The 72,089-nt window shown below is 38.3% G+C and overlaps 2 protein-coding genes and 1 pseudogene across 3 annotated transcripts in view; 2 read left to right on the forward strand and 1 right to left on the reverse strand.

Annotated features, from left to right (window-relative positions):
- Window positions 1-755: 755 nt before the first annotated feature.
- On the forward strand, window positions 756-2,997 carry LOC143577339 (protein RER1A-like). Its single transcript, XM_077061194.1, has 3 exons — window positions 756-1,099; window positions 1,983-2,163; window positions 2,704-2,997. The coding sequence occupies exons 1-3, from the start codon at window positions 768-770 to the stop codon at window positions 2,758-2,760; spliced, it is 570 nt and encodes a 189-aa protein (XP_076917309.1). The 5' UTR covers window positions 756-767; the 3' UTR covers window positions 2,761-2,997.
- Window positions 2,998-7,484: 4,487 nt separating this feature from the next.
- On the forward strand, window positions 7,485-9,250 carry LOC143577335 (protein RICE SALT SENSITIVE 3-like). The gene is made up of 7 exons (XM_077061191.1): window positions 7,485-7,853; window positions 7,948-8,001; window positions 8,195-8,329; window positions 8,432-8,540; window positions 8,627-8,668; window positions 8,774-8,830; window positions 8,927-9,250. Exons 1-7 carry the CDS (start codon window positions 7,708-7,710, stop codon window positions 9,248-9,250), a joined length of 867 nt encoding a protein of 288 aa, XP_076917306.1. The 5' UTR covers window positions 7,485-7,707.
- Window positions 9,251-71,423: 62,173 nt separating this feature from the next.
- Window positions 71,424-72,089, reverse strand: part of LOC143577336 (cysteine proteinase mucunain pseudogene) — a 986-nt pseudogene continuing 320 nt past the window's right edge. Inside the window, exons 1-3 of the transcript XR_013143096.1 lie at window positions 72,030-72,089; window positions 71,658-71,893; window positions 71,424-71,576 (exon numbers count right to left, since the gene is read on the reverse strand). The exon at window positions 72,030-72,089 is cut by the window's right edge and continues 320 nt beyond it. The product of XR_013143096.1 is annotated as a cysteine proteinase mucunain pseudogene (transcript). The remainder of the gene's footprint in view (window positions 71,577-71,657; window positions 71,894-72,029) is intronic.

Genomic DNA, 72,089 nt, shown 5'->3' on the forward strand with positions numbered 1-72,089 from the left:
ATAAAAACAACTTTATTAATGTTCAAATGTTACTCATCATTTAATATATTTAATTTGGATGCCAATGTTTTATTATATTTTCAGGTGGTGAATCAAAATGAGTTTCTTTTGGTAGAGTGTTTGAAGAAGTTGATGGTGGTTTAATATGAAAGAACATGTTTATGTCTTTTGTTGATTTTTTTGGTTGTTCGATGTACATTAACTTATTGTAACTCTTAACTTTTAATATCCAGAATATGTAAATGGTTAACGTTTTGGTCCGAAAGTTTAAAGAAGTTTTGTGTTGCTTGAATTTATTGTTTAAATTTATTATGTTTGTTGACATGTTTTTCCAGAATATGTACATTAACTTATTGTAACTCTTAACTTTTAATATCCAGAATATGTAAATGGTTAACGTTTTGGTCCGAAAGTTTAAAGAAGTTTTGTGTTGCTTGAATTTATTGTTTAAATTTATTATGTTTGTTGACATGTTTTTCCAGAATATGTACATTAACTTATTGTAACTCTTAACTTTTAATATCCAGAATATGTAAATGGTTAACGTTTTGGTCCGAAAGTTTAAAGAAGTTTTGTGTTGCTTGAATTTATTGTTTAAATTTATTATGTTTGTTGACATGTTTTTCCACCCCACTGGCTATAACCTAGTATTCTAATACACCGTTACTTTAAACCCAGTTGAGAACATACGTACATACGGTTAATTAAAAATAAGTAACCACCAGCCATTAAAAGTCAAAACCACCAGTCGATAACAAACAAACACAATGAACGCGGGTGATCCGAAAGTGTCAGCGATCTCGGAATGGACACACAGAGTCTCTCGGCGGTACCAACACATCCTGGACAAGTCAACGCCCCATGTTATCCACCGGTGGATCGGCTTCTCGGTGGTGGTGTTAATCTACGCTCTCCGTGTTTACCTGGTCCAAGGCTTCTACATCGTGACCTACGGCCTCGGAATCTACATCCTGCAACTGCTCCTCGCCTTTCTCTCGCCTCAGGTTGATCCCGAGCTTCAGGACGGCCCTACCTTGCCCACTCGTGGATCGGAAGAGTTTCGCCCCTTTGTTCGTCGCCTTCCAGAGTTTAAGTTCTGGTAATTCAATTATTATTTCTACTACTTTGTGATTTTATTGAAACTTAGATCGTTAGACTGGTTGTCAAGAGTATAACTTGAAATTAGCTAATGTTAGTTTGTTAAGTGGTTGAGTGCTTAATTGATTAGTTACTTGTATCAACTGCTATAAATACCTACCTATGCAATTGTATTAAACTGTAAATTATAGATATAATCATTACTTTAAAATTGAAGCCTTTGTTCTATCATCTATGCATCCTTCAGTGTTGTTCATTTGGTTAAGGTAATGCTGCTTACTAGAGCGGTGTTTCCTCAACCAGGTATGGAACGGGTTTGGTTAAGCCTATTTAAACTTGAACCAGGTGATTAACCATCGGACTGGTGAAATGGTTAAACCGGATTGGATTTACAATTTTTGTTACTCTTTTAGTTTTGTTTTTCGTTCAAAATCTCATTCCATGATTCATTTATTGCTCAAGTCTCTTATTATATTTATTAAAGTTTTAATACTTTATTCAAATTGCAAATTCACACCAAAACATTAAGTATTTTCGTACTTTCTTCTATTATACACATAACTATGGTTCTAATTTTTTTATTGTTTATAACATCATCTGGTTCTTAAATTCAGTACAACCTATCCAACCAGTGACCCGGTAAGGTGACCACTTTGGTTATGAAAACATTGTACTAGAGGTGAAAAATGGGCAGGTCAGGCGAGTTGAGTAACTGCTTGAAACGGTTACAAAAAATTATCATTATAACAATAGTTTAGCAGGTCGTGTGCTTTAAAAGTACAATTTGGTCAATTTTAACCCTTTTGATTCGTTTAACTTGTTTTCTTTTTAGCTTATTTTTATTATATTTAACCATGTGATTTGATAGATATTATTATTTTCAGGTATTCGCTTACAAGGGCCTTCTGTATCGCGTTTATTCTCACATTTTTTAGTATGTTTGATGTGCCTGTATTTTGGCCAATCCTATTATTCTATTGGCTCGTATTATTCGTTTCAACAATGAAGAGGCAGATAATGCACATGATCAAATATCGATACGTTCCCTTCACATTCGGCAAACGGGTACCTCCAAAATCCCTTTTTAAATTTATTTTAGTTTGTAAACAAAAAAAATGCCACCTTTTTTTATCTAGGCCTGTAAACAAACAGGAACAATTAAAAGGACTTTTTTTTTGGGTACATCTTCGTTCGTTAAGAAAATGAGCGTGTTCGTGTTCGTTTATGTTCGTTCGTTATTATTATAAACGAACGGTTCACGAATGTAAACGTACAAACATTACAAAACTAGAAAAGTTGTGAAGGGCTTAAAAAATTTAAATGAATATATAAACGAACGTAGAACAAACTTAAACAAACGTAAACTAACAAATGAATGTAAATGAACATGCATAAATGTTTGAACATAAACATAAATGAACAAACAAGACATGTGCTCATGTTCGTTCGTTTAACTAACTGAACAAAAAGACTTCTTCATCTTTGTTCGTTTATTTATTAAAAAGCGAACATAAACTAACTTACCGTCAAACAGTTCACTGAACGTTAGGTTCGTTTAGATGCCTGTAATTTTATCTAAGCAAGATATGGAAATATCTTTTGCAGAAATACACAGGGAAGAAAGCGGCAACGGTTGATGATGCGGCATCTGGTAGACCTTGAAGCTTTTTGGTGAGTTTACTTGAAATATTAATGCTGAAATTCTTTTGATTTCTCAAATTTTGTTGAGAAAAATGTGACGAAAGTATGAAAAGTGTATTGTTTGCTTTAGTAACCCTTCTTGTAATATTTTGTGGTTCTGTTTTTAAAATTTTGACCTTTGCACGCCAGGGATCACCTTTTTAAAATCAAATATTAATTTCTTTAGGAAATTATTATTAGGTTTTTGCTTTCATATGATATCTGCTTTCTTTTTCTATGATGCATTTATTTATTAACGGGGCAATTTGGGTTATCTTCTGTCTCTAATATGGATAATGCGAACTAGTTGAAAGTAGCTCAAAGTGTATTTTGCAATTATAATACCTCAAAAATCATTTTGGTTAAATATGATAATTTCTGTGATCATATTGGACACGCTACTGGATTATTTGAAAAATAAGGTAATAATTTGGACAAAAGGAATTACATTTTGCCACTTCTAAAAAAAACTAGGTCTGTAAACGAATTAAACGTTTAGTGAAATTGGTTTGTTTGGTGGGAAGTTTGTTCATGTTCGTTTAATTAATAAACGAAGGAATATGAACACTTTTTTTTTTCATTTAGGATGAACATGAACACGGACACACTTGTTCATGCATGTCCGTGAACGTTTGTTTACATCCATTTTGTTTGTCAGTTTATGTATATTTAAGTCTGTTGTCCATTCATTTATCTATATATATATATTTAAATATATTAGGCTGATCACAACTTTTCAAGTTGTGTTCAAGTTTTTAAGCCCAATAGATTGATGTGCAACTTTACTTTTTTTTAGTGTTCGACCGGTTACGTTCGTTCTTTTGTTCATTTGCGTTTATGAACCTCCTTTGTACTATTAGCAAACAAATATACACAAACACGTCTCTACAAGCGAACACGAACACATTCATTCTCTCAATGAATGAACACATACGAGAAAACCTTGTTTTTGTAATTGGTGTACAGTCTCTTGTCTTGTTAAAGTTAAACAAATACACATTCACATGCTATGTTCGTGTTCATTCAGTTCCTTTACAAAGCCTACAAACAACCTAACTCTTTTTTTACAACCGACCCAAAACCAAGAACCAAAGACGGCCTGTTGAGTTGGGTTTTAGCCGAGTTGCAGCTTCTTGGAAAGAGGGGTGATGGCTGTGGACCTTTGGTGTGATGGGATGGGAGTTTGGGACCATGGGAATTTAATTGCAAAGAGGATGATATTATGTGGAATGGAGTGGCACCATTGGAGGTTGATATTACAGTATTGTCTTCTTGTATTGTATAAGTGTCCATAGAAAGGGCAAGAGTTATTATTGGTGTGGTGGGGAGAGAGAGACCATGCCATATGGGCTATGCCTTCTAGTTTGATATCTACTAGTCATACTTTCCTTATCTCCTTCCCTTTTGCCAACTTCCCCACATTTACATTCAAAATATTCATTTTTATTTTTTTGAAATCTCAATAAGATTCTCCCATAATAGTTTACATTGGTTTTACATTAGTTTTAAGATTGTCATTACTAATATTGCTGCATTCTAACATCTTTGGTGACTTTGGTATGGCGTTAATTTTTGTTAAAAACATGATACTCGAATTGAATATGACGAAGGCAAAGGACTTTTGATAAAAATAATATAGAACTTTTATGGTTAGGAGTTTTGAGGTTCTCTTTAGCGTGACAAGCACCTAATTGCTTTACTAGCATGACAACCTTGAGTCGGTGTGAATGTGTGATCCGTTTCATAACAGTTCTATAGTTTGATAAACTTGGTGAACTCGAGTGAGTTTTAACCGGTTATGAAATTGACGACTCTTAAGTCACTTGATAATATCATCGACCCTTGTGAGAATCTTTTTTAGTGATATATATGTGTTAAAATCTTGACCGACCTCTGTAAAATTTTGACACCGACCCCTGTGGAATTTCAAGAACGAAAAAAAGACCATGTGAAAATTCGAGAACGACCCCCATGAAATTTCTAGACCGGCCATAATAAAAAATAAATCTACAAATTTACATTTTTAGTTATATAATAAATGTATATAAATAAATTTAAGCCCAAATACCCAATCAATATATTCGTAAGTTTTAAGTTCAAGCCCAAAATTCTCAACCTAATATGCATTTAACTTATTTAAAAAGGTTACAATGGCGCAATTAACTTATTAGGTGAGTTCAACGAGTTATAAGAGCTTTAATCTTCAAAGAAAATGTTTTGACTTTCTACATACATTGGTTTACTCACCAACTTCATTTATATTGGTTTATCGTTTATTGAGGCTAGCTCTCGTATTACCCGTCGCAACTAGAAACGATGAAAATACTTTTATGTGAAGTCTGATTTGCGTAATCAGATGGGTGATGAGAATTTAAACGATAGTTATATTTGTTTTATTGAAAAAGACATGTGTACTATATGATGTTTTTGTTAAGTTTCAAAAGATGAAAACTCGTAATGAACAATTTTAGACATATGACATTTTATTTATACATTTCTAATGAAGTTTCACCTATTTTTTTTGTTTGATTATCTTTTTTCTATGTTACTCAAGCCGACCCGATTCTAGCTTATCGGAGGGGCCCAACCAGACAAAAAAAATTATATACCAATTACTTGACATGACCGGCCGAACCGGATCGGAAAAAAATTATGTAGCTATGGTCAACTGAATACCGACTAAAAAGTTTTCCGACCCCTGTAAGAAAATTTCATGGAGCCGCCACTGGATAATATAAAAATATAAAATACATGTCAAGTGGTTGTGGTATAGTGATAAAAATATAGAAAATCTGATACCTGATATATACGAGTCGTATACCACCATACGAGTCGTATAGACCAGAAAAGTAATTAAAAATCTCTGGTCAAAGTACATCCTGACATGCTGTATATACGAGTCGTATAGACCCTATACAGCTCGTATAGGTCACACGAGTTACGTAGGCTATACGAGCTGGAAAATCTATACGGCTCATATAGGCTCTATACGGCTTGTATAGACTGCAAAACGCTGTTACACTAACACGTTCGTACATATGTCAATAAGTTAGGGCTATACGACTCGTATAGCCTTATTCCCACACCATGAGGCTGATGTATGCATAGCATGACCCTATTATTATCATCACCTTTATAATTTACAGAAAAGTTTAAGAAGCATTTCAACCATTTCTCTAAACAAGGCACTCAAAACAAACTTATAACTTATTTATTTATTTGTGATTTAAAGTGGAAAAAAGATAAACCATCATGAAAAAATAATTAAAAAATAGTTTTTTTTTTAATTGAATAGAATGAGAAATCAAATGTAGAAGATTTAAAAAGGCTTTTAACTGAATTATAGGATGGTCCAACTCGGAGTATGTGGATCACCTATTTACGGGATGCTGTGTGGCTTCGATGGTGTGGCAGGATATTAGCAAGTGGCGTGGTATTCATCCTATTTATGTGTTTTCAATAGGTGATCTACTTAATATGCAAAAGCACATTCCGAGCCATGCAACCAAGATAAAAATGGTGCAATTGATAGTTCTGGTCACTTGTTAGAGTATATGGCGAGCTAATGATAATTTCTTATTCTCAGATATTCCCATCAGGATTAAAACCATCATTGGCGAGATCAAGTCAATGACGTTTCTTTGGATAAAAAATCGTTCAAAGAGCTTCATACTTGATTGGTATAAGTGAAGAATATTTGACATATAGTATGTTTTTTTTGTGGTTATAGTTTTTTCCGCTCGCTATAGCTACTTGGTAACGGGTTGGTTGGGTTTTTTAATGAAATTCACCGATCGAAAAAAAAAACTGAATATATTATAGGAATAAGGATTAAGATTCCAATGTAATTGCATGTCACATTTTGTAGATTTCAAAGAATGTATAATTCTAGTTACATATATGCCAATATTATAATAACACACCAGAGATAAAAACATAAGATATTTTAAAATGTATATACTAAAAAAAAGAAGAAGCTTAAAATGCATTTCGTATAGACATGCATGCTTTGACACGATGCTAAGATGAATACATACACAATACACGTCTTTAGATCAAATTCTTATAGAGAATGTACGTACACTTTATAGTTTACGTACTCTATTCGAATCGTACACTTTATACATGCTATGTGGGCATTATTGCTATTTTTTATTAAGCATTATGTTCCTTGTCAATATTTATGATTCGTATCTAGCTTTTAGGACCACTGTTCCTCTTCTCGATCCATATCAGCTGGCATAGGGTTACTTTCAAACACAGACCCATATCATCTTTCTTAATTTCTTCCCCTTGAAAGAAAATACACACTCTTATCTATTTATGGTGCTTCCTAAATATCTCCAAAAATCATGTTTTTCTTTATAAACACTAAAACAATCATTGATATAACTATAAAAAAATATATCTATAAATTCAAACCTAATATAAGATTCTCATTCTCCACATATAACTAAAATGAACCATAGATCATCTTTCTTTCTTCCACTTAAAGATGCTTGCTAAATATCTCCAAAAGTTGACATGAATCATGGTTTTTTTCTGAATTGAACTGAACCGATCGAACATGACAAACAAACCTAGAAACACACGCACACAAGATTGGGCACTTGGGCCTATCGATCATGTGGACGCGTGAATACATAGCAATTGTATTGCACGCTCATCACCAACGAACGAAAAGCTCTTTTCAACTTCATTAATCTTGTCCATAACAGCAACAAACACACTAGCTACAGTTGTATTCTCCCAACTTGTGAGGACCTTAGGCTCCCCTAAAATAAGACAAAAGGGACCCCTCGTGTTTTCGAAAATCTAGCACTCATTATATCCCATTGATGTCAACAACCTCTCATTTCCTCTCCACAACGTTGTCACTACACAAAATCATCCGAATCATCATTTCATGTGTGTTTCTATGCACACACAATGGAAGGGCTTCCTATGTTAACTTGTCTCATACAACATACCTTAAAAACCCTTTGCACTTGTTCTTCATCCGAAGATAACTCTTCTAACAAATGGGTTTACTCGGTTTTCTGGCGGATCTTGCCTAGGATTTACCCTCCTCCCAAGTAACACAAACCTTAATCTTACAAACATGTTTTGTTTATATATTTAATGCTCTCTATGTGTTGTAATGGATCAAGTGGTGTTGTTTGGATGTAGGTGGGATGTTGAAGGAGGTGTTCTTGATCGAGCCAAAGGAAACAAGCGAAACTGGTACTGAATCTTTTTCAATTATTATTTACTAGGTTTGTGTTTTACAACTCACACAATAGAACACAAACCCAACAAATAATAATAATAATAATTATATTAATCGCAATTACATATAACTATTAGCGCCCAGTGCTAGTGAAAACAAATACATTTTCAGCAATATTTTCAACGCCATTTTGATTCGGGATTGTAGGATTCTTGTTTGGGAAGACGGGTACTGTGATATTGATGAATGCGAGAGAGTCGCGAATGATGGATCCTCCAACGGTGGATTTGGAGCGGATATCTTTTTTAAATTGTCTCATGAGGTTTATAATTATGGTGAAGGGTAAGAACTAAGAATAAACATATATGAATTATGATCACATATGGTTTTGGAGTAAAAAATTAATATATACATATGGAGATTTAGTGAGGTTTTATGGTGAAGATTGATAGGGAAAATAGCTTCAGATAATAGTCACAAATGGGTGTTTAAAGATGGTTTAAATGAGCATGATCCTAGCTTTATTTCTTCATGGAATGCATCTGTTGATCCTGTAAGCAAATATAAACCTATAACTCATAACATCTTATACTTTGTTTTAGTTTAAATATTGTTATGTTAATAATTATGTTTAAACAGCAACCGAAGGCTTGGGAATTTCATTTCAACTCCGGGATTAAGGTTAGCAAAGTAGTTCCCTTAATGTGCGTGATTCGGTCTAAACTGACCATAACTTTTTTACCATAAATAATAAAATAATTCAAGATGTATTTTCATATGTAACAGACAATTGCACTCATATCTACAAGAGAAGGCATTATCCAACTAGGCTCTTTTGATAAGGTTGTGTTATGGTACAAATTTTAATTCACAATATGCAAGTCATAGGTTTTTACTTTGCTATCATGCCAATGTAGAAATTATAATGCATGTTCACAGGTTCTGGAAGATATGAATTTGGTACTAAACATCCAGAGGAAATTCAACTACTTACGTACCGTTCCGGGGTTATTCTCTATTCAAAGACCATTATCTACCGCACAACATCCGTGCAACCTATTAAAGCACAAAAGTATTAAGGGGTCGGATGAAGCCCGACAACTAATTGGGCCTAAAGTCAGCATCCATGGTGGAGAAAACCAACCTTACAAGGGCCCGATTTGGTCATTTGGTCCGGGTTACATAAACCAAGAAAGTGTGCATCACGGCCGTGCAGCTATGGATCTCATGTGTCTGGTAATGGAATCGGTCTTTAAGGGATAACGTATCTAGGGTCGAAGATCCGGATCAAGAACCAGAGAAGAAGCCCATTTGCTTTAGCCCAAATCCAGAGTTTGTCATGGAATTAGGGTTTGGGCCCAAGAGGGTAGCACAAGAAAATGATGTAAAATCTCAATTGAATTAATAAGGACAATATTTGCATTTATTTGGGTGTTACTGTTATTGCTTTTATATAATTTTCATTGTATTATAAAAAACTTTAATTATAACGAGTTACTCGTATAACACAAACCATAGATATCCAGATTCGTTGGATCCCACTAATTGTAATGCCTGCAATTTGATCGGGGATGAAGCGTGTGAAGATAACGACCCATTTTAAAACAAATTGCATGCATGGTAGTTTTAAACAAGAAGTTAATCTCATGTGATAATTATGATTGATGACGGGGGTAGCCTAAAGTATGGTAAAATGACTCTCACACATTAACGCTAAAAAGGTTAGAAGGTTATAAGGTTCCTTTTTCCGCCCAATTAAGGAGAACAAGAACAAGTACGTGAACAGTAAAAGCATGAACAGTAACACATCACATCACTGTTCACATCATCTCTCAGCCGTAAAAAAGGGGATATGCTCAGAAAAGTATATTATTATATATTATCAATCATAGGTCAATAACCTCCCGCGCATAAAAGGGTAAGCCCTCTACCACAAACAGGAGATTCACTAGTTTACCCATCGGACAAAAGGCTTACATTCCTTACTCTATATAAAGAATGTAAACTCAGTCATTAGTACACCAGATCTGGGAGATAACACATACTCTCTGATCTTCTCTTCTTCCTTGAGAAACTTTCACTTTGCATGTTTCTTTCTTACTTCAAATACATCATAGCTTCACTAATAACTTACATCCAAAAACCGGCTCCAACATCTCGGTCTTGGATCCTTAGTGAACAATAACAATAACAACTAAACTAGTGAACCTCTCTCTACGTTTTGCAAACGTAGAGGGACACGGCGACCTGCGTTAGGTTAACTGGAACCCTTGAAGTCTGTTAGCCTAACCAGTCCATTCACTATCATTGGTCTTATAATTGTTGTAGCAACTAGTTGGCGCCCACCGTGGGGCTACACCGCTTACTTTATCTTAAAGACCAGTAGTGTAGCTCCATCTTCATCAAAATCATCATGTCGGAAAGTGAATCTCCCGAGGAAGTTGACCAAGTGTCAAGAACGGCGACACCAAATGCTAGCCAGCAAACTCCGGCTGCGACCACGCCTCTTTCCACTCCGGGAAGTACTCCGACGAGACCTTCGTTCCTCGAGTTTTCACCTTTCCGAACTCCAACCCTTTCACGATCCAGAGTTCCTTCTCCTCACATAGGAACCTCAAACATCCCGGAGTGAGTCGACTTGACACCAGAAGGGGTATCACGACATTTCTTACAACTAAGATCTCTTCTTAACCAACACGTGAGCCAAGAAAGAGAAAAAGGGATACAATTTAGGCTGAATTACGACGATCCAGAAGCCTCACTGTCACTCAGACGTCCGCCTTCCCCTTTGACCAGCTCACGACAAGCTGCTTCTCATTTGGAAGCTAGCCCAAGCGTAACTTCCCAACCTTTTAACCCAGCTCCTTATACCTATGGGAGGCCAAACCCAACGGCCTTCCCCTTGTTCACTTCACAACCCCTTGGGCATGAAACCACTCTTGAACAAATATGGCAGTCACCAGCTTCAAGTGTTCCTCCTCCAACGGCCACTATATGGGAGCAGGCCATGTCGGTCTTGCCCTTGGCTCGGAGTGCAGCAATAAGCACCCCCATGGGAACAAACAAACAACAGCAACTACTGAAAGCCTTCAAGTTTTTAACCTCATGCCTCAAATGATGGCTCAAATGATGGCACACTTTCCTTGGACCCAGCTCATCAACCAAACGCTGAGCACTCACCAAGGAACAACAAGTCATAATTTCGCTACAAGGCAAGAATAAGACATTGCAAATCCCTACAAGCCCGGTAACCTATCTTGTTTCTCTCAACAAATCGCCGATTATGACTTTCAAATGAAAATCAAGATGCCATCCCATATATAAACATATGATGGGACCGAGGATCCTGAAGACCACCTCCAGATCTTCACCGATGCTGCCAGAATTGAAAAGTGGTCCCACGCTGAATGTTGTTTAATGTTCATGCAAACACTTGTCGGGTCAGCCAGGATATGGTTCAACGACCTTCCTGCCCAAAGCGTTCGAAGCTTTGATGATCTGAGCAAATGATTCTTGGCCAAATTTTCACAAAAAAGGAGGTACGTCAAGGATGCCACGGTAATTTTTCAGATAAAACAAAAAGATGATGGAAACCTTCGAGAATTCATCGAAAGATATAAGAAGGAAGGGCTGACATATGTGGGGGCCGACGAAAAAATGAGGGTGGCAGGCTTCATGAACGCCATCACCTCCAAATACGTCACAAAGGACTTTAACAAGTGCCTGCCCAAAATCCTTGAAGAAGCTCTCGAACGAGCTGAGGCTTATATCAGAGGAGAAGAGGCCGTTGATTTCAAAGAACAAATAAAAAGAGCTCCTAGTTGGCGAGGCAACAGCCCCAACCGAAAGAAAGGGAACTTCAGTCCCTATGATAGACATCCAAGGAGCCCAGATCAACGAAGGCCTGAAGGTCGGAACCCTTCAAGCAGGGAAAAGACTGTGAACTTCACAGCCTTAACCAAAACCCCTCAGGAGATCCTTGCCACCGAAGAAGTGAAACACAACTTCCAACCTCCTCGACCCTTGCCTTTGAGCATGAAAAACGAAAGCTCCCCCCAGTTTTGTGAGTTCCACGAAGAAAAAGGTTACCACACCAACGATTGCTTTCAACTCAAGAGAAGAATTGAGGAAGCCGTTAAGTCTGGAGAATTGGCCCATTTGGTAAAAGGGGTCAAGGACAAGATGGCTGAACGAAAAAGCAAAGAAGTGAATATGGTGAATATAGACCAAGGTGTTCCCCACAAACGACAACGCTTGGAGGCTTGGGAGCTTTAATGCGTCTGCTTCCCGCCACCTCCAGGTGACTTACTCTCAAACCCTTTGGTGGTAGAAGCGAACGTGGGAACAATCAAAACAAACAAAGCCTACATTAACACAGGGACAACCACAGAGATCATGTCTGAAAGGTTCTTCAACCGACTGAGTAAGGAAGAACGCTCAAGGCTTCAACCCTCCGGGTCATCTATAAAAGGTATCGCCGATATACCCTTGAAGCCTTTGGGTCAACTAACCCTTGATGTCTGTTTTAGTGAAGGCAATATGAAGAAAACCAAACCACTCACTTTTGTGGTTATCAGCATACCTTCCAACTATGATGTAATCATAATAAGGCCAGGACAATATGCGTTCAAAATGGCTGTCTGGGTTGGTCAAGGTGCCGTAAAGTTTCCCACCGACAGGGGAATTGCAACCCTTCAACCTACCCAAGAAGTTTACATGGTTGAAGGGGAAAGTTCAAAAAATGAAGACGAGGAACAAGGCTTGATCATAAACCCCAAGTATCCTTAACAAAAGGTACGGGTAAACACAAGCCTTCCAAAGAAACTCTCACACCTTGAAAAGCTTCTGATACACTATAGTGATGTCTTTGCTTGTTGCCCGGAAGACATGACGGGCATCCCTCGAAGCATTGTAGAGCATGAGCTAAAAATTCCCCTCGATGTCAAGCTTGTTGTCCAAAAGAAACGGAGCCTAGCTCTTGAACGAAGCTTGGCAGCATGCCAAGAAGTCGAAAAGCTTGCCCTAGCTGGGATCCTACGTGAGGTCAAATATCAATCTTGGGTGGCTAATCCAGTCATGGTTCGAAAGCCTGACAAGTCTTGGAGGATGTGCATCGACTTCAAAGAATTGAACAAAGCATGCCCGAAAGATTGCTATCCCTTTCCCGAGATGGACCTCAAGGTTGACTCTTTAACCGGCCATCCTTTTAAGTGTTTTCTCGACGCTTACAAGGGTTATCATCAAATTCTTATGAAAGTGGAAGATGAAGAAAAAACTGCATTCCACACGGACAAGGGTATTTTTTGATGTCTTTTGGCCTACGAAATGCCGGAGCAACCTATCAACGTTTGATTGACAAAGCATATGCCAGAAAAATTAGCAAAAACCTGGAAGCTTATGTCGATGATCTGGTAATCAAAAGCAAGACCGAGCATCAAATTCTTAATGACACACAAGAAACCTTCCAAAACCTGAGGAAGATCAACATGAAACTCAATCCCGAAAAATTTTCATTCGGGTTCGAAGAAGGCAAGTTTTTGGGACACATCGTGGGGAAACAAAGCATAAAAGCCAATCCCAACAAAGTCAGGGCTGTTCTTGAAACTAAATCTCCACAAAGCAAAAAAGAAGTAGAAAGTATGAATGGAAGGCTTGCAGCCTTGAAACGTTTCACCTCCAAGCTCGCTGAGAAATCCCTAACCTTCTTCAAAACACCAAAGGGCTGCACCAATAAAAAATACTTAAGGTGGACGGAAGAAGCGGAAGAAGACTTTAATCAAATGAAGCAACACTTGACTTCACTTCCAGCTATTGCAGATCCCGAAACAGGAGAACCGATCTCTGTCTATCTCTCAGTAGCTGAAGAAGCATTAAGCGCGGTCCTAACCATCGAACGAAATAAAGTTCAGGTACCCGTTTATTTCTTTAGTAAAACGTTAAAACTGGCAGAGATCAAATATCCCCCTTTGTAAAAACTTTCTCTGGCTTTAATTCAAACTACCAGAAGGCTTCGAAGGTACTTTCAAGCACACCCTATACAAGTGGTCACTGACCAACCCATTAAGAGTGTGCTTGAAAAACTAGAAAATTCAGGCCGATTGGCCAAATAGGCTGTGGATCTAGGTGAACATAACATTACCTATGTCCAAAGAAAAGCTGTCAAAGCCCAAGTCTTGGCGGATTTAATTGTAGAAATTCCGAAGCAAGTCATTCCTGAAATACATACAACTGCCATTGAACCTTCTGACCCTGAAGCCTGGAAGCTTTTTACCGATGGAGCTTCCAGCATCGAAGGGTCAGGAACTGGGCTCATTTTAATCAACCCCGAAGGGTTAGAATTTACTTATGCTCTCCGACTTGAATTTCAGACCACCAAAAACAAAGCTAAATATGAAGCATTGATCGCTGGTCTGAAAATTGCCAAAGAGATAAAGATCCAAAAGCTACAAGTCTTCACATACTCGTTGCTTATTTCAAGTCAAGTCAATGATAGCTATGTAGCAAAAGAGCCCAACATGAAGAATTATCGTGATAACGCAAAGGAATTGATGAACACGTTTTAAGAATGCACCATCAAACAAGTCACAAGGTCACAAAACAAAAGATCCGATGCCCTGAGAAAACTGGCATCCCTCACATTTGCGCACCTCACCAAGAAAGTATTGGTAGAAGTGTTGAAAACTCCTTCAATTCAAGAATTGGAGGTTTAATATGTAATCATTGAAGAAGGTCCTAATTGGATGACTCTCATAGAAAAGTTCCTAAAAAATGGTGAGTTACCTCTGGACCAGATAGAGGCTGAAAGGATTTGAATCATGTCCCGACAGTATGTGTTGCAAGGAGAAACCCTTTATAAAAAAGCATACCTTGCACCCCTACTAAGATGTGTGGGCCCTGAACAAAGTCAATATCTGATCAAAGAGGTTCACGAGGGGATATGTGGAGCTCATTTTGGGCCAAGAACGGTGGTTGCAAATTTGATGAACCTCGGATACTTCTGGCCCACGATGCACCGAGATGCAATAGAACAACTCAAGAAATGTGAAGCTTGTCAAATTCATGCACCTGTTCCCAAAAGCCCTAAACACGATCTAGTCACCATCTCCTCGGCTTGGTCATTCCACAAGTGGGGAATGTATATCGTTGGTCCATTCCCACCAGCCAAGGGTGGGGTAAAATTTTTGTTAGTAGCCGTTGACTATTTCACCAAGTGGCCTGAAGTCAAACCACTTGCAAAAATAACTGGCAAACAATTCATCGACTTTGTATGGGAAAGCATCATTTGTCGCTATAGGGTGCCAGGAGTGTTGGTCACGGATAATGGGAAACAATTTGCTGAGAAGCCTTTTAGCACATGGTGCAAAGAATTCAGAATCACCCAAGTGTTCAGCTCAGTTGCATACCCACAATCCAATGGTCAAGTTGAAAGAACAAACAGAACCATTATGGAAGGAATCAAAGCAAGGCTGGGAAGACATAACAACAATTGGCTTGAAGAACTTCCAAATGTTCTATGGGCAATAAGAACGACCGAAAAAACAAGTCACAAACGAATACCTTACAGCTTAGTGTTCGGATCGGAAGCCGTAATCCCAGCAGAAGTCGGAGTTGTGACTCAAAGAACACTCAACATGGATCTCGAATCAAACAAAAACGAGACCATGTTGAATTTGCAACTCCTTGAAGAAATTCGAGACCAAGCCGTAGTACAAGAGGCTAAGTACAAGCAAAAAATGGAAGCTTATTACAATGCAAGAGTGAAACATGAACGTTTCAGGCCAGGAGATATTGTACTCCGAAACAAAGAGGCCAGCAAGAAAGAAAACCAAGGAAAACTCGGCCCAAAGTGGGAAGGACCATATACAATCCTTGAAGCTCACAAGGGTGGTAACCTACAAACTGGCCGACACAGAAGGCAAAAAGCTTCCAAGACACTAGAACGGAAAAACCCTTAAAAGGTTCCATGCCTAGTCAAGATCTTAAAATGTATTTCAAGAGATGTATAACTCTTCTTTTTGTAAAAACCTATTGAATGAATGATGAAGTCTTTATCATAACTTGTCTTTACTATCCTATAATCAGGTTGAGAACTTAGCAAGAAACTCCATGGCAAGGGCCATGTAAGGGGATGATCTCCCAGGCCACATCGCTCAATAGGTTCAAGGGTTAAGTGAACCTATATAAGGGGTGAGTTCCTATATCAATCCAACTCCATGAGACTTAGAAAATCTTTCAATCCAACCCCATTTCGATGTTCGGGAAATTTTATCGTTTTTTTTTCTCGAGTTAATCAAATTATTATATTATTAGTTAATTAATTATATAAAACATATTTATAACTTTCATATCTTTGGCAAAATATACCTAAACTTAAACATTTACCCAAATGTGTTTCCGTCTTTAATCTCCAAGGACTGAAATGCAATTATTATTATTATTATTATTATTATTATTATTATTATTATTATTATTATTATACCCATCAACAATCTGGATACCCAAACCCGATACCCAAATTTCGTGATACCGATTACACTTAGAATTTCTTGGACCTAAATTCTCGTCTCAAATATAGAAATTGAATCAAAATATATATTATTCCTTCCTTAATCGGCCTAACCAACAACCTAATTAAATTAACTTGATCTCTATGATTCGTCATGCTAATTTTAACCTAGCCGACCCTATGTAATCTTGTTATACATGCTAGCGTTGATAATAATTCAATTAGACTTGCAGATATGCTCCTCTAACCCTCGCCGTCGAAACCCCATTGGTTAATTTGGTTAATTCACTCTATACATACCCGCCCGTAATCGTCTTTAGCCGGCCGTTCTTCGATCCGTTTAACCAGTAAATAAGCATCGTATCAGGTAATTGTTTCATGTAATAAGTTTGTATTTGGCCTGTTAATCATAGCTCTAAATCAATATAACCAAACGTTAATCGATTGAGCGATTTACGGAATTAGGGTTCTTGGTTTAATCTTGTAAACTGGTCTTTTTGTTTATACTATTTTGTTTATGAGTTTATCAACAAACTAACAGCCTGCAACAGTTGGTTTGGCTATTGGGTTTGTTCTTGGGATTGGCTGCCGGCGCGGGTTCGAATCCCGGCAGCCTGTTTTTGTTCGTTTTTTTATATTAAACCCTTAAATCTCATATATTAATATAGTTTATCCTACAAATAATAATATTATATATTACAAATATTATTAATGCAATAACTAATCAATGTTTTTATAAAACTGACATGTTAACTAATCATGTTTCCGAACTTTGGGTTAAAACCATATATATATACACATACACTTTAGTTATTAAAATTTGTTAAATGTTTTAATTTATTTAAAAAGGAGTTTAACTTAATATTCATATATCATGTAAATTCACGTATTAAAATTATAGTCTAAGTATTTTATAAAAAGATCATATTTTATATAAATATTATTATATATTATTGATTATTTATTATATATTATTTACAATATGTATTTAAAAGAAATCTTTATTAAATAATAAAAAATACATATAAATACACCAAACGTATTTATAGTTTTAAACATTTAAAACAAACCTCTTTATATAAGCTATAAAGTTTTATAAATAATTATTTTAAGCATTTTTGTGTATTTGAGTCATGTCCTTTACGATAAAGCTTTTATAATAAATAAATAAATAGCATTTGTAAGTTTTCACTCAATTATCAAATTTCAAACCTTTATTTAGTTTTAGACTCTTTATCCAATTCGTATTTATTCCACGACTATTGTTACTTAGGATTTCTTGTCGATAACTTCCGAAGAGCGTAACTCGTGTTTACTACCGTTCTTACCGCATTCGTTTATCTTTTGCTTATTGCTAAGGTGAGTACCACATTCCCCTATTTTACTTTTTTTTCACGTTTTGGGGACATATGCGTAAATAATATTTCTTATACATACTTATACTCAAAACTGCAACTTTGTCTTATGTGTTAACAACTTATACCTTACTTGTTTATGTGCTTGTTTGCTTTGTATGCTTTCGCATTCGGAGAGGTCCAACATATTCTCAGTCTAGTATGATCATACGCCAGTCGTTATAGCCTTTGTGCTTCTCGACATCTCAGTTATACTTGCTCATTTGGTTAATTTGTTATTCTCATATGACTTGTTGCAAATGCTTATTTTTTTTATACTATACTATATGTACACTTAAACTGGTGTGTTGATCACTAAACCTTGTGTTGACAAAACTACTTTATTTTCAACGCATATGCAGGTTATCGTGTGATGTGATTATCAAGATTGTTTGAAGCAACTTAGGATGCATGTTAGAGAAAAGATACAAGAACTTAATTTTGGATATTTAATGTAATTGTTTATTTATAAATTTGATGTACATGAATATTTGTTTGAAATTATTAAATAGATATTAAAAGTTTTAATGTTGCATGATAATAACCTTGAGAGCTGTGACAATCAGTTCGCGCCCCGGCATTTCCGCCTTAGGTTGGGGTGTGACAGATTTGTATCAGAGCCGAAGGTTTACGATAGTTCGTTAGAAATTGTCTTAGACACATGTTTAGTAGCCCCATACGTGCCTATCTGTTTACCTTTATGTGTTCAAATTAAATTGTTTACAGCTTTCTTAGATAATTATTTATTTATTATATATTGTATTGTCATGCACACACACACACACTCTGAGGCTATGCATCAACATTCAAAGAAAACTTTTCGAAATTAGATTGCTTTTATTTACTGGAAATTCCTTAAGAATTCCCACCTGTTATTTTCACTCGTTCACCTTAGGGCTAGGTTGTAAGGCCCGTTACCGGTGCCCTACATTTGGTGTTGGATTTACTCATAAACGGAGTTCTAAATATCAGAGTTAATTAAAACATTCGTGGAACATTAAAACTTCAACCATAATATGTTACATAACCTTCAAATCTTGCCTTATAAAACATTCATAGTCAATTAAATAAAACATAGTCTTTAAAGCATCACAACATTTCTTCGAGATGCCAGTATCTTGGATTCCACGCCATGTGTCTTCAATCATGCTAGCTGCCTCAACCTATTTTCCTGCGTGCATACTAAAAGTCAGCTACGCTGAGTGAGTTCTAGTTATTCACATAACTTACTTTACATACACATACACGTGCCCGTAGGTACGCATTACATACTTAACCTGTCCATCAATCTTTCATACACATACATATCTAACCTTACGTTATAAAGAGCATTCACCCTACATACCTCGGATATTATTAGGGTCCGGTACCCTCCATCCTCGGATATTATTAGGGTCCGGTGCCCTCCATCCTGGATATTATTAGGGTCCGGTACCCTTCATCCTCGGATATTATTAGGGTTCGGTACCCTTCATCCTCGGATATTATTAGGGTCCGGTACCCTTCATCCTCAGATATTATTAGGGTCCGGTACCCTTTCTTCCATACCTTTTAACATACTTTTTTATATAAATAATCGTAAGTTTCATACATACATCATTCATTCTTCATCTAACAACATACATATAACATCAACCATTTCCTGGCAATACATGCAATTCCGAAGATCGTTCATGTATCGACAAGAAACCATTCATACATTTCACATAATACATATATGGCATACACTTATCACTTAGGATAAGTGTATTAACTAATCACATCGAGTATGCACACAACCCCGAAAACATAACAAGGAATGGGGCTAGAAACTCACCTGAAGTCGGTTACGTTCGCCGTTAATAGTTATTCCCTTCTTTAGCTGTGCGCGACTAACTGTATAACAATTACTCGTATCAATTAATTATCACTACTTATATCGTCTATCTAGTCTTAATTATTACCCTCAACGAACGGGGGTCCGGGGGCAGCGCCCCTGGCAGCGGGGTCTAGGGGCGGCAGCCCCTAGCAGGGTCCAAGGGGCAGAGCCCCTGTTCACTTGAAAGTTCAAGGACTTCTTTGTAATTAAATCATTCTTTTTCTAAGTTTAGGGACCATTCTGTCATTATGTTAAACTTCTAGTTCGTCCCAGTCATTTAACGAATGGGGTTCATAGCGAATGAACCCATTCATTACTTTATAACGAATCAGACCTTATTCGTTTGGCCTGGTTAACGAGTTGAACCTTATGACGAATTGAACTCTTATAACGAACCAGTCCTCTTAACGAATTAGATCTTTTAGCAAACTGGACTCATAACGAATTAGTCCATAGCGAACCAGTCTATGCAACAAATTGGACCTTCCAATTCGTTATCTTTTAACTATAGCGAATCAAGGGTAATTCGCTATCTTTTCTCCTTAACGAACTGAAGCTAATTCGTTATATTTCCTTAGACGAATCAGCTAGCGAATTACTTCTGATTCGTTAGTTACTCCTTAGCGAACTAGAGTTAGGTCAGGGAATGTCAGAACATTCCTTGACACTCCTCTTAACCTCGTACCACTTTTCGGCGCCGCCATTGCCGGAAAAACGCGTTTTCGCCGGAAAAACGTGTTTTAACTCGTTTTTCACCGTTTGTCGTCCCGTTCGATCCAGATCTGAGCTAGGGTGACCCCTAAGCTCATCTTAGGTTCGGTTTATATCCGATTCCACCCGAATCTCGTGACTTTAACGATGTAACGGTGTCGGCTTGTTGTTTCGTAACTAAATATAACGAGTTTAAGTTAATAACATCATACTGGTATTACCTTGGGTCGGTGCTCGGTTTCCTTCTTGGTTTCGTCTAGAGAAAAGGAAGAACTAGAGAGAAAGCTTAAGTGTATGTTTTGGATGGTGTATGGAATATGTGAAATGAATGATTAATGGATGATTAAAGGTTTATATATTTAGGGATCATGGGCTCAAGCCCATGGACTCTACTTCTTTCTTTTATACCCAAAGTCCATAACCCATATCCATTTAACCCAACACTAGCCCAACTCATTTCTATTTATCTAAACCGATAACGACCCACAGTAAAATAGACAAAATTTATATTATTATTATGATCAAAATTAGGACGTTACATAGGTTATGTGGCATGTCCCTATGATATATAAAAAGGGAAGAGAAACTGTGAGTTGGGCACTAGCAAAACGGTTCCAAGAACCAAAGGTAAGACGCTATTCCTTACATGGGTGATAACCTGACCACAATACTCAACCCTATGGACCCGAGCGAGACCCATAAATGCCATATGACCGACACCTTAGGTTGATTTTAAGCGAATTCACGGTGATTCGTGGCTAAACTCGGTTTTCCCGATTATTGTGTTCCGTAATTTAAATGGTTAGTTGGGTGAAAAATCCATGGAACCCATGGGCACTCCTACTATCTATTTCTTAACTTGTTTTCGTATTTTTGTTGGAGTGATCAACGTGGTGATTCACATGATACTTCGACTACCCATATTTATTTCGATAGTTCGTTATTTAGTTTGGTCGGTTAAAACGCCGTGTACCGCTCATTGGGCCGACAAACTTCATTGCATTGTTAATTCGTTAATTAGTTGGGACAATCGAATTGCCATATAACGCTCATGGGCTGTCCAACTCAGTTGTTTTCGTTAGTTCGTTGAGCCTTTCAAATTGCCATGGAAAGCTCATGGGAGGCCAACATCCACAATTTATATTTCGTTAGTTTATTGTAAACTTAATAAAAATCTAAATTTTAAATTGACTTAACTCCTCGTGTAGTCATCAAACATTAATCTTAATGACTACATCATTTAACAACTATTTACGCATTGTACCCCCCATCTTATAAACTTTTACTTTTAATCCCCATGACGCAATTCCCTTTACTTCTTAACGCAACATTTTTATAAGCGATTTCTATAATAAACGTTTTACTATTCTTATGATTCCTCAGTTTGTCCTTCATCTTATAAATTCTCATTTTTGAGTCTCATAGAATGTCTCATATAAGAAACCATCGTCATCCTCGTCATCAATTGTCATATTCTCATGACCACCGTATGGCTACCTGTATCGTCAAAGATTTAGCTGTTGCGACCCCTAGGATAGTGACGTAAATTCAAAACATCAATGCAACCGATTCACCTTTTCTCACTAATTCCTCTGCTGGTGACTATAAACCATCTACCTCCACTCATCCTCACAACAAGAAATGTGAGAACCTTCCTACAACAAATCCTAATTACCCGCAAGTCCCCTCAAACAAGAAACCTTACCTCGGTCCTTTTCCGTTATGCTCCGCTTGTAACCGTCATCACCCGGTTAAATCCCTATGCCGTCGTTGCATCAAATGTAACCGTTATGGCTATCTTGCTAACACATGTCGTGTCCCGCCTACTGCATAAGCTGTCCCGCAACAACCTACCCCTCTTGCTCAATCCGGTGTTCCTAATACCAGTGCTTGCTACCATTACGGAAACCCAAATCACCTTCGTAATACGTGCCCTCAACTCACCCAAGCTCGTCAAGCTTAAGCTATAACTACACCATACTACCTGGCCTATGCTTACCAGGCTCAAACCCATCAACCTCATGTCCCTCAAGCTTCTCCCATCAATCAAGGTCAACCTTACCTAACCTATCACTACCACACCTCGCAACCACAAGCTCAAGTTTACCAGACATATTTCCACCAAACAACTCTTTTGCAAACCGTTCAAACTCCAGTTTTCCAAGCAATGTCGAATCAATGTACCTCAACTACTCCTACTCCTACAATTCCTTATGGTGCCTCAAGTCACGCCAATTAAGCTACTTAATGAACATGAAGACCTTTTCCGTTCCCTTTATATATCTTACCTTATTTTGTCTTTTTCTTAATACGTATTGTAAAGCCTCTTTATGGCCTTGAATTATCTCCCCATTTGAACTATTTATCTTCTATCTTATGAATAAAGTCTCTTTTGTTTAAATAGATTGTTTATTGAAGCCTACTTCTATCTTATTTAATTACCTTCATTAATCTTAACTATATATAAGCTATCCCTTCTTAAACTTTAACTACTTTTATCTATACGTTAAAAGTCGTCTTAAAATTTATTTGCTTTATTAAAATTTACTGCAACTTTTAAAATCATTTTATACATTGGTGACTTTCTAGTGTTTTAAATTAAAACTCATTAAAGCTTTTGTTTCCACAAAGTCATGTCTAATCAAACGTTTTGTAAATCCACACGATGGGACGAATCATGTGGACCATCCGACGACGAAAATAATTATGGTCCGGAACATAATTATCGAAATCCTCGCATGGAAATCATGATGCGTAAGGTTGCGTGTCATAATATAGAATCGAAAGTAGTTGGAATGATGGTACAAATGTAAGATAAGGACATGGTGGATACGCCGCTGGTACATCCTATATATAAGTGCCCTTATCGGTTTTGCATTTGAAGCGTTATTTTAACTATTCAAAGTTCTGTGCTATGATAAATTTTTAAAATTTTATTTTAAAATCTTCTTTTCCTTAAAATTTAATGGTTTGTTCTAGTATCCTTTAATTTCGGGACGAAATTCCCTAAAGTAGGGGAGACTGTAACAACTCGGATTTTTCGAAATCTATAATTTTATTAAACACCCGACCCATTTCGATGTTCGGGAAATTTTATCGTTTTGTTTTCTCGAGTTAATCAAATTATTATATTATTAGTTAATTAATTATATAAAACATATTTATTACTTTCATATCTTTGGCAAAATTTACCTAAACTTAAACTTTTACCCAAATGTTTTTCCATCTTTAACCTCCAAAGACTGAAATGCAATTATTATTATTATTATTATTATTATTATTATTATTATTATTATTATTATACCCATCAACAATCTGGATACCCAAACCCGATACCCAAATTTCGTGAAACCGATTACAATTAGGATTTCTTGGACCTAAATTCTCGTCACAAATATAGAAATTGAATCAAAATATATATTATTCCTTCCTTAATCGGCCTAACCAACAACCTAATTAAATTAACTTGATCTCTATGATTCTTCATGCTAATTTTAACCTAGCCGACCCTATGTAATCTTGTTATACAAGCTAGCGTTGATAATAATTCAATTAGACTTGCAGATATTCTCCTCTAACCCTCGCCGTCGAAACCCCTTTGGTTAATTTGGTTAATTCACTCTATACATACCCGCCCGTAATTGTCTTTAGCCGGTCGTTCTTCGATCCGTTTAACCAGTAAATAAGCATCGTATCAGGTAATTGTTTCATGTAATAAGTTCATATTTGGTCAGTTAATCATAACCCTAAATCAATATAACCAAACGTTAATCGATTGAACGATTTACAGAATTAGGGTTCTTGGTTCAATCTTGTAAACTGGTTTTTTTGTTTATATTCTTTTGTTTATGAGTTTAACAACAAACTAACAGCCTGCAACAGTTGGTTTAGCTATTGTGTTTGTTCTTGTGATTGGCTGCCGGCGCGGGTTCGAATCCCGGTAGCCCGTTTTTGTTCGTTTTTATATTAAACCCTTAAATCTCATATATTAATATAGTTTATCCTACAAATAATAATATTATATATTACAAATATTATTAATGCAATAACTAATCAATGTTTTTGTAAAACCGACATGTTTACTAATCATGTTTCCTAACTTTGGGTTAAAACCATATATATATACACATACACTTTAGTTATTAAGATTTTTTAAATGTGTTAATTTATTTAAAAAGGAGTTTAACTTAATATACGTATATCATGTAAATTCACGTATTAAAAATATAGTCTAAGTATTTTATAAAAGATCATATTTTATATAAAATATTATTATATATTAGGAAAATTGGTTTTAAATAATCCCAACTATGTCTCATTGGCAAATAACAGTCCCAACTTAACACTTGGCCGGTGACGGTCCTAACTAAAGATGCATTTGTTTTCAATAGTCCGCGACTAACGGAATATTAACTCTGTTAGTCTTATGCTTACGTGGCACACATAGCTGTCAAAAATTGATTATATGGCAGCTTACGTGGCATGTGTATCTTTTTTTAAGTATTTATAAATATATTAAAATAAAATTAACCACAACTTTATCTCCTGTACCCATCTTCAACACACAACCACCATCATCTCCATCTTCAACCCATCAACAACACCAACACCATCTCCATCTTCAACCCATCACCACCATTTATTAATTTTCCGGCCACTTCGAACCGATGAGAAACCTAAGGTGGTTCAGGTGGTTGTCGCCTATCTGCCTCCTCCGACCATCACTGTCATCACCATGGAGCCACCAGATGCGGGGCGGAACCATAACCGCTTTTCCACCTCTTTCTCTTTCTTAAAATATGCAATTAATCATATTTTAGAATCGGCGTCACCGGATAATCGAGTTGCAGGTTTCTGTCATAGATCTGAGATCTAAATTAGGTTTTGTAGATCCGGAGAGCTTCGATTACTTGCAGTATTTATGTGAAATGCGAACGTATAGGCTTCAATGTTCTGAAATACTTCTACATCTTTTCCGATGAATCAATAGCATACTCGCTTTGGGTTTAAGAAACTAAACCTGGTGTAAGGTTAATCCAATTTTTGGGCTTGGTTTAATGAATAAACTCAATATGCTTTATAGTGAAGGTGGTGATAGTGGCTTGCCGGACTGCCGGAGATGAAGTTGTGGCAGAAGGGGGTGACGAGAGGCCGGGACTGTTAATTTTTTCCAACAGGAGGTTGGGTTAAATAAAATTTTAATGTATGATATAATATTTATATATAATATAAAAAGACTAATGACACGTAAGCTGCCATATAATCAATTTTTGACAGCTATGCGTGCCACATAAGCATAAGACTAACGGAGTTAATATTCTGTTAGTCGCGGACCGTTGGAAACAAATACATCTTTAGTTGGGACCGTCACCGGCCAAGTGTTAAGTTGGGACTGTTATTTGCCAATGAGGCATAGTTGGGATTATTTAAAACCAATTTTCCTATATATTATTGATTATTTATTATATATTATTTACAATATGTATTTAAAAGAAATCTTTATTAAATAATAAAATTAGATATAAATACACCAAACGTATTTATAGTTTTAAACATTTAAAACAAACCTCTTTATATAAACTATAAAGTTTTATAAATAATTATTTTAAGCATTTTTGTGTAATTGAGTCATGTCATTTACGATAAAGCTTTTATAATAAATAAATAGCATTTGTAAGTTTTCACTCAATTATCAAATTTCAAACCTTTATTTAGTTTTAGACTCTTTATACAATTCGTATTTATTCCACGACTATTGTTACTTAGGATTTCTTGTTGATAACTTCCAAAGAGCGTAACTCGTGTTTACTACCGTTCTTACCACATTCGTTTATCTTTTGCTTATTGCTAAGGTGAGTACCACATTCCCCTATTTTACTTGTTTTTAACGTTTTGGGGACATATGCGGAAATAATATTTCTTATACATAGTTATACTCAAAACTGCAACTTTGTCTTATGTGTTAACAACTTATACCTTACTTGTTTATGCGCTTCTTTTGCTTTGTATGCTTTCGCATTCGGAGAGGTCCAACATATTCTCAGTCTAGTATGATCATACGTCAGTCGTTATAGCCTTTGTGCTTCTCGACATCTCAGTTATACTTGCTCATTTGGTTAATTTGTTATTCCCATATGACTTGTTGCAAATACTTATTTTTTATACTATACTATATGTACACTTAAACTAGTGTGTTGCTCACTCAACCTTGTGTTGACAAAACTACTTTATTTTCAGCGCATATGCAGGTTATCGTGTGACGTGATTATCAAGATTGTTTGAAGCAACTTAGGATGTATGTTAGAGAAAAGATACAAGAACTTAATTTTGGATATTTAATGTAATTGTTTATTTATAAATTTGATGTACATGAATATTTGTTTGAAATTATTAAATAGATATTAAAACTTTTAATGTTGAATGATAGTAACATTGAGAGCTGTGACAATCAGTTCGCGCCCTGACATTTCCACCGTAGGTTGGGGTGTGACAGATTGGTCACAGATCTGTGAGACACTTAGCAGACTGTGCTTCAATTCAAGAACAAAATTAACATTTTCAAACTTCAAAACACCATTACTTATAGTACCCTTCTGCGTAATCTTCCCTTTCTCTCTTCCCACAAAGGAAACATACCCACCATTAAAGATTTGAATGTCGTGTAGTTAGGAAATGTCTCATGTCATGTGCCTGGAACATCCACTATCAACATACCAAGGTCTAATGATATTCCTCCATAGCTGTTCTTGCACGGTTTTTGAGATCAGTTAGTTTTTGGTACCAAGTCCATAGTAACACTGGGTGACCCTGATTTATCTAAAGTTGTAACGGGTTGCCATGACATGTCTTTCCGATCATCTAATATGGAATTCGATGCCCTTTTCACCGGAGACTTAGGCAACCATTCATGTCTACCATTATAAGATTTACTGTTATTTGTATGAATGGATGGCTTAGTCTCTGGTTTGCGAGTGGGAGACACAGATGAATTTGTCTTCCTTACTTGTTCGGTCCAGAAACCGAGTTGGTTTTTGATACCGAAGCACGGTTTCTACCACCTTTACGAAATATGTTAGGCTTGGTCTAATGAGGACTAAACCTACAAGATTTGTTTCTGTTCCAATCACCGTAAGAGGGATTAGTCTGGTGATACCCGAAATCTCGTCGATAGTTATTACGAGGCATATTCTTCTGACCGAAAACAAGTTGATCGAGAACAATCAAATTTAACAGAGAACATCTGAATCTGACCGAGAACTGCCAAATTTTACCGAGAACTCTAGAGTTTAACCGAGAACACACAGATAAACCTGAAAACGATGAACAATTGTCCAGGAACCCAGAGTCTTTGGTCAAGATCCCTTATATAATCCCGAAAAAATTCTAAGATGCCCGAGATCAAGTTTGACTGATTAAAAATGGCAACCAACTAAATCCCCTGATTTGTGGGATTTAAACTTCTTATAAACTAACCCAATCTTTGACCAAAAATACCCTACCTTCTCCGTCGTACTGTTCACCGGAAAACCAAACACCAAAATCACCAAGATGATTAGAACACTAAATCCTTGAATCTATGATATCACAACCGAGCATAGAATAGGTCAATAGGCTCTGATACCAATTGTAAGTTCTTAGAGATGGATCTTTCAATGTGACATCAACTACCTCGTTGTTATTACGGAATATAACACGAGATGATTCAAGATAAACGATTAAACACGTAAAGAACAAACACAAGATCCTTCAAAACACACGTATTATAACGTCGGGTGCTTAAGCACAATACTCGTACAATCACACGTTCAACAATGCTAATGAACGACCAACATAACCCTAGATACAATATGAGTATATATAGGGACTACACCTAAGCCCAATACAAGCCAAAAGCCCACCGAGATCATAGAGAATTCGGTTTACACATTGACCCAAAGCATAATACAAAACAAACATAAACCAAAGTACAAACCAACTAATATAGACCCAACAGTTCTACTTTTAAACGGTTAGACAAGCGATCAAACATTTCTAGTAATCACAAAACCATATCTCTAGCACTTAAGCTAATCTTTCTTATACATTCGTACAATATACATGGAATTAATCATGTACTTTACCTTTAATCAGCTTTCTTGAGTGACACATGGCTTTCTTGAACTAACATCTTCTTTCTTTTGTTACTTAAGTCCCATTCTCTGCTCGAGTCTAAGCGTGTAGGATACTTATTTCTTTCTAACATATGCTCTGATACCAACTTGTAAGGCCCCGGTCCCGGTGCCCTACTTTTGTGTAGGATTTACTCATATACACAGTTCTAAATATCAGAGTGAATTAAAACTTTCTTTAAAACATTAAACTTCAATCATATATTACATAATCATCCAAATCTTTTCATAACAATCAAATTCTTGTCTAAACATAATATAAAAATTAATATTAAAACATCATAACTTTCTTCTCAAGATACCGGCCTCTTCAGTCCAATGCCATGTGTCTTCATTCAAACTAGCTGCCTTAACCTATTCACTTACGTGCATACTAAAAGTCAGCTACGGTGAGTGAGTTCTAGTTAATTAGACAACATACAATACATTCACATACTTTTATACATGCCCGAGGGTATGTATATACTTCACCTATTTCCCTTGCCTTCTTACATACATTCATACATTTATTCTTTCATGCTGTCTTTAACTTACATAATACATACATAATTATCCTTGTTCTATAGAGCCTTTCGCCCCATAACCTTCACGGATGTTATTAGGGTCTGTTCCCTACATTCGCATATATTATTAGTGTATGTTCCCTACGTTCGCAGAAATAATTAGGGTCTGTTCCATTTTTACTCATACAACCATACACCCGTACATCTATACATACCTTCTTTCATTCATACATACATTAATATACTTCTATACACACAACTGCACATCACACACTTACTAAATAAAATAAGAGTATTAACCTATCACATAGTGTATGCATGCAGCCCCGAAAAAATATAACAGAGAAAGGGGCTAGAAAATCACTTGTGTCCTGACTCTTTCTGAGTTTTTGGTCACACCTCTTCTCAGCTAAGCAGGACAAACCGTGTAACAATTAACCAACATCTTTTAACTACACCTAGTTATATCATATTTCTAGGTTAATGAAACCCCTAGCTAACGGTGTCCGGGGGCAGCGGGGTTTCAGGGCGGTAGCCCCTAGTGGTATCCTAGGGGCGGAGCCCTCGGTTGGGGTTAAGCTGCTAGGTCGGCTTGGAATTTTTTTCATTAATAGTCCTTTACTAAAAAATTCATCAGAAAACTGATTTTCCATGATTTTGGGTAAATTCTAAACTAATCAAATCGAGTCTAAATTCCTATCGAATTAAGTCTAAATTCTTCTAATCGAATCGAGTCTGAAATTCTGATTGAATCGAGTTTGAAATTCTAATCGAATCGAGTCTAAAATTCTAATCGAATCGAGTCTAAAGTTCTAATCGAATCGAGTCTCAATTTAATTCGTTTCCCATTCGATTCGATTTTTTTCCCATTCGATTCAATTTGTTTCTCATTCGATTCGATTCGATTTGTTTCCCATTGGATTCGATTTGTTTCCATTCGTTTTCCATTCGATTCAATTCGTTTGGCTCAATTCGATCTGTTTTATTTTTTCCATTCTAAATCACTTTCTTACGTCCCGCTATGCCCACTTTTGCCGAAGAATCAAGTTCTGGGCCATAAAAACTTAGTTTTCTCAACATGGTCCGAACGCCACCCATTTGTTACTTTTCATTTCAAACAACTTGTTTACACTCAAGTTTACATTTTTCTTACCTAATAAGGCCTGATATGCCTTACTATCAAATCCTAGGTAAAACCTACATTAAAAACTTAACCTTTAACCTAAAACGTACCTTTTTGGTTCGGTTTTGCTTCAGCTCAGATTCAACACGTGAATCTAGATGTGTTTATTGCTTCATTTGATGAAGATTCAAGCTGAAACCTAATCCTTCACTTCGGATCTGGTCTGAATTGCAAGAGAGTGTTTGTGTGTGTTTTGAGTGTGTGGAGGATGATGGATGAATGAAATGAGGGTTTTAGGTAGGTTTAAGGATGTTTATATACCCTTAAGCCCATGGACCTAAGGCTCATCACCATCCCTTATTTCATCATTTATTGTCCAAGCTCACACTCTATTACTTTTATTTAATTTATCTAAATAATAACACACCATTAGGTAACTACATTATTTTATTTACTATTAACAAAAGTAGGATGTTATATCCACGTAAGCAACTAGCCACCAAGACTGCCCGGAGGTCCACACCGGCCACCGACGGTGTCAAGAAGCTACATAGATTCTGTCCAAGAACTGTGGAGTTTAGAGAAATTAGGAAGTACCATCTCCATCTGCATCACCAACAGTCATTGTACACCATCAATGTCAACGTCGGCCATTTCCGGCAAAAAACAAAATCTGAACCACCTCGGCGGAGAAACGAGATATGAAACCCTCGTCAAGATCTGAATCATGAGCTTCATTTTTAAAACACTTGCCTGAAAAAAAAGATGCTGACAAGGATGCATAAGGTATCATCGAGAAAGGAGGCGGAAGAAAGTCACCTAATCGAAGTGGGAAATCAGTGTAAATATGCGAAATCGGTGGTTCAGGTGAGAGGTAATGTCCGACAACTGCTTGTTCGCTAGAGAAAAAGGAACGATAATGCGGTCTCGCCGGTGGCTGGCTGTTTGATGAGTGGTGAAGAAGATGGGAAGGGGGTATGGTTGGGAAATTATTATTATTATTATTAATTTTTTTTGTAATTGATTATAATGACAAGTAATCGTCTCGTCAGCTGGTTGATGACAAATCACCGTCCATGTCAAGTGGTTAAGAGATAACTCAGCCACCACGTCACCGAAACAAACAGTTGGTTAACTTTCAGTTTACTTTGCACCCGCATGCGTAGCTGGGATTATTTTTGGCCATTTCAATAGCTGGGAATTATATTGCCAATCGGGCATAATTGGGATTATATGAAGAAAATTTACCATTAAATAAATTAAAACTAAATAATCTTATTCTAGGGCTGAACCCGTTTTTGTTTTTTATAACCCCATACCCGATTCAATTGATTCAACTATTAACCTAATTCACATGACTTGACCCTAACTCAGTTATTCAAAACTACTCAATCGTCCTTCAATATGTGTTTTTTCGTCAATACCATATTCCTTCAATCAACCGCAGATTCATAATCAAGAAGGTTAGCATCTTATTTCGCTTTCAAATCTTACTATTTCAATTCATGTATTATTCAGCTTCTCCCATATATGTTTTTTAATCGATTTTTGATTTAATGGGGACTTTGAATTGAAACTGTTAATTGATTTATGGTTTTATCGACTTAATTAGGGTTTTCCGTTTTCAAATGATTCAACCAATTTAGGATTGAATCGATTTTGAGTTTTAAACTAACTTTAAAACCCATTGAATGCTTAGTTTTTTAAGGGATTAGGTTATTTGTGATTCTGTAATTTGTTTGTGTATAGCTCATAGTTCAAAGTTAATATTGATCATGTAACTTACATTTAGTTTTCTCTATTTCTAGTAAAGATTTTCCCATGTTAAATGGCTTATAATTAATGCAATAATGTTAAAAATTTATGTTTATTATGTTGTCATAATCAAGAGGAGTTTGGTGCCAAAATTGATTTGTTCCATCTTTTCATTGCTGAAAATATTTTATGAATGCAAATAGATTCATATATATATGTATAAACAGAAATAATTTAAATATGCCTAGATTACCAAATTTGAATAAATCAACATATAAAAGAAACATTTGTTTTGTTAATAAATTCCATGAACTGAGATTGTATGTGATCATTTAAATATATTTCCTATTTTGATACTACATTGTTCTGTTAGATGATCTCAAAGAATTGTGTTATATAATTGTTATTGAAATTGGGGAAACTGTAAGATGCAAATTTTAGGTTGGATCCCTATGAAAGGACAGTATAGAAGTTAGTATACACGTTAACTTAATAGGTTTATGGTCTGCCTGGTTACTCCTTTTCTCTTGCTTTCTTTATATTCTTTTTGTAAATTGCTAAAAAAAAGGTGTTGAATCACAATTGGTTTAACATAGTGTAAGTTGCATAAAATTAATACATTCATCTTTTTATAAGAAAAATGAGTTCGGGCCATTTAAAAAAGGTATCATTTTCGAATTCAACACCTTTTTTTAGCAATTCATAAATGCAAATTAGTCTATCCTTTTAAATTCAGTGTATTTTCATTCCCGCCAACTATTTGATCAAATGTTTGTGTTGCCAAGTGTGTGTGTAATTCCAACACCAATTAAAAGACTATTTAAAAATGAACTATTTTTTTAATTATTACAAAAATCAGTTTTAAATTTATATGTTTATTTTCATGAATTAAGTTTATGAAATTTTGGTCAAACACTATTTAAAAATCAGTTTTGAATAAATAACTTAATATTTACTTTGACTTTATTAGAAGAAAGTATACGTTACATTTGGTAACAACTAGTTCGAGATTAACATTTGTATAAATAGCTAGATCAATGGTCTAGCTTCAGACTTTTTGTCTGTTTTTGTATAGATTTAACCTTGATGAAATCATTTGTTTATAAAATATCTGGACCTTTAGTCCTTTGGTTTATTTACTAATTATATACTACGTTTCTTCTTCAGAAAGAAACATCTATACTGAGTTTCTTCTTCAAGAAGAAAAATTAATTTCTTTACTATAACCTCTTGTATTAATATTATATTTATTAATCATAAAGAAATACTATTTTGACTATACCCTTTTTATGTACATGCTTACGTTTCTTAATCAAGAAGAAACAATATTTTGACTATAATCTTTGATTAAGAAAATTGTATTATGCTTAATTGTAATCAAGGTTCGGGATATACCTCCGACTATGGTATAAGCCATTTATAATAATAAAATAATAACTTAGACAGAACCCCTACCTCACACGGTATTCGGAGTTTGATATTTAAAACTTATCGAGCAACACTTCTAGTCTATATCGTGTATCGGGACTTAAACCGTCAGAACCTCGGAGCTTAGCTCGTACTACGAGATTGGCATGCAAAATGATGTGCGCCGGTCGTCGTGACTTGTCGGCAACTACTTCAAGAAAATGTTAGGCATTGGCACAGATTACGAGGTGATAATTCTCGGGTTGTTGGCACGTAAAACGGGGTAGAGAGAGAAATTATTTTAGAGAGAGAGTGGGAAGTATGTGTAAGAAATGAGCCGTGACCCTCCCCTTTTATAGCTGATTTTGTACTCCATCGCGTTATTGCTGGCCATCGCGTATCGCGACGCCACAATTCTGCATGAATCCCACGTGGCATGCCACGTATCGCCACGTAATGAACATGTGTCCTCCGTTGTCAGACCACGTCATCGCATATCATGATGACGTAGTGGCTTGGGGAATCGCGTATCGCGACACCGTCCAAAGCCTTGGGTTCTGTTAGGCTCCATCGCGTAACGCGATGAGCTACTTTCTGAGCCATCGCGTATCGCGATGGGTTGGAAATATAATTTTTACTTTTTAATCCTTTTTTTGATAGCTTGTCACGTCTGAGTCTAACTCTCGTTGTCCAAAAATACTAAGACGGCTCTCAAGCAGCTCGCGGCGATGCTGGCATGCGAAGTGCAAAGTGCGACATCAAAGCGCCACATTGCGCCCAACGCCCTTCGCCTTCGCCCTCGTCCTAGCCCAAGCCCGTGCGCGTCGGGTGCTCCGCACCCTCTGCTAGGACCACCAGGTGTATGTTTGGCATAAAAGAATATTAATATGGAAACTTTCTTCTTTATAAAGTGCTTCCCATTCTTTACCACTTTCCATGTGGGATGGATTCCATTTTTCCTTATTTATACCCAAGTGAATGCTTTCACTTTCTTACAACCTTCCATGTGAGATGGAGTTTCTTATTTCCTTCATGTGGGAAGACTTACCTTAGCAAATCTCTTTATTTCCTTGTTTTCTTAAATATGGAATAATTTTATTTTCTTATCTTAATTTTTATTATTATTAATCCTGAAAATATTCTTGGTCCTTTAACTTTATTAAATTGTCAAATTTGTACCAAAATTTTGGGGATGTTACATCCTCCCCACCTTGGAATGAATCTTGTCCTCGAGATTCGTTGTCTTAAGTGTGAGTGGTTCTTACTGTTCGATTGATGATTAGATTATATCTAATTTGGTTCCTGTTGTTATAATCTGAATGCAGAATGACTAAGATTTTTGTTTTGTTGTGTAATTGATGTATTCAGTTAATAGTTCAGAATATCTTTAGTAAATATAAATTGATAAACACAGTGATTAGTTGTGTTTAACTATTTACCTTACCGTTTTGTATTCTAAACATTTACTGATGTTAACTACATTGTTGTTTGGATTCAGTCTGTCAACTTTATTCCATCTCTGTTCTTGATCATTGATGTTCCTTGTATTCTGACAGTACCTTTTTACTTTAGCTTGATCATATTTGCTATACTTTAGCAATTGCATTTCTTAAATGTCTTCGAACTCTGTTTCTTTGACTTTTTGATCAACCCTAGTTGGTAGTAATATAATATTCTATCAGTTGTAGTTCTTGAATGTCCTGTGGTTGATCAGAATTTACTTTCAATAGATATTGTCCTTGTATATGTGCTAATTTCTGGTGTTTGACGTATCCTCTCCAGTCTAGTCATCTTTCTAGATGATACGTTATCTTAATGTGTTACTTTTCGGTGTTTGAACCTCTGATTATCCTTTAGAGGGGTAATGGATATAAGCATTCTTGTATATTAATACGATTTGTATGCTAATATTTCGTTTATAAATTAGGGACTTAAATACCCTTCTTTGATTACAAAACTTATCATTTGAAAACGAGTTATAATTAATGTACAAAATTTAACTAATCTATTTGACATTTCTTTGATATGATGTTATCATTCATTAGTCTTGACTAGCTTTTCTTTTCAGGCATTCAGTCTTAAAGTGACCCGTTTCTCCACATGTAAAACATACTCCTCTTACGGCATTCTTCTATTGCGTGTCCTGTTCTCTTTCAATAGGCCTTTGAGTGTGAGGAATATCCAACAAAAAAAAAGTCTAAAGATTTTGATTGAAACTTGTTCAAGTAATCTTTAGTATTCAACAAAGAGCATTTACAACCAAAGGGCTAGAGAAACTTGATGTAGGGCTTCCTTTTATACAAAATCTCATAGGGAGTTTTGACTTGACGTTTATTGAGAAGGACTATGTTCTGAACATAACAAGCAGTGTTAATTGCTTTTGCCCTAAATGTCACAGGCAAATAAGCATCTGAAAGCATGGTTCTTGCAGCTTCAATCAACATTCTGTTTCTTCTTTCTACAACACCATTTTTTTATGGAATTCTAGGGGCACTATATTGTTGAAATATTACTTTAGCTTGACAGAATTCAGTCATTATCCCATTCTTGAACTTAGAGCCATTATCACTTCTCATAACCTTCACCCTTGCATCAAATTAGTTCTCAATCCTGGTTACACAAATTTTATTCATTTTAGCAGCTTCATCTTTTGAATTCAGAAAATATACCCATGTAAATCTTGAGTAATCATCAATATTCACCGAACAATACCTCTTTTTGCCAATGCTTAGAACACTCATAGGACCAAAGAGATCCATATGAATAATTTCAAGTATCTGTTCAATGGAGTTTATGAGTTTTGTTTTATGTGATGATTTGTGCTGCTTTCCCTTTTGACATAAAATGCATTTATCATCCAATTTGAACTCTCTTATTGGTAAACCAATGACATGTTCACCCTTAACAAGTTTGTTTATATACTTGAGACTGACATGACATAATTTTCTGTGCCAAAGTTTTTTTTCATTATCAGAGGCACCAGAGACAAAATATGTTCCACCTCTAGAAATGGCATGTTTCATCCTTAGTTCATACAAATTTCCATTTCTAGGCGCCATCATCATAATCATATAAGGAGGAATCACAAATCAGGTTTCAGGATGAAACAATGAGATTCATCAAATCCAACCTTATAACCCTTGTCACACATCTGATATATGCTCAAAAGATTATATTGTAATCCTTCCACATGAAAAACATTGTCAAAAGATACTATCCCATTGGTGAGAATGCTTTTCCCCACAATTTTCCCTCCATCATCACTACCAAAGGCAACTGGTTCTTCAAATTTCACGTCATAGTTAACCAATGATCCTTTATCATAAGTGATGTGCCAGGAACATCCACTATCCATATACGATATATCATTCATTGTTGTGGACTGTTCCTGCACAAATCAAAGAAAAAGGACCAGTTAAGTGATGAATCACAAGCTAATTCAGCTTGCAAATCATCTGCAACATCATCAGTTGCATTTGGTTTTGGATCCTCATACACTAACTCACAAGACTCATCAGTCTTATAACTAGTTTCATATAAGTTTCCAACATAGGGAATTATGCTTGTGCATTCTTCAATGACTGATTCCCTTTTCATGATTGTTACTTGAGCTTCAGACTTTGGCTTCCATAATAATTGATGTGGTTCGTAACCATTCTTCAAGAGAAACTTCTCATCTCTAGTGTGTTCATTTGATTTCTTTCTATTAAATATTTTCTTCTTAAGCTTACTCTATCTTTCACAAATGGTTGATTTCTCTAAATCAACAGATTTATCAGATTCCTGAGACTTAACAGATTGACTTATGTTTAGTTTCTTGATCATAGGACCCGTTTTCTTCTCATTGAAATCTCTTTTCTTATCAGGTGCTTCATGACTCTTGACTTGATCATCATCTTTCTTCTTACCCTTACTCAAATACTCATTGTATCTTTTCTTGTAAAATGCAAAGTCATGTCCAAACTTTGAATGGTTAGGGACATGAAATGGTTCATATTCCTTTTCCAACAATCTTTACAACATTCTCAAATGTAACTTTCCCATTTGTTAAGATTCCTTTTCCCATTTGTTAAGATTATCAAATGTAACTTTCCCATTTGTTAAGATTCCTTTCCCAACAATCTTTACACCATTCTCATCACTTCCAAAAGCTATTGGACCTTCAAACTTCTCTTCATAATTAACAAGTGACCTTTTGTCACAAGTCATATTCCTGGAACACCCACTATCCATGTACCATACTTTATTCAGTGGAGTGGACTGTTCCTACACACATCAGAGAAATTGATTAGTTGGGTGATGAAATGCAAGCTAAATCAACTTGCAAATCATTAGTTTCAATGAAAATTGTTGCATTGGATGTAAGAGGAATGGGCTTAGGATCTTCATAAATGAGTTCACAATCATCAGATTCATAATCTTCAAATTCATCAGATTGGTCTGATTCATAACCACTATGAGTTGGGCTTTTCACATAAGGATTTATGCTTTTGCAATATTTCACCACATAATCCTTTGTACTTGAATAATCTCTCACATCAAATCCTTTTGGCTCTTGAACTTTACTCCTTGGTTTCCAAAGAAACCCATGGGGTTTAACCCATGCTTTAATAAAAACTTTTCATCACCGGTTAATTCTCTTGGTTTCTTTCTTGAGAACACTGGTTTCTTCCCTTTCTTTCCATTGTTTGGTGATTTTTGAGAATCATCAGATTTAACTGATCTTGAGTCTTGATTGGGAACAATTCTCAATGGCTGTGCGTTTCTTTTCACAGCTGCTTCAGTTTTGATGGGAGTGTTGATTCTTTTGATTTGATCAATCACATTCTTCTTTGGTTTCTCTTCATCTTTCCCATCTTTCTTCATATTATTTACAACCTTTGACTCAACCTTGTTTACTGTTTCCTTTCCACACACCTTTCCTTTTCCCAAATATTCATCATACTTATGTATATAGAATCCAAAGTCTTGACCAAATTTTGTTTCACTTGGGTCATGAATTGGTTTGGAGATGAATCTCTCATGACATGAGTCAGTATGATATCCATACTCATCACAATGTTTGCACCAGACCTTTCCTTTGTAACTTTCACTAGATTTCCTCTTCTTAAATCTGTCACTAGGTCTAGGAGCATCAACACCAATGGTTTTCTTTGTTTTGAGGCCATCATAATCAATTGAAAAGGGTAGAAACTCTTCAATTTTGATGTATTGTCTTTCAGTTTCGCTTTTCACAAAGATTATTTTCTTTAAGTTCATAGGCTCTTCATCCAAGTTTTCCTTGTATCTTGGCTGTCTTCTCTCATATTCTTCAACAGTTTACTTCCCCTATGTCAAATAGTTCTTGATTGGAGAACACAAGAAACACTGGAATGAATGGAACATTTTCGCTTGTTACTTCAACCTTTTTGATATCATTAACCTTTTTATTCTTAAACAGTTCTTTCTTTGGTGGTCTAACAAAATTGTAGCTCACCTTTGACCTTTTGCATATGTCAAAAAACACATGTTCTCTTCTCATTCTTTTATGATTTTTGATCATCTTGGGAGTCATCTTGGGAAGATCAGGGAGTTTGTCAATTGAGTCAGGTTTCTTTTGCCTTCTGTTTCTTTCTGCAGCTTGGATTTCTTCATTTGAGATTTGATCACTAGAGTCACTTAAATCATCTTTGTTCAAATCATATTCATTGAAGTCATATTCAGAAACTTGCACACCAATTGACTTGTCATCTTTCTCATCTTATTTTAGAACAAAATCTCCTTGTTCATCAACTAGAACCTTGTCACAATGCTCTATGAAGTCTTCTTTGTCTTTGAACACATCTTTGAATTGATTGAGATAAGTCTCCCTTTTCTCCTTATCAACCTTAAGAGAATACTTGTTGTTGAATGGTGGAGTAACAACTTTGTATTTGTCTTCTTCTTTAATATTGTTCAGAATACCACAAATATTACTAGTAGATACTAGATTTTTCAGAAAATCATTTTCAACTTGTAGAGTTGTATTCTTCACCTTTTCTTCAACTACCATATTCTTTAGGCCTTTAATTTCAGTCACATATCTTGACTGAATTGTGTAACTAGTCATACAGTCTTCTTCAAGGGTTTTGATCTTATCTTCATAAGTTACATCACTTGCTTGATACACATTTATCATGCTCTATTTTCTAAAGCATTCACTCTCCAACTTTCCTACTTTCACATTCAATGCATCAATTGTCTCAAGTAAACCAAGTGTTGAGTATGAATGTACCTGTGAAGAAGAAGACCCAGCCTCATTTTCTACTTTGGCCATGCAACATTGGCCTTGGTAATATCCTCAGCATGATCACTCCAATCAAAACCACCTTCTTGTTGTGCAGCAAGTGCTACATTTCCTTGGTTTCTAGGCTGGTTTTGGTTGTTTCTGTTGGTGTTTGTGTTGGGAGCATTTGTAGAGTTTTGGTTGTTTCTCTGGTAATTTTGGTTCTGGGGTACAACCTGCTGATTGTTCATTGGTGGTTGTTGTTAAAGTTGGGGTTGTTGTTGAAGTTGTTGTTTCATGGCTGGTTTTGCTAATGCTGGTATTGATTTCTTGGTTGTTGATTTTGATACTGATTCCCTTGGAAGTTTATTGGCTAATTGCATTCTCTAGCAAAGTGTCATGGTTATTGATAGTTATAGCATATTGCTTTAGGCTTGTCAAACCCAATCCTTTCATTTGGACCTGATACAAGAGACCTCCCTGTTCTATTGAACAATCTTTTGCTTCTTAGAGCCAGCATTGCAGCATACTACTTCAAGTCCATATCTTCAAGATCATCAGCATCAATCTATTCCAAATCATTTTGTACTAGACTTGTATGGATCATATTTTTGGCAACAAATGCATTATATGACTCAGTAAACATAAAAAAACAATGCTTGGTATTCACTCCCTTGACCACCATTACTACCAACAAATGGTGCATTCCCACTAGTCATAGATGCAGAATCTTGATCATCTATTAGTTGCACACTGAACCTTGAAGGTCCATTCTGATGGCTTGAGCTTCCAACAATAAAACTTCTTGGAGTGTCATCACTATTCTCAACTGGTTCCTCAATGATAGTAATTTGTTGTTGGTTCTTCATAGTCATGTTTCCCATTGGAGCAATGAGAGCATTTGAAACTTGGAAACATGGTTTTTCTTCCTTTATCATCTCATTTTTTTTTCAATTTCAGCAGCTTGGAGAAAACAAATCACATCATCAAGCTTGAGTTGTTCATAATATGGTTTCTGAAGGATGAACTTGCATTTTGTGTACCATTCCTTTGGCATTGATGACAACAATTTTGTGTTCAAATCAGAATCAGTCATCTCATAGTTTGTAGTTCTGAGATCATTCACTATGGCCAGAAATCTTTTAAGTATTGATTTCAGTCTCTCACCATCTTTATATTTGAACCTTTCAAGTTGTTGCTTGAGCCTTTGCTTTTTAATGTTCTTCAACTCTGAGTTGCCTTTAAACATTTCAAGAATTGCATCATACATGGCCTTGGCATTTGTATGATGTGCAACCTTTGTTAGAATTTCCCAAGACAAGCCCGATTTTATCATGGCAAGAGCTCTGTCATCCACTTTCCTCATTCTTACTCCCACGGCTGGGTTGGCATTTGTTCCTTCGGGTACATATGGACCATTCTTGATGGAGTTCTACACGTCTACATCATTATAACAAACTGCAGCCTCAAACAACACTTTCCACTTAATGAATTTTCCTGTCCATACAACCTTGGAATATTGTTAGTTGAGACTTCTTGCTCTTCAAATCCAGACATTTTTTTGTAATTTTTAAAGTAATTTTAAGATAAAAATAGAGACCTAAAGGAAATTTAGACTAAAACTCAATTTAAAACTTTTGAAAAATTATCAGATCTGAAGTATAAACTCAGATCTGATGAATCTAGATCGAATAAAGCAAGATTAAGAGTAAAAATAAGTAAGATCTAAGGAACCAGAAACTTTTAAACCGTAAAAAAAGCAGACCTGAGCAAAGAAGAACAGCGCTGCTGACGTCACTCTCCAATGGAAAAGTGCTCAGTTGACGTCACCCTTCATCTTCAAATCAAACATATTCATTCAATAATCAACAATTTATTCTTTACCAAGGTAGTCGAGAAAAGATCTAATACCATTTGTCGGTCCCGTTTGTCTCTCAATCCGGTATGTTGCAACCCACACAAATAGTGTTGACAAAAAGGTTAACGACGGGACAAGATTGGAAAAGAATAATAGTGTATTAATGACGAAATCAATAACACACTAATTGTTGCTCAATAAATGCTAAGATAACACACACAAACATTAACTCAAATGATTTTCATTTATAGAAAGATTCATATAAATGCAAATCAGTTAGGGTTTTCAGAAGGAATGACACCTATCAGGAGGTAAGCCTATAAATAGAATAATCTAGGGCACGCCTCCTAACACCTTTCACAGACTTTTCAGACAAAACCTGAAATATTCCGGAAAAGCGATTGTGACGGGAATAGTATGGATAAAACATTCCTTACAGAAACCCTGATTGATTTGCATTTGTATGAATCTTTCTATAAATGGAAATCTTTTGAGTTACTGTTTGTGTGTGTTACCTTAGCATTTATTGAGCAACAATTAGTGTGTTATTGATTCCGCCTTTAATACACTATTATTCTTTTCCAATCTAGTCTCGTCGTTAACCTTCTTGTCAACACTATTTGTGTGGGTTGCGACATACTGGATTGAGAGATAAAACGGGACCGACATCTTCTAAAGATGGCAGCTTCTTCAGTCCAATGTCATGTGTCTTCGTTCAAGCCAGCTGCCTTAGCCTATTCACCTGCGTGCAAACTAAAAGTCAGCTACGCTGATTGAGGTTCTAGTTAATCAGGCAACATACATTACATTCATATACTACATAATTATCCTGCTTTACTTTCTTTTGTACATACATAAGTATATACATCCATTCATACTTTCATACTTTCATTCTTTCTTATTTCATATCTCTTTACATACAAACTTATACGTTTTAAAGAGCCTTTCACCATATAACTTCAAATATATTATAAGGGTCTGGTCCCTCCTTTCCATTCAATCGTACAATTATACATATATTTCTTCATACTATCATCCATATAATTACATACGTACTTTTAAACTTTTCTATGCCATTTGTTTATTATTCATTAAACAATCATATAGCATGCACTTACCGCTTAAGATAAGTGTATTAACTAACCATATTAGAGTATGCACACAGCCCCGAAAACAAAACATGACAGTATATTTAGTTTAGTTTGTGAGAATTTTACATGCATTTTAACATGATAGTAATTGAATTTTAGTATATGAGCGTTTTACGAGCGTAACACGATTGTATATTTTGTTTAGTTCGTGAGTATTTTATGAGCGTATTATTAAAATGATAGTGATTTAAATTTAGTATATGAGCGTTTTACGATCATAGTTAACATGATAGTATTTGAATGAGCGTTTCATGAGCATCTAATATTATTTTATTTTTTTTGCAGATGATGCAAGTATTTTAGAAGAACATCAAGGAAATGATATTATTCCTTAAGTTGCTTCTTCTTATAGACCTGTTAAAGGAATGATGTTTTCGTCATCAGATCAAGCATATGATTTTTATCGTGAATATGCATAGAAGGCTGGATTTGGTGTTCGCAAAGGTGGATCGTACATGCATGATGGGGTACTAAAGACCAAGTATTTTACATGTTGTAACAGAATGTCTCGAGACAACCAAAATTTATGATTCGAAAGGTGAATATAATGAATCGTCTCTGTGTTATAAGATATGTGATTTGTAGAGAGATTCAGTTGATTTTGGGAGTGATTTTCGGGATGGTTTATTTGAGATTATTTGACAATATTAACCTTTTTGAAGAATTGAGACGTGTGTTTCTTAGAATTTTATCGGACACTCAAACTGGTCGGGTACCTATCGTACGATTAGGTATTATTGTACAGTAACCCCACCCAAATATGAGAAAAGATAGAATACAATAATGTTTATTCATACAAAACATACAGGATAATATATAGCGTCGATTTCAAATTTACATTCAGTTGCTCAGATGCAGTTTATTTTAAGCGAGAAGGGTACGATTGTATTTTGATACGTAATCAAAATTAAATAATTAATTGAGTTTACGAACCAGTTTTGAATTGAAATTTTGATCTAGGGTTTTAAAATGGAGGACGATCGTGAATGCAAATTTTCTCTGTTTGAAATAATTGATACTATTTGTATAGTATGATAATTCGGTTTCGATTATTAAGCATTTATGAACGTATATAACATGATAGTATATTTAGTTTAGTTTGTGAGAGTTTTACAAGGGTTCTAACATGATAGTAATTGAAGTTTAGTACATGAGCGTTTTACGATCGTAATATGATAATATATTTAGTTTAGTTTGTGAGCGTTTTACGAGCGTATTTAAAATGATAGTAATTTAAGTTTAGTATATCAGCGTTTTACGAGCGTAGTTTACATGATAGTATTTGTATGAGCGTTTCATGAGCATCTAATATTATTTTATTTTATTTTATTTATTTATTTTTTGCAGATGATGCAAGTCTTTTAGAAGAACATCAAGAAAATGATATTATTCCTGAAGTTGCTTCTTCTTACAAACCTATTAAAGGAATGACGGTTTCGTCATCAGATCAAGCATATGATTTTTATTGTGAATATGCAAAGAAGGCTGGATTTGGTGTTCGCAAAGCTGGATCGTACATGCATGATGGGGTACTAAAGACCCAGTATTTTACATGTTGTAAAGGTCACAAGCCAGCAAAATTTATGATTCGAAAGGTGATTGTAATGAATCATCGTCGTGTTATAAGATATTTGATTGGTAGAGAGATTCAGTTGATTTTGGGAATGATTTTCGGGATAGTATATGGGAGATTATTTGACGATCTTACCCTTTTAGAAGAATTGAGGCGCGTGTTTTTTTAATTTTTATCGAACGCTTAAACTGGTCGTGTACTTATAGTACGATTAGGTATTATTGTACAATAACTCCACCATACTAAATATTACAATATTCTATTTATTAAAGTAAGAGTATTTTTCTCTTTTTACGAATCAGTTAAACAAATTAAATTCATTTTTCACCCCCTCAACTAATTTTGTGTTCATAACACTAACGAGGTTAGTGTTACCTTAAACGGGGAGTGATACAAGAATATATGTTAAAAGTTGGGAGTGGTGGGTAACAAATCAAAAGTTTGGAGTGTTATCAACCAGCGGAAGAAAGTTGGGAGTATTAAAAACCAATATCCTAAATATAAACAAAACATAATACACAAATAAATTATCATTTATTATTAGTAGAATCAGGGTTTACCTTACACTTACAATAGTTGTAAACAAAATCGTTACTAGTAATTCTTGATAACGTCACACATAATTCTAATTCTATCCGGACTCATCAGCTTATATCATGGTGACGTGATACATGCCAATAAATGTCATTAGTTTTGTTATTTTAAAAGAAAAAAAACCAAGGACGAAGTCGTTTAAACCATAGATGAATGTTTATTTTGGGAATTTCAAAATAACTCTGCGTTTACAAATTAGTTGTATCTTAATAAATCAGACACTGGAGTTTCTGCCATGAGTTTACTTGAAGTAACTCTATGTACAAAATTAAAACATGAATACATGATCAAGAACGTATAATAAATCAATAACTATATCTAAATCTGCAAATAATATGCAAATCGGTTTTAGAAGCAAGTATAGTAACAATAATAAAAAATAATCCATTTTGTGTTTCTTAATTTGAAGAAATTACCAAGGAAGACTTGTCGTTTACAATATCCTTTGCAGCTTATGTATCTTGTCTGAAACTTCAAAACAAAAGTCATTGACAATAATGAAAATTCAATTAATGATTTTAATGAGTTGACTTTCTGTGAGTCCAAAATGGTCAGCATGCCATAATAGAAAGGAGGTTCTTGTCAATGAAATCATAACGTTCGATATGACCCATAGATGTGCATTGCTTGTGGTGACAGATACAATTTACAAACTATGAGTGTCTATTCAGATCATATTTTAGCTCCAGCTATTCAATAAAAGAGAGCTATAAACATAACGTGTCATAAGCATTTCGAACCATACAAAAGTACCAATTTTGTCAACTTTAATAGACACTAATGATAGTGAGTAAATAAATCATCCCATATTCATCAAATATCATACCACGTATATTTTCAGTATTATTCTCAATTGGGATTATTAGGGACTTCACAGAAACATCAAAACGATTTACAATGAAGTGGCAGGTAAGCGGGCAACAAGCTGCGCCGCAACCTCCTTTTGGATAACAAACCCAATCCGACTAAAAACAAAGTTTTGATTCTTATGAGCTGATACGTTACTATACACAACTTTCTGAACCCTATTCAAAAGGTCCACGGCATCTGGAGCTAAGAAACCAAAAGTGTCAAAGGCGAAGGGGATAAACACGTGTTGATTCTCCAAACAAGCTCTCTCGTGTTTAGCAACCTTGCCCGATGCCGCCTTCAATGCTGTCTGGCCTGCTACAAATCCAGTGTCCCTAATCCCAACAAGAGGGGACACTCCTGTGAGGTCGACACAAGCGTGTTTTCCCCCTACCCACCCAAAAACAAGAATATCGGCCGGTCGTAATGTAGATCTTCCTTCTTGAGGATCCGTAAGAAAGTTTACGGGGGGCTTCCTTTTTAGCCGAAATTCCGGCTCGTTTAAGAACATCGCATAGAACATCCCTCACCAAATCATGCCTGTACTTAAACCCAGGCAACTCTTTGCAGTGAACTGCATGCTCGCCAAAAGAATACAAACAAACCTTACGGCAAACTGGGCACGGCTCATCTACCGGAAACAAATGGATCATTAACCGATACTTCAGGATGGCCCGGTACTCCAAAGCCGACATATGTTGGCCCAATCCTTCAATAGGGAGAACACTTAAGAAATCTTGAGTCCGAGGAACCCGAAGACACTCAAACACTGTTTTCTGACGAGGGGATAAATCAAACTTCATTTCCAAACTCTTGATGATTCCACTATAAAGGGCACTCGCCAAAGCATGTTGGGCTTTAGGGGGGGGGGCGGTGTCTTTATTAGAGAAACCGCTAATGTCAAAATCGGGAAGTGAAATGTGCAACCGATCTATCGCACTCCCATAATCGGAGTCAAACCCATCAATACCACAACCTCGAAGAATGTGGTCTTGCAATTCCCAAGATTGCGCCCTCGAGGCCACAAATGCATAAGTAGAAACGTCTGAAGCAGAACATAAACCCAAACCTCCAAAACGAGTCGGAAGTGATGCCAACCTCCATTGAAAATCTCAAAAGAAGGGACCACCACAAACCACGATGTCCTCAATCGCCCCCCGAAGGCCATTCTCAAACACAGAAACTGCTTCCCCTACATACACAGGTTGGCATATTCTGAGACCAAACAACAACTTTCCAACTCCCATACATTAGCGGAGCAAAAGGAGCTCGCATTGAGGGTCCCGCAAATGCGGGAGATAGCTCATCAACTCCACAGCTCGCGAAGCCCTTTTCATAGCAAGTTCACTGATGAACCCGGCATCCCGGCTAACGGCTCCCCCGAGGAGTTTCACACCTAGCACCGGTCTTCCAATCTCACAGGGAAACACCCCCTCATGCACCTTAACCCCATTGCACGACGGCCAAAATACTTCGGTTTTCTTAATATTAAGTTCAAGGCCCAGGCGGGGACCCTCTGACCTGATAATATCTAAAGCTTTAGCAACCTCTTTAGAGTCCCCAATAATTGTACCATCATCTAGGTACCAAGCATGAAAGAGAAGCTTACAGGAACTCTGGACTAGATGAATAAGTGGGTGAAGAACTAAGGCGAAAAGAAGAGGTCCCAAAGGGCCCCCCCTGCTGAACCCCAGTGGTGGACCAAATGTGGCAATCCCCACATATATCCTGGCCGGTTGCCCATATAAAAAGTTCACCCATAAGTAAATAGATGGGCATCGGGCTCGAACCTCATTCAGAAGGGCAGTCTGTCCACCAAGTTGAAGGCATTACAAAAATCAATAGTAAGCATAGCCAATGACCCATCAGAATGGAACTTACTTAAAAACCTGTTCGCGCTATGAAGAACGGCCTCTGCACCACTAGGGACTCCCACCCCAAACTGAAAGTCGCACAGGTATTTAGTAATCTCTTTCCTAACACCCCTCATAGCCACCTTAGATATCAATCTTCTCCAAATGGCACATACGACAATGGGTCTAATCCCATTGTCCGGTTTGAGCAACGGTGTGAGAGGAGCCGACACAATGAACTCTGCCAAAACCCTTGGGCATCTCCCCCCCAAACATATATTAACCATCGCAGTAGTAGCCTTTAGTAACCCAACAGCGATCGGCGACCCCTCTCCACAAAATGATCCAAAATATGTTGTGTCCTCAATCCATCTCGTCCGCATGACGTTCCTTTAGGGAAGGATTTAATGCATCCAAGCACACAATCCTCATCAACAACAAGAGGAGGCTCAGAAAGCAATGAAGCAGGCATAACCGGCGGGGGCAAATTGGGATGCTTAGCCACTAACGCTTTCAAAGTGTCATTGCCGAAAGGTGCAACCCCTGAAGAGCATAATACTTTAATGGCGGCAGTGAAATGCCCGTCCGACACTTTTCGTAAACACTGTTTCACTTTGGCGCAAACCGCAACATCATCGTGCTTAGCGAGAGGCTCCTCATGACTCGACTTCACCCCTATAGGTGTGGCAAAAAGGGATAAAATAAGCACATCAAAACCATCCTTAGCACTCCAACTTGCTAGTGCTTGTTGAATACTATGACATTGCAAAGACTTTCTATTACCGGACCTGCGCTCCTGACGTTTAGAAGGTCTGAAAACAAGCAACGTGCACCGCGGTAACAAGAAAAGTTTCACCCACGCCTCAACAGAGTCTGGCAGAGCAACCACCTTACCCAGAGCCGCAGTTAACGCTTGAGCAAATGCCACACGACAACTATGAGGGATGCTCTTAACAGTTGTGATAGGAAGAGAGAAGACGCCGTCAAGGAGAACCTCATCCACCACTATCCCTCCCAAGGGAGCAACATCCCTCATAACATGCGGTTTATCAATCCCCACAATAAACTCCTCCACAGCTCCCACACCCTCGTTGTACTTGGTGACTCCATCAGCATGATGACACGTCCGTTTAAGAGCATTTGGACGCATACACACCCCACATAGCCACTGGTCCGAGGCCTTAAAACCCTCCCCAACCGAAATAAATAAATCACAATCCGTGGAAATGGCGTCCCGTAGGGTCACTTTCCGCTCATCCGACGACAAATGAAGCCGTTTGATATGCGCAATTAACCGAGGGATCCCCCTTGACCCCGTCCGTCCATCCGGGCAACAATGGAACCCCCTGAAAGGACATGGCCAAACACCCAACGAACCCACACTATTGTCTAGGGTGTTAGACATAGCACCCTCATCAACCACACAACCATGTCCACCTCCCGTGCCCACCTCCCCCGATGGGGCTCCTTTGACAATCCGAGCCCTTGTCATAACCCCTCACAACAAAAAGGCCAACAAACAAACTCGAGCTGATTTTTGGGAGTAAAAACCCGAACTAAGAGGAGAAAGGAGAGCAACCGCCAGTTGCTCTCCCCTCCGTAAACCCAAAAAAAACCGATTAACTCATTGACACATTTTATCGAACACCTGGCGGGCAGACCCAAAACTGAGGATTAAAGGCAAAATTGAAATAGCAGTAGGAGTGGTGGTGAGGAGAGGACGAGGATATGACGAGGAGATGATGCTGGTTACTGATGTGTGACGGCGGGTTACATGCTTAAACATTCAACCCTTAAATGCTTAAACAGTTACATGCTTAAATGCTTAAAAAGTTATATGCTTGAAGAGTTATCATCATCTTAAGCATGAAAACCATTAGCGGGAGGGCAACACCATACATAATAAAATGCTATAGAGTTATCATCATCTTGAGCTTGAAAAATGTATGTCTTGGTCTTTCTGTATGCATCTACAAGTCAAAATCTTTCATAATCGGTTTAAACTACATACAACACATAATCACGAAACCCTAAATTTACAATACCATACAAAAACGAAATTAAGAAAACGAACCTTATGATTAATAAAATCAACACTAATTGCTAGACAAAGATATGAAGAGATTAACCTGAATAAATCCACCATCGATTTCATGGACTCTCTCTCAAATCACACAAACAAATTTTTTTTTATCTTCAGCTACTCATTACCCTCTTTACTCAATCAATTTTTGTAATTAATTATCTCTTCATCCGAATTAGGTTAGTGGATGTGTGAGAGGTAGAGGCCGATAATGAGAGGAATGAAGAAGACTTAGTAGATCTAATTTGGAAATAATAGGGTTTTGTGTAGTAGTCGTGGTTTACAGAAGAGGAAGAAAGAAGCAAGAGATGTAAGGTATGAACCCGTTTATTAGAACCATACCCGTGAAAAACCTAGAACGGGTTAAACGCATGAGAGACCTCAATTCAGAATCAAGCAATATGGTGGCTTTAGAGGGGGTGGGGAGCAATATGAGAGCGACATGTAAGATTTTATGGTAGACAATTATATAGATAGTTAAAGTTAAATTAGTTTGCATTGTTCAATCATTGATCCCAAAAATTAGAGGGTTGGGAATCACTCCTAAAAGATTGGAGCTGGCCACCAACGCAGCGTGTCCTATCTGTCTCTGAAAAAAGCTACCGTTAGCCAAACCGTCAGACCAACTCACCACCCAACCCATTGTACCGGTTGTTGTTTGCGTCCCATTCATTGTTGCTGACTCGTTGTGCTTGTTGCCACTTCCGATCAGTTACTTCCAGGTCATGCGCCACCGTCCGTCGGTCCATCTATTTTTTCGTCAACTAGTAGCGCTCTTGAACATTGATGTCTCAACCGGTCATTCGTTAACCGAGTTATATATTTATCTTATCTGTAGCTAAAAATAAATTATTTATTATATCCGTGCTCGTATGGTTTTGTAAACGGATCTTGTCAGATTCGTTAAAGTGTCGTACTCGTTTATTTTCGATGCGCATATATTACTTAATTGGATTAACTATTATTTGACACATTTATTGAACTGAGTCTTAGTAAATAATTTATGACTAATCACCACTAGAACCCAATAAAATATACCTAATTTTATATACTATAAATAAATTAATTAACACGCATATCCACATAAGATAAATATGAATTACTAGTGAGTGAAGATGAAATTATAGCTCATGTAAGGATTCTAAAAAGCTATTTTTATTATGAGCGAGTTTGCTCATAATGTTTCAACGTTACGTTTTACAAGTTTGAATCGCGCGCAAGGGTAATATCGGAAGGTCAAGGCGATATCTTTTATTATTTGTTTTCACTTCAATTTCCTTTTTTATGTTTTTTGTTTCGTAGTTTATATTTCCTTTTTCTCAATATAAACGAGGATGCATGATTGCTTATTTCTTTATTTTTTAGTTATAATTATTGAAAATAACACTTATGAGGCTTTTTTTTAATAATTTGGTTTGTTAAACCTTTTAATTTTAAGCAATAAGTTACTGAACAATTTGATTGCTTCTATTCCTACATCATTTGAGGTGATACGGGAACGAATGCACATCAAATGGCATTCAAATACTCATACACATCAAATGGTAATCAAATACTCATATATATAATTATTAGTCAAACTCTCGAAATCAAAGGGTTCTAAACCATCAAGGTTTTCAAGTTTAATGAAAAAAAGAAACTAAGTTCCCCATCCCAGTCGCCCCCTCTTAGGGGAAAAGGGAGCTCATGAATACTAACCATGCACCGTCCAGTCCTGCATCGCAATTTCATTTCTATTCTCAAATAATAAAAAACTACAAAATCACTGGTAATACCTACCATAAGTAATTTCGAACATTTTGTTTGTTTTTTAGTTCTTCAAGTACAATAAATGCAAAAAATGAATCAATTTTATGTAGCAAACCTTTGCCATAGAAGAAGCCATGTACCCTACCCATATGAGATGGTGATGGTATTGCCATATGATTTAAAAGCCGTGCACCCTAGCTATTTTGGTGCCTCGTCCTCGATTATAAATGTTTTGGAAAATATAAATGAGCTAAATAGTAAATAATATCAAAAGCTTAATACCCAAAATAACCCTAAACTAAAGGGGTTCAAAATTCAAATAATTCTTCAATATCATCATCATCATCATCATCATCATCATCATCATCATCATCATCATCGTACTCAGTATATCCCACCAATAGCAATGCTATGGTAGGGTCTGAGGAGGGTAAGATGTAGACAGCCTTACCTCTATCCCATAGGGATAGAGAGGCTGCTTCCGGTGAGACCCCCGGCTCGATAGTAGTTTTGCATCAAGCCTTGGACATAAGGCACATAGCACTCAATCATCGGGACACCGGCTGATCGGTGCATGTGCCCTTGTCTTTCGGCTATCAACGCCCCCACATGATGCCTGATTAACCTTCCGCCACTTTTAACGTTATTTTCACGAGATTAGTAAAATAACGTCAAAATTAGTGCAATTTTACTTTTGCCCACCCGAGGGTTCACACATATATACATTATATGCGCGCACCGCAAGCAGGGCGTATAATTCTTCAATATCTACCACAATTATGGCTAATGGGTTGGATTCAAATGTTCTGGACTTCGGGTATCACACAGGTACAGAACTAGTTCTTTAATTGCATCTTTTCCAAACACCAAAATACGATCCGAAAATTACCAAAGCTTTAGGTTAAGCAATAAATGTAATTCAATCAGAAATATGTGTTTAATGTATATTATATAGAAGTAAGGTTTTCTTCCTAATTAATAAACTGCCGATTATAATAGCTGCACATCACTCCGTTGCCATTGGATCTATGACGAACATCCATAAGGACGACGTTCTTTGCAACATACTCGACTTCCCAGAAAGCCTTTACTGTGGTTACGATGCGTGACGAAGCATTGGGATGGTCAAATTTTGGACACGAAGCGTGTCGAAGCCTTTACTGTGGTTACTTCATGATATAATTGTTAAACTTTTAGCGGGTGAATCAAGAACACGAACACGAGGATTTGATCAACACACGATCGACTCTTTTATTAAGAAAACGAAAAAACGAGAAAAACTTAATAATTACTAACAAATTAAACCTCTGGTAGATATAAACCCACAGTTCTAATCCTACACTAACTCAAATATAGAATTTGAATCCAAAACAAATAGGATTAAATAAAATAAGACTAACTTATCCAATATAATAAACTAATTATTATATTAAATATTCTCCAAGATTCTAGGAGCTTCAATCTAGTTTGGTGTTTGACACGTTTAAAACTCCCTCTCAACAAAAAACTTCTTCTAATCGTGACACAAACAAAGCACCTCGACTCGAAACAACCCGCGACTCAACACAACAAGTCACGTCTTCCGACATCGGCTCAAATGTTGAATTCCAACACTCCCTCTAGATTCATACATGTTCCTCCAAGGTTTTTCATGGCCCGCAACACCCTTATCTCTTTGGACTTGATTCTTGGACTCGTCACATGCCTTCACACGAAGTTATGTCTTGGCCCATTACTCCTTAATCTACACAAGATCTAGGATATATTCTACTCACCTCCAAAATAGTAACTCTACACAATCACACCCGATTGTTTCTTCTTCTTCTTGGACGAACAAGAATGGATTGCTTTGGCTCCAAGCAATCTCCACCAACATAATTCAAAACCTGCTATAAATATCAACAACATGTCTATGTTGATTTAGTCTCAATAATACAACTGCAATTACCGAACATAGTCTCCTATTTATGGTTCTAATTAGCAGCCCAAAATCGCTACTATTTTGCAATGCTTGACCACCAATATCAATACTGTAATAGCTCCCATGTACCTTCAAATTACCTTGAGTCATTGCAACGCCGTATGCCATGGTTTGGTCCCGAATCCCGACCGTAAACATCTGGTGTTGTTGTCGACTTTAGATAGCCCAGAAACGCTACCACTCGGGACTTGTGGGTCATCAATTCAACCTACTAAACTACTCCGACACATGGAGTTTTAATCATCCCGATGTACGAAGATCTAAGACACACGGTGATATCACAGATTCACATCATCACTGCCCGATACACGGAGATTTAACCATCATAAAATACGGCATGGTACATCATCACTCCTCGACACACGAAGATATAACCATCCCGACATACCTTCATGGCACATCATCACACGGAGATTTAACCATCCTGACACATGATCAGGACACATCATCACTCCCCGACACATGGATATGGCACATCGATACTGCTCTTCACACAAAGATTTAACCATACCCACACACGGAGATCTAATCATCCCGACAGACGGTGATGGCACACCATCAGTGAAACCTTGAGCTTAATAAACATCAAAAACAAAGTTGACACACAAGCTTGTTACACTCCGTTATACCGGCATACGCGAACCACCTTGTAACTCCCTCATGTCACTAGCTCGTTACTGAAACGTTGTGAATCAGTTATACGCCACCCAAAAACAACTTCAAATTTAATCGAAAACTTAGTCCGAAACACTCAAACCTACCACGGCTGCCACGAAGAATTTAGCACTATTACGGACTGCTTTGATTCTTGACCCGCCTTAGCTCAGTTTCACATTTAATCACCATTCAAAGGAACTGTTGCTTCATGATAAAGCTCTTGCCAATGAGAAAGTTTCACCACTTAAATAAATAAAAAACCACATTACCATGCATCCCATGTTCCCTCGGAGACAATTGATCACCATATAATAAAATAGTTTAGCACCATCTTATATATATATCATATATGCATTCAATCAGATTCATCTTCAGCAGTATAAACCGAACCTATCAGAAGAGGACACGTGTCCAGGTGGTTACGAGAGCATCTTCTTAAGGGCTGCTGGCCCAATCACTCTTCCCACACTCTTCGGCTATAAATACTCTCTTCGTTACCATGAGGTATTCACTCACTTCCACTGTACTCTCTCAATTTACTTAAGTGCTTATCTTCTACAAAAACAGTACTTATTCTCACGCCGGAGGGTGGTTACGGAAGATCCCCCTTCTTGTCCTTCCCGTAACGAGACTCACGGTGTCTGTTTTGCAGGTTCCAGTCACTGGACTTCGGGAGGTTGTACTCATATCTTAGTCGTAATTATCATATCCTACCTTGTTAACTCATTAGATCCAGGACCCATACCCGGGGATTGGATCTGTGTTTCTTCATTGGCGCCATCCGTGTTTTGTGTTAGAACAACAATAGTTTTCGTTGGTTTTTTGGTTCGTTTGATATGAGTAAACTTCCTGAAGGGCCGACGGGAACCCCTGCACCTGATTCACGTGTAACTAACACAGAAGCACCTCCGGGTCTTAGTGTTTTTGCACGTATTACGACTCCAAGTGGCCGTACTCTTGAGCGTGTCACAACTCCGGGGTCACGAATCACCAATGTAACACCTGGGGGTTTTACTTTAGAAAATGTTACAACACCAACCGGTCCCACTCCCACAGACGGGGGACGTGGCTCGACACCGAAAGGTTCAAATTTGGGTAATCTTAGACGGATTACGGATGAGACTCGCCGACACCAGTCAGAATTTGATTTGGAAAATGATTCAGGCAAATCTGACATGGCGTGATCCCATCAATCAAGAGAAAAGCTAACTCTCGAGGAGTGGTTTCATATGCAACAACAAAGTTTTGTGGCTGAATATGAGCGCTGAAAACGTGATGAACGATTTCGTGCCCGCACTTTGGATTATGAGGAATCTTCCAGGAGATCTCCCTCTCCTCCACCAACAGTAAGAGGAAGTCAGATCCATTACCGCCAACAGACGGAGTCAGAGTTTGGCGAATTACCGAGGCTACGCCCTCGTCCTCGCATAAATATGCGGATGCCATCTCACTTAGAAGACTTTGACAGTTACGATTCAACTTACTAACCAAGAGAATACAGTATGGATACCGGTGATAATAGGAAGAACTCACGGGCAAGAAGCAGTCGTCCGTAGGACATAGTCGGCCACACTGAATATCACAGCAATGCTGAACGGGACTTCACCAAACCATATCGTCCGGCAGCCTTTGCCGAAAAATCAAAATTCATAGCAAGTATTGCTACTGCACCCTTCCCCGTTAATGCCAAAATACCTACATTAGTAGGCAAATACAATGGTATGACTAATCCAAGTGATCATCTCCAGAACTTCGTGGCGGTAGGGGGTGTTAGTGGTTGGACGCTCCGTTATTGGTGTCATATGTTCGCATTGACATTTACAGGGGCAGCGAGAGAATGGTTTGAAAAGTTACCTGATGGTCAAGTTTCTAGCTGGGATGACCTTGTAAAAAAGTTTTCTCAACAGTTCAGCCAGCAAAAGAAACATACGCGAGACCAGTCAGAAATTTTGGATGTCGTCCGCCGCGACAACGAATCCATAGATGATTTTATCACCAGGTTCAACGATGAAAGTCTGAACTTTGGTGGGATAAGTAAAGACATGCTCCGTGGTAACACTGAAAAAATGTCAAGTGCGATGATCTAGTCCGCACCCTCACTGGCAGAGATGGAATGCCAAAAGAGTGGGACGATCTTATGTCTGCGGCAAAAGTGTATGCTAACACTGAAAAAATGTTGAGGAATGGTAACCCGAAGCAAAAATTTAAAGTCGAGTTTCAGACTCTGAGACCTAATAGACAGGCAAAAGGCCCTATCTGTTCGAGACTCCAGCCGAGTGCGAACACATCAAAACCATTTTATGCAAGGTCCCTCATAGGAAACAAGAACAAAGCGGGACCCTCGAACCGAGGTCCCAACAGTTGGACTCCCCTTTCAAAGACTCCCGCCGAAATTTCACAACAGAGAATATAAGTTTTAGAAAACCACAACCATTGACAAGAAGGTCATTCTTAGATGCTAAGAAGCATTGTTCGTATCACGATGACATCGGTCATAATACGAATGAATGTAGATCATTGAGAAATGAAATTGAGGTGGCTGTTAAATCTGGAAAACTCGGGCACTTGGTGAAAAATGGGAAACCTGATAATGGTAAAGCGCCCGTTCGGGACATCCAAGGCCCGAGTAAGAAGCAAATTAAAGATTTGAATGTTCATATGATACAAGGCGAGTCCCATACATGGAATAAGAGGAAAGAATCTGATAATGAAGAGTGGAAGAATGAGCCAGTGATTTTCCCTCGAATTAAAGGGGGCCCAAACAATAAGAATCCCCTGATCATCACTGCTCTTTTCGGGCGTTATCGTTCTCATTACGTTTTCTTCGACACCGGCAGCACATCGGACATCATGTATGAACAATGCTTTGAACAGCTTGACGAAGAAGATAAAGAAAGATTGAAACCCATCCACGCTCTAGTGTCGGTATCTGGAGGGGAAATAATGCATCCGCGAGGGGTAATTTCATTCCCAGTTACCTTGAGCAACGGAATTCATTCGAGGACCGAGGAGGTCGAATTTCTGGTTTTGCCAGCAATATCGAAACATGACATTATTCTCGGACGAGAAGCAATTGGTGACTTCAATGCCCATACGTCCACAGCACACGGTGCAGTAGGAGTTCTGACCTGCACTGGTATAGCAATAATTCATGTCAATCGACATTGCCTTGCAACCGAGAGCTCAAAACCCAGCAAGATCCCAAAACAAACTTTGAGAACCGAACCAGAAAAGTGGGTCTTGAACAAAGATTTCCCCGATCAAACTGTAACAATTGGACATGCTATTTCCGAAATAGTACGGACCTTTTTGAAACAGTTATTATCAAAAAATGTTGATGTGTTTGCATGGCAGCCCGCGGACATGACTGGTGTCCCGCGGAACATTGTGGAACACAAATTAAGGGTAAACCTGTTGTTTACGCTGATTGTTAAGAAACAACGTAAGATGGATCCAGAACAGACAAAAGCAATGAACGAGCAAGTCCAGGACCTCTTACAGGCCGGGATCATTCTTCCAATCCGCTATCAGACATGGGTTGCTAACCCAGTCATAGTCCCCAAGAGCAACGGGGCGTGGCGGATGTGCATTGATTTCAAAGATCTAAACAAAGCATGTCCTAAGGATTGTTATCCTTTACCAGATATTGACCTCAAGGTTGATGCTGTGGCACCATTCAAATTCAAGTGCTTCCTGGACGCCTACAAGGGTTATCATCATATCCGCATGGCAGCAGATGATGAAGATAAGCCAGCATTTCACACAGACCAGGGCACTTTTTGTTATAAAATGATGCCTTTTGGACTAAAGAATGCGGGAGCCACATATCAACGATTAATGGATCTAGCGTTCAAAGACCAAATTGGTCAAAACTTAGAGGTGTATATGGATGACCTCGTGATCAAAAGTGTTGAGGAAGATCAGATGTTGAGAGACATTGAAGAGACCTTCGAAACATTGAAACGTATTAACATGAAGTTGAACCCAGCCAAGTGTTCATTCGGAATGGAAGAGGGAAAGTTTCTGGGAGTAATTGTCATGGATGCGGGCATCAAAGCTAATCCAGATAAAGTTCAAGCTATAGCCCGCATGCCTTCCCCGTCTTACCTCAAAGAAGTTCAGACACTCAATGGCCGACTGGTTGCTTTGAATCGTTTTTTGGCAAATCATGCAGCCAAGTCTCATCCTTTCATCTCAATTCTGAGGAATTTCCTCAAGAAAGCACAGTTTAAATGGACCGCAGAGGCGGAACAAGCTTTCTTGGAGGTTAAAAAATGTTTGATGGAACTTCCCACGTTAACAGCACCTCACGCGGGAGAACCTTTAACATTGTATTTATCGGCTTCAGACATTGCCATCGGGGCTGTCCTTCTGACAGATCGAAAGAACGTTCAAAAACCGATTTACGATGTCAGCAGAACATTATCGGACCTGGAAACAAGATACTCCATGCTTGAAAAACTTGTGTTGGCACTGGTCTATGCTGCCCGATGCCTCCGTGGGTACTTTCAAGGACATCCCATCAATGTCTTAACCCGATACAAGCTCAAAAACGTTCTCAGTAAACCAGAATTGTCTGGGCGCTTGGCCAAATGGGCCATCGAACTAGGTGAGCATGCAATAGAATACAAACCTAGGCCAGCAATAAAAGGGCAAGTGTTGGCGGACATCATTACAGAAGTCCCGCATCACAAAGAAAGAGAATGTTTGACAGAGCAACAACCCCAAGCACCTCCGGATTCAGGACAGATTTGGTCTTTATTCACGGATGGAGCTTCAAGCAGTGAGGGATGTGGCGCAGGCCTCAGGCTAGTCAATCCCGAAGGCCATGAGTTTACGTATGCCATAAAGTTGGATTTTAAAAGTACCAACAACGAGGCAGAATACGAAGATTTCTTGGTAGGCTTACGGATAGCCAAAAAGCTTGGGGTGAAACATTTAGAAGCTCGGGTGGATTCCATGCTAATTGCGGGACAAATAAATGAAACGTATGAAGCTAAGAACGATGTCATGGCTTCTTATTTATCCCAAGCAAAAGCCCCGATTCGCCAGTTCGCCTCTTTCAATGTTATTCACATTAAGAGGAGTGAAAATAAATCAGCGGACGCCCTTAGTAAACTGGATTCAACGAATTTCGAGCATTTTTCAAAAGATATTCGTGTCGAAGTCTTAGACCATCCATCCGTTCCACAAAACCAAGTCCTGGTAATACAAACTGGTGTTGAATCTTGGATGACACCCATCAAAGCTTATTTATCTTCCGGATCACTTCCAGCAGGAAAAGTCGAGGCTTGGAAAATCAAACACAAAGCTTTAAACCACCAGATGAATGATGGCATTTTGTACCGGAGATCATTTATCGGCCCTCTGTTACGATGTGTAGACGCAGAAGATGCAAATTACCTAATCCGCGAAATCCACGAGTGTATCTGTGGACTGCACGCGGGACCGAGAATGATAGTTGCAAAAATCATGAACGCGGGGTACTATTGGCCTGGCAGGCACCTGGACGCTGTGCAAGAAATCAGAAAGTGTGATTCTTGCCAGCGCCATGCCCCCAACACCCTGCGACCTAAAAACGAAATGGTTCTGGTAACATCTGCCAGGCCGTTCCAAAAATGGGCTATTGACATCATGGGACCCTTCCTAGAAGCCCCGGGACGAGTGAAATTCTTGATAGTGGCCATCGATTACTTCACCAAGTGGGTAGCAGCCAAACCAGTTGCTTCAATAACGGCATCAAGCGTAAAAAAATTCCTTTGGGAATTCATCATATGCCGGTTTGGCCTCCCACAGGAATTGGTAAGCGATAATGGGACTCAATTTGCTGACAGCGGACTGCAGGAGTGGCTGAAAGAACTTCAAGTCACTCAAGTTTTCATATCTGTAGCTCATCCGCAAGCAAATGGTCAGGTCGAAAGGACCAACCGAACTATCAAAGAGGGAATCAAGGCGAGATTAGGAACTAAACGGTCAGGGTGGGTCAACGAACTGCCCCATGTACTTTGGGCTTTTCGCACCCAGAAGAATTCTAGCAACGCAGAATCCCCGTTTAGTCTGACTTACGGCACCGAAGCCATGATTCCCGCTGAAATCGGGATTCCATCCACACGAGTTCTGTTAATCGATGATAATGATCACAAACTCAGGTTGAATCTTGATTTACTCGAAGAAATGAGAGAGTTAGCATCGATCCGCGAGCATAATTACAAGCGACAGCTTCAGAAATATTATAACTCGCGGATCCAAAAATACGAATTTGATGCGGGAGACTTTGTCTTTCGCAACAACGAGGCTTCTGGTCAGAAACCTCTGGGAAAGTTAGCACCAACTTGGGAAGGACCTTATAGAATCAAGCAAGTGTTACCTAAAGGTGCCTACAAGTTAGAGAAAATAGATGGGACTGAGATCCCCATAACTTGGAATGGGGCTCAGTTGAAAAGATGTTATATTTAGCACAAGTGCTTTCTTATTGGCCTGCGTGCCTCAATAGACTAACAAGCCACATAATTTCCTTTATTGTAAGAAGGCTTATGCCCAATCTATGAAAATCTCGTACTTGTAACATATGTTGTAATCTTTTATTGACAAGAACGAAGATCCGGATAGACACTTATATTATGGTACATAAGACAAAGTGCACCCGAGGAAAACTGTTGGTGCACATTTTGTGGCCGTCGCTTGGCGAATAGTTTAGAATGTTTATGTTGTATGCTGTACACCTAGGTAGTGGTTCACGCTGAAAGTGATCCATTTGAAAGAGCATTTTCAAATGGATACTCATTCGATCGAACCAGTTTCTGATTCGATCGAATGAGTCTGCCATTCGATCGAATAGGACTCATTCGATCGAATGAGTCTGCCATTCGATCGAATAGGACTCATTCGATCGAATGAGTCCTGACCGAATGGCAGCGGGTATAAATACCAGCTTTCAGTCGTGAACAGGGAAGAGTTTGAGGTTTTTGCGTGCCCGGAGCCCAGGTGCTGTCCGGATGAGGGGGGAGGCCATGCTCGACCTCCCCCTGCCATAGATCGTGATTTCAGTGTTTAAACAAGCATGTAATCTTTCGTTTTTATCAATGAAATCGTTTGTTTCGTGTTTGTTTCTGTCCGTCTTTGGTTATCAAACCTTCCGTCTCGAACGCGCTCGGATCGTCTCGGTCCCGGCTGAACCAACAATTGGTATCAGAGCCACGGTTACCGCTAGAAAGGTCTAACAACCGATCTAGCAAGCCGAGCTCTTGATTTTCTGCGTTCTGGACGTTAAACTGTTGGTGTGTTCTTCGTGTTCTTCGCGTTTTCTGGGCTGGCGTTGAAGGAGTCGAATCAGTACATTCGATCGAACGAGTTCCCCATTCGATCGAATAGGCCTATTCGATTGACTGATTCGATCGAATCAGTCTTCCCGCTCAAAAGTGTCAAATTCAAACGCAAGTTTTCCCGCCCATTCGATTGACTTCATTCGATCGAATCAGATTGTATTCGATCGAACTGGTTTTCCCGCTCAAAGTGTCAAATTCAAATAGCTGATCGAACCAGTTCTTCATCCGATCGAATCTGTGCTTCATTCGACCGAACCAGTTCTCATTCGATCGAACGTGTTCCAGACCAAAAAAAAAAAAAAAAAAAAAAAAAAAAAAAAAAAAAAAAAAAAAAAAGTCTGGAACGCCTGCTTACACGAAAATTTGCCCAAGCCATTTTTATCAGTCAGGAAGCCTTCTGAAAAAGTTTGGCAAAAAAAAAATAAAATTTTTTCGACAAAATTTCCGGGAAATTTTCGGTTAATTTTCGGGTCAGTGATGAAGATTTTTCTGGACATCCTATACAAGTTGATTACAATCCAGAAAAAGTTTGGTGACAGTGAAATTTTCACTGATATTTGCCGGCAAAGTCAGAGCGTTTAAATGTTTAATGGTTAAAGCGGCAAATTGGGGCAATGAACAAAGCACAATCACCTGAAGGAATTATCGTTTACAAGTTTAATGGATAACCCCTTGTTCATTGAGCTTCTACAGTGGTGATTGTTATAAGAACACAGAAGAACAGAGAAAAGTGATTACTGATGAGGTATGATGTTATTGTGGGGTAGTCAGGAGCATCTGACTATTTATGGGCCAACCAAGTTTACTTTATTGTCCGCATTCTGAAGATTCTGCTTTGTGGAGAGAATCTGAGTTTGAGTTATTGTGGGGTAGTCAGGAGCATCTGACTATTTATGGGCCAATCATGTTAAATATTTATTTTCCGCATGTGAGAATTCCGCTTTGTGGAGGGAATTCTGTTGAAAATTGGTGATTCGCAATCACGAAGTTAATGATGTGTCTTTGTCTCCGATGATGAATCTGCATACAAACTAATCTGTTTAGGGGGAGTAGCTGTGGATTGGAAGCCTCTGTCATTTGTCCAATACATGTTGGTGAAGTAACCGTGTGGGTGAAGATTCGCCGATAGTAAGTCGCGCAGCGGAAGCGTGCATGTATTGTCATGTCTATATATTGGGATACACGTCAACGTCTGAGGGGGAATTTCTACAGTTGGTTGTTTTAAACAGATTATTTAGTCTGAAGATGTCAGCAATGGAGAACACTTTGCATCATTAACCGAGAGTTCAGTCTAAGGGGGAATCTTGCTGCAATGATGGTATTCTTCAACGTGATTATCAAGATAAAGCAGAAGATTTGACTGAAGATTGCAAGAGGTGTCTACAGCAATTCGCAAGCAACGTCCAAGGGGGAATTTGTTGGTGCACATTTTGTGGCCGTCGCTTGGCGAATAGTTTAGAATGTTTATGTTGTATGCTGTACACCTAGGTAGTGGTTCACGCTGAAAGTGATCCATTTGAAAGAGCATTTTCAAATGGATACTCATTCGATCGAACCAGTTTCTGATTCGATCGAATGAGTCTGCCATTCGATCGAATAGGACTCATTCGATCGAATGAGTCTGCCATTCGATCGAATAGGACTCATTCGATCGAATGAGTCCTGACCGAATGGCAGCGGGTATAAATACCAGCTTTCAGTCGTGAACAGGGAAGAGTTTGAGGTTTTTGCGTGCCCGGAGCCCAGGTGCTGTCCGGATGAGGGGGGAGGCCATGCTCGACCTCCCCCTGCCATAGATCGTGATTTCAGTGTTTAAACAAGCATGTAATCTTTCGTTTTTATCAATGAAATCGTTTGTTTCGTGTTTGTTTCTGTCCGTCTTTGGTTATCAAACCTTCCGTCTCGAACGCGCTCGGATCGTCTCGGTCCCGGCTGAACCAACAAAAACAAGACTTCTTATCATACCAGTCAAAAGAGATTACAAGCAAAAGGACTCGTTTACAACAAAGTTATTTATACATTCACGGGGCGACATCCTCGTTTCCGTTTTATCATTCGTTTTCTCGGCTTCCTCTTCCTCCTCATCTAGACCCAATAACTCTTTTAGTTGATCTATAACATCCTCCTTATCCGCAAGCTCTGATATATGCTCAGAAAGAGCGAACTTAAGAGTATCAAAATTCTTGGTCTTCTCGATGAGGACGGAAGCAGTATCCTTACCAAACAAGGCATACTCCTCCGGACGCCGAACTTCGGAACCAAACTTATAGCCTTCCGCAAAGCCCATCTGTCGTCCAGCTTGTTTGGACGCCTTCAGAAGCACCGCGACACAATTTCCGAGGTCATCACTATTCCGGACATCAGTAATAACCTGATAAAATAATTAAGACATGCATAAGCATGAGTAGAATGGTCGTTATAATCAAATTGTAAGATTGAATACCTTGGGAATTGCTGCTGATAACAACCATTTATTGTCCGCATTGGCTTGGACAAGCTCCATCTTATGACCAGCATATTCTAAAGCCTGATCTCGGTTCTTGGCATAAAGGTCGACTAAACGCTTCTCCTTAGCCGCGGATTCAGACTGAAGAGACCTTATCAGTTCAGCTTGCCCATTCAATTGTTTTTGAAGAGCAGCTTTAGTTTCCTCAGAGGACTTGAAAGCCTGGTAACTTTCCTTAGCTTTAGTCAAAGCCGCAAATGTTTCTTTCTTGGCATCAAGCAGCTCAAGATCCTTGTCATCAAGTTCTTTGTTCATAGCCAACCAATCCCGGGCTATTTCCTGATTGGTGGAGACAAGATTCGCCATGAGATAAGAGTTGGAATTCAACAACTCTTGGCGAATACGCTCCCTCTGCCACTTCTTTTCCGCAGGAGGAAGACTCTCTTGAAGAAACTCATAACATAGACCCGCGTCATCGAATGTGGAATATTCACGCAATGTCCAACGTGGACAATGCAGAGCAGCTTATCCCTCATTAGCAGCACGAGAACTTTGACCCTTGTAAGGAAACATACTAATACCCTTGTCTCGAAAATGATGAACGTTATAGTTCGGAGACATGCGGAGAGTATCACTCATGACCTCATTTCTCCATATCCTTCAAAGGAGAGATACCCGTCAGATTGATCGGGTTTTGGAAAGTGTTCTTGGGTGAGGAAGGTGGAGTTGGAAGTTTCGGAGCCCCCGAATCCTTCAAACCTGAAATACCTTCAGAAAAATCTTTCAGGGCCACTGAAAGATTTAATCGAAGTCAATTAAAAGACATGCGGAGCATGGTTATTTATGCCAAAAACAAACAAACTTACCCATAGAAACATCTTGGGCATCGAGTTCCTGCAAACGAGACCCTAAGTCCACAGGTTGGTTCATCTTTTTCTTCTTCTTCTTAGGAAGGGCGGTCTCGGCAAGTTGAGATCTGCGTTTTTTAACAACTTTAGATGGTCCCTCGCCAACAATTGGGACCTCGTCATCAGGAGCAGCATCATCGGCGATATCAGCATCGTCACCACCTCCTGAGGTCTTCTCGGTGGAAATCTTACCAAGTTTGCGGGTCAAACCTGTGGCCATAGGCAAGACATTGGTAGAATCAGTAATATCAGTACATGGTCTTTCTACGCGAGGTGATGACTCATCGCTAGAAGAAAGGAGCACAACCACCCCACTAGAAGTCACAGCAGTAAGAGGTTGAGGTTTTAGAACCTCCTCACCTTCAGCAATCCTCTTCTCACCTTTCGCAAACATTGCTTCGAAAACAACAGGCTCCGCGCGGAGAGGAGAAAATAAGAAGTTATGCTCAGTACGTTCAAGAAATGGAACGTCGGTTGCAGCAATAGGACGGCATGCCATCATGCCTCCTACCTTATCCAGTAAAGAGGAAAGAATGGATCCTTCCCCTGCAAATTTAACACAAAGGTAAGAAAAATAACAAGACCTTGGGATATTGCAAGTAAAAACTTACCTCCACCAGAATTTTCATAGAAAGGCTCTAAGGTCGGGAACGGCCACAAACGGCTCATCTTGGCATACATTAATGCCGCCTCAGAGATCGCCCGCATGGGCGTTGGCGTCTTTGTTAATGAAGTATCCCACGGGAGATTAGTCGCCGTGGTAGCTGTAATGGAAGAAAGGGTATCCGTAGCCTTACGATGACTCATCGTAAACGGAATTACACCCTCCCGAACCCAAAAGAATTTGGGTTTCCATTCTTAAAGACTCCGGTAACACTCGGTACCAATAGGGCCCTCGTCACGACCCCTTTTGGTAGCGGAACATCCAAACCACCCATCGCGGTGCGTCAGCTTGTAGAACACTGCAAATCGACCTACCGTCGGGTTGATAGTATGAGCCTGACAACAAAACTCAAAGTGATGTACTCGGAGCATCCCTAGTGGGTGAATCTGGGAAATATGGAGGCCGTAGGAAGTCAGAACGTCCTTCACAAACTTCGTTATAGGTAACCGGAAGTTGCTCATTGTAAAGAACTCTGTATATATGGCCATCTTTCCCGTCGGAGGATTAGTCGCAATAGATCCGTCCGCCAGGCGTTCCAGCTCCCATTCTGGAGCCAATCCATAAATATTGATGACGTCCTCGTACTATTTCTCTTTCAAATGCACTGTAACCTCATGGATCGACGGAGTATTTTTCTTCTCACCAGCCATATGATAGAAGTTTACAGAAATCTCTCAGATAAGATGGAGGTTTTTTCTGATTACTCTAGATGTTGAAAGTGATAAGACCGAATTGGATTCACAAAGGGTTAATTTATACCCATCGCAATAAATGTTCCCTTCTGACTGATAGAGGAAAGAGAAAACGCGGACCATGGGATGATCGACACGTCAGGCGGGAGATTCGAAAAAGCGTGACAAGTTGTCAAAGAAAGGCGTTACACACGTCTTGTCAACCGTCGTTTAAAATTTCTCTCTCCGCCACGTCACCAGTGTTATCCAAGTTACACAAATTCAAAATCCAAAAGGAAAAATATCTTGCAAAGATATTATCAAAGTAAATTTCTTTCCATTATAATATTCACAAGTGATTACAAAATTGTGGAAAAGAAACTGCAAAAGCCAAGATCCTAAACCTATCTACGGGTTAGGAACAAAAGTTCATTCCGGAGCATTTGGAGCCTCGTCCTCGAACTCGTCATCCTCAGATTCATCTTCGATATAGAAGCGCAATTGTTTCACGCCGTCTTCATTCAAAGCAAACTCCGGAAGCATATTTTCAAACGGCAAGACAAGATTATCAAACTCTTGAACCCGCATGTCCAACTCTTGTTTCGTGTCAAGGCCATGTAGCGGGTGGCTCTCAATAGACCTTCCAGATTGGGCAAATGCCAAACCTTCGTTGAAGTCTCCCACTCGCCCAACTGCCTTAGCAGTAGTCGTCAAGTTAACAAAGCAGTCAGTGAGCTCTCTACTCTTTTTAACATAATGAATGACCTAACAACAAAACATAAAAGACATGTCAGCACAAAGATAGAAGTACACAGATAGAATAAATATGAAGAAATCCTACCGAGCTCAGACCACGGTTGAGGAAGTATTGTCTCTCTCGCTCGGCACGCTCCGCTCTATCACGAAGTCCCTGTAATTCGGTGGAGGCATGGGTACGCGCTTCAGTGTGAGATTGCAAGAGGGAGTCATATGCAGACTGCATATCAACAATAGTTTTATCTTTAAGCTCAGACTGGTCCCCTTGCAATCGTAACGCCTCCTCGAGCTCTTGGATTCTGGCATTTTGGCGAGACACTTCGTCCTGATTCCTCGCCAATTCATCTTTCTTCCTTTGGGTCTCAGCTCGGGAAGCCACGAGAGTGTTGTTAGACCTCTCGCAAGCTTCCTTCCAACCTTGAGCAGCAGCAAGACTCCGTTCCTGCACAGCTTTAAGTGCGGCTTGAGCATCAATCAGCTTCCACCTAGCCGCAGCCGCCGCCTTACGCTGCTCCTCAGCATATGCCTCCACGGCCTTAAAGGCCTCCGAAGCCGCACTCAGCTTTCCACCCATTGTACGCCACTCCCGCAAGATCTCTTGGGTCTGGGGTACAGTATTAGCCAAAGACACAGATAAACCAGTGTGAAGATCATCGCGAGAGCGGTCCTGAAGATCTGTCATTTCGGCAGGAGGCACGCAGTGCTTCACAAAATTCATACACGTTTCAGGATTGGTAAAACGTGACCCATTGATAATATCCCATGGTGGGACAAACAAATCAAAATCCCCTCCTAATTACGCATCCTCGTAATACTGGGAGCTTGAGGTTTCACGCCGTATAGGCATCGAGAAGGATTGTGGGGGTGCACCTTGCGTGGACCCACTCCCGGCTTCATGGACGGACGATCCAAACAGCGAACTCCTCATCACATTAGTAGTCAAAGGTGATGGGGAAAATTGCTCATTAGAAGGATGAAAAGGAGACCCATGTACCAAAAACCCAGCCTCGTCAATGACCGGGTTATCTTCCCTGTTACCAGTAGCAACCCAAGCATCAAAAAGATAATCCAATGATTGATCGGATGCTGGTAACACATTGGTCTCCTCCACCTGCGTCGCGGTAGGAGGAGTAACAGGTTTGTCCTCAACAACCTTCTCTGAGGAAAGGGATGGTTGTTTTTCAACAATAGGAGTAGGCGTGCTTAGCTTCTCAACCACGTCGTCCTCCATAATCAACGGATCTACACAAGAAATTCGCAATCAGATCCAGACGTTAAAAGAAGTTAAAATTTTTTGCAAAAGAAACTCACCAGTCACCGTTCCTAAACGTTCCGCAAGACTAGGCTCCGGCTTCCTCGAGCGCCGGGTTCGCGGTTTCTTCGTTTTTGATCCTTTCCCGGCATCCGCGGTACTAGTACCCGCGTCACTTGCCAGAGAAGCTCGTAGAGATCTCTTCCGGTATAGTTCTGCCAACAAATGTGAAACAGGCGAAGTTTCAGGAGCGTCATCCGAGCTTTCTCCCTCGGAAGCGGTAGAAGTGTCACTTAAAATAACGATTGTTCCATCCGAGGTTAGCACATTGAGAGGAGGAGGGTTCAAAATGTACGCACCTGTTTCAAAGATAGTATCCGAAAAAATCGGCTCGGCTCGCACCTTTACAAGAAAAAAGGAAGTACTTAGCAGTCCTCTCAAGGACAAGTATCCGCTGAATATCGCGAATAGTCTTCCCCACACACCCCTTATCATCATACAGGGCGTTAAGCATGGATCCGAAACCTAAAAAATAAGCAAAGTTTAAAAATAAAACTTCGGAGGATTAAAACAAAGAAAGTTGTAAACTTACGGTCGTCCGGCTCAACGAAAACAGGCTCCATAGCAGGAGCAGACCATAGGCGGCTCATCCCCGCCCATACAAGGGCCTCCTCAGCAAGTACCCGCATTGGCGTTAGCGGGACAGTTAGTTGGCGGACCCAGTCACGGTTCTCATGAGCGGCCGGAGTAAGGTCAATTAAAGGCTCGTTGCCTGACCGACGAACCATAACCTCCGGCACCACATCCTCCGATATCCAGAAGAACTTCTTCTTCCAATCTTTGGATATCGTCTCAACCTCACGCCCAAAAGCCCTGTCAGTCGACGAATGACAACTAAACCACCCATTCTGACGGGTCATTTTGTAAAATACGGCGAACCGGTCCAGCCGAGGTACCATTTCATGAGCCATACATACGAACTCGAAGTGGCGAATTCGCATGACGGCACGTGGTGAAGTTGAGACAAGTGAATCCCAAACGCCTTCACCACCTTCATAAAAAACTTCGTGACGGGAAGGCGGAAGTTTCCCAACACGAAGTAATCAGCATATAATGCCATCTTCCCGGGAGGGGGGAAACTGGCAATAGAACCGGCAGAAGGGAATTCCGACCCCCACTCCGGTGGAATACCATACGTTTTAATAAGTTTTTGATACTCATCTTGATCCCACTGCACCTCTATCTCATCAACTTCTGCTATCGTGCTAGTCATAAACGTCGAATGCCTGGTATGATGATAAAATCAAAGGAATATGCAATGAGTTTCAGAGAAGGAAAATAAGAGAGTAGTCAAAAATACAAAGACGACAAAGCTTCAAAAAGAAGTTAACTTCCCCTATATATACTCATCGCAATTAATGCGATGGGATATGAACAGTGGAGAGAGAAAAATTCGACCAACAGATACTCGCCACGTCACGCGGGAAAATTCGAAAAAGTGAAAAAGTTGTACAGTCGGATACAGTTGCAGCCGTCACAGACGTCCTGTCACCTGCACACGTGCCTGCAAGCTGTCAAATTGTCCCTTTTTCATGGTTATCCACAACAAACAAAAGATATTTTCTACCAACTTATACAACGTAAAACCCCCCAAATACACATTAAGTCCAAAATTTCACCCGCATAAAGTACTTCACGCGGAAGAAACACTGGACTGGGGGGACTTATAAAGGTAGGGTACTGAAAAGACCCAAATACCCTTAAGTAACACCCGCGGGTCAACCGTGAACCTACCCCAAGCCACTCGCGGGTCATATAAACCATCCGCATAAGCATTTGAGGAAGAAACACCCTCAGAGAACATGCGGAAGCACCTTGACACCCTCAGGAGTCATCCGCAAGAAGGAACTTTCTTCCGCGTTAATGACTGTGAGGTATTACCTTGGGTACAACTATCAATAGTCAGATACCTTCCAGAAGATCTACCAAGATGCTTTCATGGGCAATACGTGACCTCTCAACCAATCAATAAAGGACACCTGGCAAGGCTGTTATAACCGTGCACATGGCCAGTGTTGCCCATCAACCTATATCAAAAGGACGCGTGTCCAGGTGGTTATACATGCACATGTAACGTATAAACCGAACCTATCAAAAGAGGACACGTGTCCAGGTGGTTACGAGAGCATCTTCTTAAGGGCAGCTGGCCCAATCACTCTTCCCACACTCTTCGGCTATAAATACTCTCTTCGTCACCATGAGGTATTCACTCACTTCCACTGTACTCTCTCAATTTACTTAAGTGCTTATCTTCTACAGAACAGTACTTATTCTCACGCCGGACGGTGGTTACGGGAAGATCCCCCCTCTTGTCCTTCCCGTAACGAGACTCATGGTGTCTGTTTTGCATGTTCCAGTTACTGGACTTTGGGAGGTTGTACTCATATCTTAGTCGTAATTATCATATCCTACCTTATTGACTCATTAGATCTAGGACCCATACCCGGGGATTGGATCTGTGTTTCATCAAAAAACTATTTCCTACCAAACAACACCAGGTCCAAACAACGGGTCAAGCAAGACGTGTTGAAAAGTATGAATTAGGACAAGTTAAAACAGGTTTATGCCAAAATGAGGTTCCTAAATTTTAGTTGGTTTTACTTCATGATATAATTTGCATAGTTCTTTCAGTAGATTATAAACCAAGAATCACTGCTAGAGAAGCAGCTTAATTTCATTGACAATGGACATATCACCGACAGATAAATGTAATCTAGCAATATTTTTGTTTTTTAAATAACTTTTGGTAATTATGATAATTAGATCACTGTTTCTGCTGATAGATTAATTACGTACTGATAACAAGAAAAATTGTTGTTTTGTAAATATCCTCCGATTTTGTCAGAAATCACTAAAGGATCTCCAAAAAGGGCCTAGAGAATAGAAATGAAGTAAATTTTAATTATTAGTTGGTAGTCATCGGATATCGTCGGTCATATGTCGATGATAGCTGACGGACCTTGTGGATTATATTTGAGATAAGATTTACGTTGTTGGTAACAAATGTAGGTATGCATGTATGTTGGATGCGGGTATCTATGTAACTAATTTTGTGTGTAGTTGTGCATGCATGTGGTAGACAGGTTGTCATAGTACGTATAATAACTATACTTTGTATATTATTACTGTTATATTATTATTGTTACACATTTTAAGTTAAAACAAATTATCGCACATTTGGAGATTCTAGAAACTATTGTAAATTTTGATTTCTAAGAATTATTTTGTAACATCCGTAGTTCATCTTTTGGTAAAGCTTTTATCTACGCATGTTTCTCAAATACCTTCACTGATGTATAAATAATAAATCTATATGGTACATTGAGGTGTGTGCAAATTAAGAAGTTACCGATTCGTAGAGACGGAAATCCTGGCTATGAGAATCAATAGCAACAGCAACGGGCTGGTTTGCAACAGCCTTCTGCAATGCTGACTCGTCATTTTCAGAAACATCCTCATAACCATAAATCGAACCAACTTTTGCACTTTTCTGGAAAACAAAACAATATATATATATAGTCGAGATCATGAACCGATCAGTTATCAATAAAGTTGATCATATGATACAAACCCTAGTATTGTTGCATATTCCATCCATCCCGATGTATGGATAGTGTTTGTCTGAATCAATACCGCCATTCTTTACAATGAACTCGAAAGCAAGGTTCATCTGACCTCCATTGCATCCAAAGTTGTAAAGTGTATCACAGTCTACCAGTTCTTGTTCTGATAATGTGATTAGATCACCTGTAACGATCTGGTGTAGAGCTTCCACTGAATCGATGGCAGAGAATGCCCAACAACACCCTGTAATTCAATGAACACGAATATACCACGTTAATCAACTTTGCAATTAGCAGTTCATAATCATCTCAAATTGTCACAAAGAGCTATATGAATTCATAAATTTCAAAACAAAAAAGTGGGTTTTTAAATAACTCACCGCAACTTCCTTGATCTTTGATTGCAGCAACCGCGCCTTTGGTCCTCCAATCAATGGAAT

The sequence above is a fragment of the Bidens hawaiensis genome, unplaced genomic scaffold, assembly GCF_021521415.1.
Source record: "Bidens hawaiensis isolate Kalapana, Puna unplaced genomic scaffold, B.hawaiensis_p1.1 tig00028513_1, whole genome shotgun sequence".
NCBI classification, from domain to species: domain Eukaryota; kingdom Viridiplantae; phylum Streptophyta; class Magnoliopsida; order Asterales; family Asteraceae; genus Bidens; species Bidens hawaiensis.

Excerpts from the sequence above, each read along its gene's own strand:
- LOC143577339 (XM_077061194.1), top strand. The coding sequence starts at position 768 with ATGAACGCGGGTGATCCGAAAGTGTCAGCGATCTCGGAATGGACACAC. Across the intron at positions 1,100-1,982 it reads CTTCCAGAGTTTAAGTTCTG|GTATTCGCTTACAAGGGCCT; the intron begins GTAATTCAATTA and ends TATTATTTTCAG. Across the intron at positions 2,164-2,703 it reads CCTTCACATTCGGCAAACGG|AAATACACAGGGAAGAAAGC; the intron begins GTACCTCCAAAA and ends TATCTTTTGCAG.
- LOC143577335 (XM_077061191.1), top strand. The coding sequence starts at position 7,708 with ATGGAAGGGCTTCCTATGTTAACTTGTCTCATACAACATACCTTAAAA. Across the intron at positions 7,854-7,947 it reads AGGATTTACCCTCCTCCCAA|GTGGGATGTTGAAGGAGGTG; the intron begins GTAACACAAACC and ends GTTTGGATGTAG. Across the intron at positions 8,002-8,194 it reads AAAGGAAACAAGCGAAACTG|GATTCTTGTTTGGGAAGACG; the intron begins GTACTGAATCTT and ends TCGGGATTGTAG.